The following is a 72,089-nucleotide window of genomic DNA, read 5'->3' on the forward strand; positions in this document are numbered from 1 at the left end:
GCCGGGAGGTGTTTGACTGGATGGTGGGAGATTGGAACACTCAACTCTCCGGACCTTGCTATTTTGCACCATGCTCTTTACAATGATAGGACCTTTAGTTTGGGCGCTATGATTGCTCGATGGTTACACACTAACCGCTCAAAGCGAGTGATCTATGTTGGTATTTATGCTTCTTGCCTCGCTAAACATTTTGAGATACCTATTAGGCACAAGGAGGTAGAGGAGAGGCTCTTACCTGTGAGACACCTAGATTAAGCTAGCATGGTTGGGCATGAATTTATCGACGGAGGCAAGACGTGATTCCGTTATAACTTAGTATTTAGTTAGGGTACTCATGAGACTATTACCATGCCTGCACATTCTTTGCTCGATCTTTCTTTAGGCAGGTACACTATTATTGCCCACGGACATTTATTCTTATTGGGGCGTGGATCCACCCCAAGTGCTTGAGCTAGAGCCAGCACCTGAGCCTGAGGCCGCCGCAAAGCCTGTCTACCAGTGGGATCCACAGGACCCCGTTTGTCATAGGAACACCAATGAGCCTCAGTACTCTCCTGACGGATACTCTGAGCCGTGGTCGTAGACCAACTTAGGACAAAAGCCTAAGCTTGGGAGAGTACGTATTCCTCACTGACATTACATTCATGTACCACACATTTTACTCTAGTTGTCGGTGTTCATCCTTTTTCATTGTATATCCATGCTAGTTTTATTTTTCGCTTTCGTCTTGTGTGTTTGAAAAACTTCAAAATCCAAAAATATTTCTCATTTCTTTTTGGATTTTATTTCGTGTTTAGTAGTTTGTAGTATTAAAAAGAAAACCCAAAAAAATATCGTGTTCGTCTTTTACTTATTGGGAGCTTTCTCGTGTAAATAGTTTTTCTCATTTTTTCCTTTCCTTCTTTTAATTTTCCTTCTTCAGATAAACAAAAACTCGAAAAGTATGTCCATGTGTTTCTCTAAATTTCTTTTTTTTCTTTGGTTTGTCGTGAGGAGAAGACCACAATGAACATGTTGAGTGGCTCTCATATGCATTACTATTGATCTAACAAAGAGCCCTTATTATCTTGTCTTCTCCTTTGAATAAAATGTTTGCAGATTCCAGCTTAGTCCATGACACACTAGCACTATTATTATTTTCGTATCATTCGGTTGAGAAAGTGAAATGCAATAATTATGATGATTCATTGAAGTGATTGAGATGAATAAAGGCCGGTATGAACTCCTCTTAGTTTTGTTTTTGTAAATATGTTTAGCAGTTCGCTCTTGATTCAGTATAATTATGAATAAACATGCTTGTGATGACAATTAGAGATTATAGTTGCTCATGCCATGCTTAAATAGCTAGGAGCGGGTAATGATTTATCTTGAGTGTCAACATGCATTAAAATGGTTATGATGTAGTATGATAGTATGGTATCTCCCTCTGAAATTATGTGAGTGGCTTGACTGGGCACATGTTCACGCATGTAGTTGATTCAAAACCAACATAGCCTCCACGATTCTTATGTTCATGGTGTTTGATATCCTACTCATGCTCGTATTCAATGTTAATTATTCTCAATGCATGTTTATGACTGTTTTCGCTCTCTAGTTGGTCGCTTCTCAATCTATTTGCTAGCCTTCACCTGTACTAAGCGGGAATACTGCTTGTGCATCCAAATCCTTCAACCTAATGTTGTTCCAGATGAGTCCACTTATCTACCTATATGTGGTATTACCCCGACGTTCCAAGTAAATTTGCATGTGCGACCTCTAAACATTCAAATAAACATCTGCTTTGTGTGCCCGTACCGCTCATGAAGCAATAGGGGTGGTCAGTATCTTCCATGGTAAGCGGGTTATTCTCATGATGAGTGTTTATTCACTTGTCCTTACACAAGACGGGCTCGTCATCGGAATGCCCAGTCCCATGACCAAATCACAAAATAATGAAACAAACTCCCCCGGAAAGTTGTTGGTATGGAGGGGGGGTAATTTTTTTTCTTGGGAACCGCCACTAATTTGTTTAGCATGGAAGATATTGAAAAATCTCAGTCGTGACATTGACAGGAAAGGCATACCTCCTAAAATTGTATTCGTATTTGTTTTAAGCTTCGAGCTTTGGCACCTCTACACATCCCTGCTTCCATCTACGAAGGGCTTATCCATTTACTTTTATGTTATTTTACTTTTATTGTTGATTCACCACCCTCTCATTTAAGCACCAGTTGGGGACCACTATTGTCATTCTTATGCATTGAGTATAGTTAATGTTGAGTGTGACATGACTGGATCTTTTGTACCATGAATTACAATGTTTAGTCACTGCTTGAACTTTAGAGGTGCTCTGCATTTATGTTTTGTGGTCTCAGAAAAAGCTAGCGAGATACCATGTTATCATATTATACCATGATTTTTTTGAAAAATTGTTGGCATCTGAGATATCTTATTATTGCCCGCTAGTTGGTTATGTCATTGGTATGAGTAAATGTGAGACCAAAATGTTATCATGAATATGGTTAGTCCTTGCTAAAAACATGAACACTAGCTAAGTATATTTACAACAACAAGAACAAAAAGAGTTTGTAAATTTTTTTCTTTATCACTTTTAGTTTGACAACTGAATTGCTTGAGGACAAGTAATGAGTTAAGCTTGGGGGAGTTGATATGTCCCAAACGTATCTACTTTTCCAGACACTTTTCCTCCTGTTTTCAGTAGAATAGTCATGGTGTTGTTTTTGTGCAGAAATAGAAGTTCTCAGATTGAGTTGAAACTTTACGGAGAATTATTTTAGAATATATAAAAAATATTGGCGAAGGAAATTACCAGAGGGGTGATGCGGCTTGAAGCTACTTCGGTATATCCCCAAAGAGGAAGGGATGATGTAGCACAACGGTGGTAGGTATTTCCCTCAGTTATGAGAACAAGGTTATCGAACCAGTAGGAGAACCAAGCAACACTACGTAAAAAACACCTGCACACAAATAACAAATACTCGCAACCCGACGTGCAAAAGGGGTTGTCAATCCCTTTTGGGTAGCGGCGCCAGAAATTGGCAAACGGGCGTGAATAAATTGTAGTAGATTGATTGATCAAACGCCAAATAAAATAAAGTGCAGCAAGGAATTTTTGTATTTTTGGTTTAATAGATCTGAAAATAAAAGCAAAGGAAAATAGATCGCAAAGGCAATTAATATGAGAAAGAGACTCGGGGGCCTTAGGTTTCACTAGTGGCTTCTCTCGAGAAAAATAGCAAACGGTGGGTAAACAAATTACTGTTGGGCAATTGATAGAACTTCAAATAATCATGACGATATCCAGGCAATGATCATTACATAGGCATCACGTCCAAGATTAGTAGACCGACTCCTGCCTGCATCTACTACTATTACTCCACACATCAACCGCTATCAAGCATGCATCTAGTGTATTAAGTTCATGGAGAAACGGAGTAATGCAATAAGAACGATGACATGATGTAGACAAGATCTATTTATGTAGAAATAGACCCCATCATTTTATCCTTAGTAGCAACGATACATACGTGTCGGTTTCCCTTCTGTCACTGGGATCAAGCACCGTAAGATCGAACCCACTACAAAGCACCTCTTCCCATTGCAAAATAAATAGATCAAGTTGGCCAAACAAAACCCAAATATCGGGGAAGAAATACGAGGCTATAAGCAATCATGCATATAAGAGATCAAAGAAACTCAAATAACTTTCATGGATAAAAAGATAGATCTGATCATAAAATCAAAGTTCATCTGATCCCAACAAACACACCGCATAAAGAGTTGCATCATATCGATCTCCAAGAGACCATTGTATTGAGAATCAAATGAGAGAGAGGAAGCCATCTAGCTACTAACTACGGACCCGAAGGTCTACAAAGAACTACTCACGCATCATCGGATAGGCACCAATGGAAGTGGTGAACCCCTCCGTGATGGTGTCTAGATTGGAAATGGTGGTTCTAGACTCTGCGGCGGCTGGAATTGATTTTCGTCGACTCCCCTATGGTTTCTGGAATATTGGGGTATTTATAGAGTAAAGAGGTGGTCCACGGGCACCCGAGGTGGGCAAAATCCACCAGGGCGCGCCTGGGCCTCCTGGCGCGCCCTGGTGGGTTGTGCTCCCATGGAAGCACCCCTAGGCGCTTCTCCGGGCCATTAGAAGTCTTCTGGTTCAAAAAAATCCACAAAATGTTTCGCTGCATCTGGACTCCGTTTGGTATTGATTTCCTGCGATGTAAAAAACATGCAGAAAACAACAACTGACACTTGGCACTATGTCAATAGGTTAGTACCAAAAAAATGATATAAAATGACTATAAAATGATTTGAAACGTCCAAGATTGATAATATAACAGCATGGAACAATCTAAAATTATAGATACATTGAAGACATATCAGCATCCCCAAGCTTAATTCCTGCTCGTCCTCGAGTAGGTAAATGATAAAATAGAATTTTTGATGTGGAATGCTGCCTAACATGTCATCTCAAATTATTTTCTTTATAGCATGGACATTTGGACTTTTATATTGTTCAAAGCAATAGTCTAGTTTTGACATGATAACTTAAATACTCAAGCATATCAACAAGCAACCAAGTCTTTCAAAATATCAATGCTAAAATAAGTTATCCCTAGCCCATCACGCTCAATCATTGATCCATTCATGAAACACACTAGCATATTAGCTACACCCAATGCTCAAGTACGATCATAGTTCCACTGGTTGGTGCTTTATAAGAGAAGATGGAGACTAAAATTAAAAATAAAAATTGCATAAAGTAAAAGAAAGGCCCTTCGCGGAGGGAAGTAGGGATTTGTAGAGGTGCCAGAGCTCAAAGCAGAAAACTTAGAGATAAAAACATTTTGGGAGGTGTGCCTTTCCCACCAACGAAAACGACTTAGAGTTCCCAACACTTTCCATGCTAGATATATCATAGGCGGTTCCCAAACACAAATTAATGTTTATTCTTTTTTCAACCATACTTTCACTTTCCATGCTAACCGTATCGACGGTTGCCCTCTATACCAAAGCTTTCCAGGGAATTTATTATTTGACAACATAAAGTAAATTCATTTTTCATTTCGGGACTGGGCATCCCTAATACCTTTGCCTTACTCTCATGCAATGACAAGTGAATAAACACTCATCGTGAGAATAACACATCTAGCACGGAAAATATTAGCCACCCTCACCGCCTCGCGAGCGGTACGAGCACACAAAAGAGAAGTTCATTTTGAAAATTAAACATGGCACATACAAATTTGCTTAGAACGGCAAAATAATACCGCATATAGGTAGATATAGTGGACTCATGTGGCAAAACTTGTTTAAAGGTTTTTGGATGCACAAGTAGTGATCATACTTAGTGCAAAATGAAGGCTAGCAAAAGATTGAGAAGCGACTGATACGTCTTCAACGTATCTAAATTTTTTGTTTGTTCCATGCTATTGTATTATCTGTTTTGGATGTTTATGGGCTTTATTAAACACTTTTATATTATTTTTGGGACTAACCTATTGACCCAGAGCCTAGTGCCAGTTTCGGTTTTTCCCTTGTTTCAGTGTTTCGCAGAAAAGGAATATCAAGCGGAGTCCAAACGGAATGAAACCTTCGGGAGAGTTATTTTTGGAATGGAAGCAATCCAGAAGACTTGGAGTGTATGTAAGGGAAGCAACGAGGAAGGCACGAGGCAGGAGGGCGCACCCACCCCCCCTGGGCGTGCCCTCCACCCTCGTAGGCCCCTCGTGGCTCCCCTTACCGACTTCTTTCGCCTATATATATGCATATACCCTAAAACCTTCGGGCAACAGAATAGATCGGTAGTTCCGCCGCCGCAAGCCTCTGTAGCCACCAAAAACCAATCGGGACCCTGTTCCGGCACCCTGCCGGAGGGGGGATCCCTCACCGGTGGCCATCTTCATCATCCCGACGCTCTCCATGACGAGGAGGGAGTAGTTCACCCTCGGGGCTGAGGGTATGTACCAGTAGCTATGCGTTTGATCTCTCTCTCTCTCTCTCATGTTCTTGAGGTGGTACGATCTTGATGTATCGCGAGCTTTGCTATTATAGTTGGATCTTATGATGTTTCTCCCCCTCTACTCTCTTGTAATGGATTGAGTTTTCCCTTTGAAGTTATCTTAGCGGATTGAGTCTTTAAGGATTTGAGAACAATTGATGTATGTCTTGCCGTGCTTATCTATGGTGACAATGGGATATCACGTGATCCACTTGATGTATGTTTTGGTGATCAACTTGCGGGTTCCGCCCATGAACCTATGCATAGGGGTTGGCACACGTTTTCGTCTTGACTCTCCGGTAGAAACTTTGGGGCACTCTTTGAGGTTCTGTGTGTTGGTTGAATAGATGAATCTGAGATTGTGTGATGCATATCTTATAATCATACCCATGGATACTTGAGGTGACATTGGAGTATCTAGGTGACATTAGGGTTTTGGTTGATTTGTATCTTAAGGTGTTATTCTAGTATGAACTCTATGATAGATCGAACGGAAAGAATAGCTTCATGTTATTTTACTACGGACTCTTGAATAGATCGATCAGAAAGGATAACTTTGAGGTGGTTTCGTACCCTACCATAATCTCTTCGTTTGTTCTCCGCTATTAGTGACTTTGGAGTGACTCTTTGTTGCATGTTGAGGGATAGTTATATGATCCAATTATGTTATTATTGTTGAGAGAACTTGCACTAGTGAAAGTATGAACCCTAGGCCTTGTTTCCTAGCATTGCAATACCATTTGTGCTTACTTTTATCATTAGTTACGTTGCTGTTTTTATAATTTCAGATTACAAATACCCATATCTACCATCCATATTGCACTTGTATCATCATCTCTTCGCCGAACTAGTGCACCTATACAATTTACCATTGTATTGGGTGTGTTGGGGACACAAGAGACTCTTTGTTATTTGGTTGCAGGGTTGTTTGAGAGAGACCATCTTCATCCTACGCCTCCCACGGATTGATAAACCTTAGGTCATCCACTTGAGGTAAATTTGCTACTGTCCTACAAACCTCTGCAGTTGGAGGCCCAACAACGTCTACAAGAAGAAGGTTGTGTAGTAGACATCAAGCTCTTTTCTGGCGTCGTTGCTGGGGAGGTGAGTGCTTGAAGGTATATATGTCAAATCTTTTAGTTTCTTGTTTTATCACTAGTTTAGTTTATAAAAGAAAACTACAAAAAAAATGGAATTAAGGGTGCCTCATATGCTTCATCTTTGTAATGTCTTTCGCGAAAATGATGGGAAGGAAAATTGTGCTCAAGTACTAGAAGAAGAATTACATAGAATGCTTGGCATAAAATATGTGAATGATGAGCATGATTGCAATGTTGTTAGTATGAATTCTTTGAATACCCATGATGCTAATGATATGCAAAGCCACAAGCTTGGGGATGCTATGTTTGATGAAGATGATATGTTTAGTCCCCCAAGTTTTGATGAGCAAATTTATTATGATGAAAGCATGGCTCCTATTTATGATGATTATTGTGACGACACATATGCTATAAAGAATAAAGATAACCATGAAACTTGTCATCATGATTTTAATTTTCAATTGGATTATGCTTCACATGATAGTTATTTTGTTGAGTTTGCTCCCACTACTATTGATGAGAATAAATTTGCTTATGTGGAGAGTAGTAAAATTTCTATGCAAGTAGATCATGAAAAGAATGCTTTATGTGCTGGTTATATGGTTGAATTCATTCATGATGTTACTGAAAATTATTATGAGGGAGGAATATATGCTTGTAGGACTTGCAATAATATCAAGTTTCCTCTATATGTGCTTAAAATCTTGCAGTTATGCTTGTTTTGCCTTCCTATGCTAGTTGATTTTTGTTCCCATAAGTTGTTTGCTCACAAAATCCCTATGCATAGGAAGTGGGTTCACTACAAAAAAAAGACACATCCGTGACATTTTGGGCCGAACGAAAAAAATTTCTGTCATACATATGACACTTCTATGACGATAATTGTGACAAAACCCGGTATCATCATAGATGTGGTGGACTCCTACTTCTATGACAAAAAATCATGACAGAAAATGGGCTTTTCGTCCTGGGCGGGCCGGAGACGCAGATGCATGCCATTCTTTGGGCCGTCCATGATGGAAAAAACCGTGGTAGAAGCGAGGGGGAGGAAAATTTCGGGGAGTTCCCGGTTACGGTGGGAGGTCGGGGGCCGAGCGATGCGCGTTTCTCTCGTACACGTACGCACGTGTGTGCGAGGTGTTGGCTCTAACTGAACCCGAGCGAGGCGTTGGGCTCTAACTGAACCCGAGCGATTGCACTGCAGGCTACGCGTTACTGAACCCGAGCGATCAATCGATGGTTGTAAACTAAACCCGATCGAGCGATTCCTTCGCTACTGCTGCTAACTGAAGCCAACCGATTTGATGAACAGTGAGCGTTGCGGGGGGTTGGATGAACAGTGAGCGGTGGCGTTGCCTCTGGATGAATAGGACCCCGTGGTGTGGAGGGCTGGATGAACAGTAGACGGTGGAGGGGTGCCCGTGGAGGGGTGGTTGAACAAGACCCCGTCGTGTGGAGGGCTGGATGAACAGTAGACGATGGAGGGATGCCCGTGGAGGAGTGGTTGAAGAGGACCCCGTGGTGTGGAGGTCTGGATGAACAGTAGATGGTGGAGGGGTGGTTGAATATTAGTCGGTGGAGTAGCGCGCGGTGGAGGATGGATGAACAGGAGCCTGTGGAGGCTGGAGGAGGTCGACGGTAGCCCGTGGAGGCTGGAGGAGGTCGACGGTGGAGATGAACAGTATCCCGTCGAGTCCCGTTTTGCGGTACGCCACACCCCTCCTGATCAACAGGACCCCCGTTTCGACCGTAGCGCAACAACACAACTCTGTTTCCTCCGTTTTGCGGTACGCCACACCCCTCCCGATCAACAGGACCCCCATTTCGACCGTAGGAGGTCCGTTTACTCCATTTTGCGGTACGCCAGACCCCTCCCGATGAACAGGATCCCGTTTCGAACAAGGTCGGTCGAACACAAGGCCGTTTCCTCCGTTTTGCGGTACGCCAGGCCTCGTTTCCATCGCCTGTTCCGTCCAAGCCCTCCCGATGAACACGACCACGCATTCCGTTCCGACCCAGCCGATTGGCTCCCACACGTTCCGTTGCCTCTCGATGAACACGACGCATTCCGTTGCCTCCCCATGAACACGACGCATTCCGTTGCCTCCCCATGAACACGACGACGACACTGTTTCTCCGTTCCGACCCAGCCATGTCCACGAGCCCTGGCCGTACGTATGCGCGAGTAGGCATTCGAGACCCTGCCCGTATGTACGTACGTGGCCGTATTTTCTTTCTTGCACCCTGGCCGCTATACGTACGTGTACATGCTACGTGCGCGCCTCTACTACGACATGTACGCGCCTCTACTACGACACGTCCGCGCCTCTACATCGACCAGTATATATGTACGTACACGTTCGCGACCAGAATGACAACGCTACGTATGCTTCGACCAGGTGGGTCCCGACTGTCAGGCACTTCCTTGCCTGCGAAGATGTAGCTGGAGAGTCCCAGCAGTCAGGGTGGCGAATCGTTTTTTTGTCCGGACGCACTTCCTTGCGTGCGAAGGTGTAGCTGCTGGTTCCCAGCAGTCAGGGGGGAATCGTTTTTTTTGGGCCCAGACGCACTTCCTTGCATGCGAAGATGTAGCTGGTGGGTCCCAGCAGTCAGGGGGAAACGTTTTTTCGCGAAATACGGTGGCCCGTCCGGTGGGTCCCCGCTATCAGGTGGAGGAATAATTATTTTGCGCGTAATAAGGAGGCACTTCCTTGCTGCGGCCGTGGACCCAGCTGTCAGCCTCTCCACGTACAGTCCACGTCCGATGGAAGCCATTCCTTGACCACGTTGACCACGCCGCGCCGAGAGCACCAGGGCGGTGGACGACGGCGAGGCCTAGGAAGGGGACGACGCGGAGTCGGGGAAGACGCGGCAGTGGATGCCCACGCGTAGAGGAGTATGAGGGTTCACTCATTCGGCTGCGGTGTGAGGCTGCCGTCGCCGCAGAATAATAGGGGGTGTGGGTGCGTAGAGGGATGGTCTGGCCAGCGGTGGGAGTAGTAGGGGGCGGTGAGGCCTCCGCGGCATCACAGCCGGCCACGGGCGGCAGGAGCAGGCGGCACGACCGGCGCTGCTTTGGGCGGCTGGAGCAAGAAGACCAGAGGTTGAAGAAGCACCACGGCCGTTGGATGGACATCGTACGGTCACTGGAGCTAGAATCATTCATATATTGACTAAAGTTGACAAAGGCCTCCGTCCCAGTCAACTTAGTAGGCCCACAAGTCAGCCTCCCACCAAGGTGGGTCCCAGTTAGCACGGGGTATTCATTTTTTTGTGCGTAATAAGGAGGCACTTCCGGTGGGTCCGAGCTGACAGCGGGGGGGACTTTTTTTTCGCGAAATACGGTGGCCCGTCCTGTGGGTCCCAGCAGTCAGGGGGAAACGTTTTTTTCGTGAAATACCGGTGGCCCGTCCGGTGGGTCCCTGCTGTCAGGTGGAGGAATAATTATTTTCCGCGTAATAAGGAGGCACTTCCTTGCGGCTGCCGTGGACCCAGTTGTCAGCCTCTCCACGTACAGTACTCTTCCGATGGAAGTCGGTCGTTGACCACATTGACCACGCCACGCCGAGAGCACCACGGCGGTGGACGACGGCGAGGACTAGGAAGGGGACGACACGGAGCTGGGGAAGACGCGGCAGTGGAAGCCCGCGCGGAGAGGAGTACGAGGGTTCACCGGTTCGGCTGCGGTGTGAGGCTGCCGCCGCCGCAGAATAACAGGGGGTGTGGGTGTGTAGAGGGATGCCCTGGCCAGCGGTGGGAGTAGTAGGGGGCGCTGAGGCCTGCGTGGCAACACAGCCGGCCACGGGAGGCGGGAGTAGGCGGTCCCGCCGGCGCTGCTTTGGCGGCTGGAGCAAGAAGATCAGAGATTGAAGAAACACGACGGCCGTTGGATTGACATCCAACGGTTACGTCTGCTAGAATCGTTTGTTGACGTATATAATAACTAAAAAAAATCTTGCGTACGCGTCAACTAAACAAGCCCACAAGTCAGACCACTCCCTCTTTTTTTTAATAATTTATATATAGCTCATGGCAACTTCTTATGCGATTTATTGCAGTCGTTTTTTTTGTTGGCCAGGGTCAATTTCGCATATTTCTGTGGGTTCCAAACTATTTTTAATACCGAAATGTCGAGCCAGATTTAAAGTACTTTGAAGATATATTTAAATTAGGTTAATGCCCAGTGAAATAGGAATCTGAAAATGTGAAAAAATTCAGAAATTATAAAGTAATTGCCAATTTGTCATCTGTTTTTATATTTACAACCCATTTCATATTACTTTCAAGATTTGTAGGCGTCTTGAAAGAGTTGCAGCCCATCAGGGCATAGAAAAATAAGTAGGCCTGGATTGGGTATTCTTCAGAAAAAATAAACTGGGCTCATTTTCACAAAGAAAAAATAGCTGGGCTGGTCACATGGTGAACATAAAATATAAGCCTGGGCTAGACGGGCCACAGCCCAGTTCAAACCCTGCTCCGTCTCAACAATACCAAACAAAAAAAATACTGCTCGAGTAGCTACGTCCCAGGTGTCAGCCAATCCTGTGCTGTTCTCTTGTCTATTGACTATATACGCTCACAATGTCGTGGGTCCCAGATGTCAGGAAAACACTAGGAGGAAGCATTTTATTTTTCCATACGCTGACGTGGTGGGCCCCTACTGTCATCCTCTCCACGTACTTCTGCCGATTCCTGTTGTTTGTTGACCATGTTGACAACGCGAGAGGGCGGCGCCGCGGCGAGCGCACCAAAGCGCGCGGAGGACGTCGGCGTTAACGATTTAGGAGACGGTGCGGCGGCGATGCGTGCGCTGAGGCGCAGCCAGCCGTGGGAGGCGGAAGCAGGTGGCCCCGCCGACGCTGGTTTGGTTTTGGCGGCTGGAGGAAGACAGGACTGAAAAAACACGACAGACTATAAAAGCAGCAGGAGTACTTAACAACCTTAACTGAAACCAGTAGGGGCACTTAACAACCAAAGCTGAAAGCAACGTGGTCAATAAACAGGATATTCGCTTTAGAGCCATGGAAAAGCATGAACATAATCTTCTGTCCTATTCTCCAAGATGGACGGGCCTTCATTATTTGAGACCACCCATGAATAAGCATCTTTTCACCTCCAAGGGGAATTGAGTAGGTCGACATAAACATCATGTTGTGACCAAGCGCAAGTCTGACCCGACCATGGTCAGGCATCTGAATAGGAACAATAGAACTCAGCAGTTCCTGTTTCAAGAAGAACACAGCTGTAAAACTGTGTATAAGCAATAGTTTATGAACAACATATATAATAGAAAATTGCTCGTACCATAAGTTTCTCGACACAGTTGGACCTGTTCAACGAGTGCAGTAGTGGCACACATATCCCACGTGGCCTTCCACCATTGAAATGCCCCACAAGGACCTCAAGACGATCAATAAAGTGTAGGAACTTGTGGATGTGCCATTAGTAACAGCCGAGTTATTACAGAGTAACAAACGAGCAGACTGCTTAACTCTGAAAAAACCTACACGTGCCACCAATTATAAGAAAATATTAGTTAGAAGTAGCATCTTCGTGAGAGATTCATTGCTACTTCTAAAGTTAAATTGTGATTAGTTAGACAGAATAGGTGGATTAAGAAGTAATCGAGGCAACAAGCAAGAACCAAATACAAAACTAACATGGATGAACAATTGGAACGACGTCGGGGTGGAAGATCGCAGTGAAGATGAGACCAGGTTCTGCTATTTCCATCAACATTCGTGCGCCAACTTTCAGTCCGTAACACTTGAGAAAGTTTATCCAAGTTCGACCATAAAAAAAGCTGCGATCTTCTTGGTTCATGAACCCAACTCGGAACTTATATCCATGGCTTGTCTTCACTGTGACCATTAAACTAGCGTATTCAGTTATGGCAAGGCCGAGCATCTTGAGTACATGTGTTCTGGCAGAGCAAATAATACACTGCAGGAAAAATAATATGAGAACACAGCATGTTCAAAAAAACCCCACCCTCCCGGATAGAAAAGAGGATTCTAGGAACATACTGTGCGCGTTTCAAAATGTTGTGTTAGGATGAGAAGGAACAAGTGTGGCGTCTCGCCGAGGGCGCAGAAACCTATAGGGTCCTCGCACTTTGGGCACTTCAAATGAAACACACTAGATTCAGTAGGAAGAAAAATGCATCAACGGTGGCGGCTGCCATCCTAGGATTACCTGCGACCAAGGGACTTGGATTTATCGGGGATGGATGAAGAATTCGTACCTGGTTCTCCATGAGAAAACCCTATGCAATCGCCGAGAGGGGGTTTTCTCTCAACAAGCAGACGAGGGAGAAGGGGATTCAGGCCCAGTGAAATATTGCTGCTTCGTCCATCCAGCTTACTGCTAAAGCTGGAAAGGGGGGTTGTGATTTGACGGCTCATTGGGCATTACTGCGGTGCTACGACCGGGGTGTGTCTACCGTGAAGTTGTGCACTCTAATTTGTGCATATGGCACGTGGTCCCCGTTGCCGATTGCCCCACATATCAGCGAAAGGAAGTAGAAAGACAGGAGTAACTAGTTACACATAAATATATTTTTTGATAGAGAGATACTCCCTCTGTAAACAAATATACAAATCTTTTATATCACAGGCTCACCTTGCCGAGAAATATACTCCCTCTGCAACGCACGGGCATTATGGGGGTTCAGCTTTTTTTATGGGGGGTCAGCTAAGAATATAATACTCAGATAGGCTCACGGTTCTGGACTTTGGGCCGCAGGCCAACCCTGCATGTTTGGGGGCCCATGTGTTCTACCTCAGCGCTTTTCATATTTCAAGCGATCGGTACGGCGCTGGTTTTAGATGCTATCGCAAGGCGAATACACAAAATTGAATAAAGCACGGCAGCTGTTGGAATGAAATCGAACGACAGTTCCTAACCAGCAATCAGAGTTGCAATTCTATCAACGATATACCATGTGATAAATAATACTGTCGTACTACTTATACACACAGGACACTTGTTTCACCATGCCAGATTATTACATCAAAATCTCTCGGAGGATAGATCAGTTCGGAAGTTGTGTGCTGCTACTGAAGAATTTCAAAGTTGATTTGGACCCGCTCTCCTTGCCGAGAAAGTTCGATTTTGACATCATCCCCTACCGCAAGATATGATTTAGATTTGAACCTTGACCAACATTTAGCATCAATCATCATGCGACCATCCTTTGTACTTACGGTATATTGAGCAGGTTCATTCACACCAAGGCTGCGCATGGTAAGAGAAACTTGGCCGCGGTCGCCTGGATTGTTGAACGACTCCCTCGTTGCTCTAGGAATTCTCTGTTTGCAAACAAGAAGACATACCCAAACAGTTAGATCAACACAGTGAATCATGTGAAACAACATGGAAAGAAAAAAGAACGAAGCACTTGGGCGGCCAATGCTTACCAAGAAGGTGGACATGTCGGTTTTTGTAAGGACTTTGGTATATGAAGTGCGAACTGCAGCCCAGTCTGTTGCCGGTGCAACTGCACGGGCCGGAGCAGATGCAAGTGTTGGTGCAGGTGCCGAAGCCGCTGCTGCTGCCGGAGATGGTGCTCCTTGTAGAGCTAGTGCCGGTGTCGGAGCAGGTGCCGGTGTCGATGCCCGATCCTCCGGTAGATCAGACTGATCCGCTGACGCGGTCGGTGCCCAATCCTTAGCTGGATCAGACTGAGCTGCTGCCGGTGTCAGTGCTAGAGCAACTGCCGGTGCTCGATCTGTGCGAGACAGCGGCGATCGTGTCTGGTCTGCTATGATCAGCTTTCTAACTTGACTAGGATCCGTGACCGTGATCCAGTTTTTTTTCTTCATTTCTTTTAAACGCGAGAATGACTAATTGTGGCGTTTTTGTTAAACCAAACTGCAGTTCATCATAGGGATTCAGCTTGTACTCAGACAACAGACTGATCCAATTTTTTCCAGTAATATAAGTGATGGACAGTGCCTTCGTTACTGACACGACATAAGAAGTGAAACCTGCAAAAATAGCCATCGTAGAGAAAACCAAACGGTTTATTCTATGATGAATGTCACATGGCAAAACCTGCATCGTAAAATTGCAGGAAAAGAAAGAAAACATGACATTAAATCAATAAGATTTAGACAGTAAATCAATAAGATTTACTTGATGTGACACGAGTGAATCCTTAACAGGAAATCACTATGTTGAAGTACTAAACAGAAGATTGATCGTCCAACTACGCGTGGCATGCAGGGGCCCCGCCTACTCCCACAAGCAGGACAGTCCAAAGGTCTTGACAAATCATATGGACCGAACATCCATGGGACTGGAAATCCTGGTGCATGCGATAAACCCTGCAATGCATACAGATATTGGAGTGTAACCATAATTGATAAACCGTCCTCACAAAAAATATGATCTGGATACTTCAAAATGTACAGACTGAATTGAGTGGACAGACATTAACATAGACCGTTCACACACCAAAAGCGGCAGTACTAATAAACAATACAGGGTTCACAAACACAAATCAAGTACTGAACAATAGTACTTACTACAGACAAGCAAAGTTGCACTACATAAACTCTGCAGACTATTTCTTGCCACCGACCTACGGGATGAACCCCGCATAACTGACTAGGCCATGGACTTCGTGTGAGATGTCTACATGCACCATCACCATCTTGTCAACCTTGGAGAACCTAACAGAGTGGTCTTTCCACTCATAAACATGATGATGAAGACAGGCCGCATCAGATTTGTTGGGAAGCTTTACAAGAACCACACCCTTCGTAATCGAAGGCACAACCAGGAAATTGTTGTGGTCAAGTACAGCCTCGAGAACACGCCTGACAACAATGCACAGGAAAACACTAGTTCATGACACGTGCCGACAAGGACACAGTAGCTGGATAGTTCAGCAGTAGAACTCATCATCAGGTCTTCCAGTTCACACGGCATGACTTTGAGAACTTCATCTCCACCGCGGACCTGGTTCTAATTCAAACAGAAACCATATTTTATTACTACCTCCATTCAGAAATATAAGATGATTTTCGATATTATACTCCATATATGACTACATATACGCACAGAAATGAGTGAACAAAGACACTAGAACATGTATTCAAAGGCATGAGAGCAGAGGGATTACATGCAATATCCATAACACAAGTTACTGAGGCAAATATACCCTCTTAAAAGGTAGCATTAATGTTCATAAAGTACTCCCTCCATCCCAAAATTCTTGTCTTAGATTTGTCTAGATATGGATGTATCAAGTCACATTTTAGTATTAGATACATCCGTATCTAGAAAAATCTAAGACAAGAAATTTGGGACAGAGGGAGTAGTTGAAAGTAATCTATAAGAAATCAGTGTCAACCTCTCGCATGTTTTGGTCAAAAGAGGAATTTAGAACCGTCATTTGGCACACTAAAATCACATGCAAGATCACCCAAAAAGTTGTACTACCAGTACTAGTACTGCATGTTAGATGAAAAAACACGATCAAGATCGAGAAAAAGATCGTCAACAAGAGACATTACCTGGACTTGCTTAATGAGGGATCCTGGAGAGGGGGGCTTGGACAGGGCGATGGCTTTGAGCTTGTCTGCGGTAGTCTCGGCGGGGTGCTTGCACTTCTTCGTACCATGAGCCTCGACGGTTTTGGCCAGAGCCATAGACATCACGTCGGCCGGTGCTCCGGCGTCCATCCAAGAGAGGAAGCTGAGAGAGAAGAGTGAAAGGAGGAACGAGATGAGGGAGAAGCGAAGCGAGTGGGGGTTTTCTTCAAGAGAGGAAGCTGAGAGAGAAGAGTGAAATGATGGTTGCTTCGTCCGTCCAACTTATTGCTGGAAAGGAGGGGGTTTTGTGATTTGACGGCCCATTGGGCATTACTGCGGCGGTTCGATCGGGGTAGTCTACCGTCACTCTACTACGGAGTAATTTAGTGCATGGCTGGTGGACCCAGGTGTTGGCTGTCCCACACATCGGCGAAAGTGAGTAATTTAGTGCATGGCTGGAGGAGGATCCGCACGGTAGAGCGTGTCCACTGTTTTTCTGAAGAAGAAAATGATTACAGCAAGCATTTCCACTCTTACGACGGAGGAGTGCGAAACACGGCAGCCACTTGAACATACACAGTGCTCCTACTACTAGGCATGTGCAGTGGTTCATACGTCAGTACTACACAATCTTGTTGCTAGTGTAGTAAGATATGAGGATAACAAATGATGTTGTGTGCATGTCAACTACTCCTATATGTAACATAGTACCGCTTTTTCGACTGTCCGGTCGAGAATGAACGGTGAGATCAATGTTAACAGAACTAGGTCCACAGTGCACGGAGAGTACAATGCTACAGTACTCCACGAAACATGAACCATATGAAGCACGAATAGTGTTAGGCAGGGTGTATGAAGGGTGCACGGGATGGGAGCAAAAGTTCCCTTCTCGACCCACTTTTGGGTGTTTGGCAGACTGCATGAAGGGTGCATGAGTCCACACTAGTAGGTTGAAAAAAATACACGAAGAGGAAACAACTATATTGAGATGAGAATGCAACCAAACACACCCACACGCTTTGTGCTACAGTGACTGATCTGCACCGTCTGAGTTTGATCCAACGGTCATGTTGCGCCGAGACATGGACATGCCCATGCAGAGGGCGCCTGTGACACCCAAAATTTTAATTTGGAATTTTCAAACTTTTATTTCTATTTGAGGAGGGTACTTGAAAATTTTTCTTTTAAAGGACCCACCCTCTCAAAAACTTTCTTTTATGGAAAGTGTTTTATTTGGATTCACCCAAGACTTGATTTTTGGTCTTGAAGGTTTGCCCTTTTTATTTGTACTCAAAACCAAATGCTTTTCACTTAGGAAAAATTTCTTTTGAAATCTTTTAAATGGCACTATGGTATTTTTGAGTGATCTTTCCCCCTTTTTCAAAAATCCCTCTTGCCATGACCCAAGTGGAAATACACTCCCATAAACCTTTCCCCACCTTTGGATCATGTTGTACCTCAAATACAGCAAGTTGAACCTCTCCATACAATTTTTCCCATTTATTTCTTATCAAAAACAATTTCTGCCTTCTATCTTGATCCTTGGAGGTTTTCAAAGGAGCTACCCCTTTCTGCTTTGAATTTTGCCTCCAAACCAATTCCCCTAGCTAGTCCTTTGAACCCTCAACCAAGATCCATGAAGATCCACTGGTCTTCAGTTCAAATTTTTCAAACTATACTTGCTGCAAGTTTGGACCAGATTTGCCAAATTTGATGAAATTCATTTAAATCCTTCTCCTAAAAATCTGAGAAAAATCAGGCAGCCTCTGGGTGCATTGAGAGGTCACCTCACCAAGTCCCAGCTCCAGAAAAAAATTTCTTCTTGCCAAATCATTTCATCGAGCACCTACTGGACACTGTTGCTGTCATGTTCAGTTAAGTTCAGAGAACAGTTTCAGTGCACTGTCGTTTTCTTCAGTGTTCGTTGTCCATCTCGCCAGTGTCGCTGTGGCACCTTGCTCCCCGTCCCCTCCCCCTTGTCCTCTGCACCGCACGAGCGCCTGGAAGGTTGCGGGCGTCGGCGACGAGCAGGAGGAGGAGCGCCGCCCCGTGACCGACGGCAGCGGCGGCTTTGCGGCCGCTAGAGAGGGGCGCAGCGTAGACGGCGCCACCCAGCGCCGCCCAAGCCACCGGAGGCCGCCGCGTGGCCACCCACTCCCCTGTGCGCGCTGCCACCCTCGTTGTGAACTGCCAGGCGCGGAGCGCGCTCTCTGCCGCCGCCGTGCCCGTACGGCCACCCCGTCGAGGACCGGCGCCATTACGCCAAGACCGACCAAGATTAGCGGGGGAACGGCACCAGTACACCTCCCTGTTGCTGCCTGGCCACTTAAGCTCCCTGCCAAGCCACTGCCTCGCCGTAATTGCTCGCCGGAGCGATCCCATTCACGGCCACCCCCTCGATCCGCCTATAAATAGAGGCCCCGAGCTTCAACTCATACCCACACCACCTCTGCACTCCACCTAGAGCACGCCTAGCCACTGGTAGAGCCACGGGAGAGCTTTCTCCCCCCAACTCCGGCCGCCGCGACCCGCCACGGGATCCAGCTCGATTCGCTCCCGTGCGTGCACCTCTAACCCCCAACTCTTGCCAGTAGCTCTCTTATGCATCCACTCTCCTGACCCGCACTTCAATTCGGAGTTTGCAGCACCCACCGGAGTTCTCCACCATCACCCGAGCCGCCGTCCGCCGGAGAAAGTGTCGCCGTCGACGTGGTGCTCTCCGTCAGTCGAGTCCACCACCCACCGACGTGGAAGGACACGCTGAAGCTCTTGGTACACTCCGATCTCCCTGCCTCGCCATGGTTCGACGCCGGCGACCACCGCAGTCTTCGGGCGTCGGCGAACTTTTTAAACCTGACATGTGGGACCCCCACGTCAGCCTCTCTTCCTTATCTCCCTCGAAACGTTTTCTGATGGCGCCTTCGGGCAGAATACGTTTTCCCTTTGGGCTGGCGCGTTTCTTTCCGAAGCATTTTCTGTTTTCTCAGTTAAGTCCCTGGATCTTTTCTGTTTCATCACAGATTAGTCCCTGGACTAAAACACTTATAACTTTTCAATAAAAAGTGATTTTTGAGTGATTCTTTTTCTGATAGTCTTATATTTTTTCTAGTTTTTTATAGTATTTATTTGGAAAAAATTTGGGACAACTTTTATACACGCGTTGATTTTCACGTTAGTATACGTTTTCGCTATACCATAGGTTCCGGAAGAGGTGACGGAGCCGCGAACTTCGCCGAGCTAGACTCCGACTTCTCCGAACCAGGCAAGCATGTTTGAATTTGATATGACGGGTGTTTTGCATGTTTGTTTGAATGGTTTGTGCATGGCATATGAGCATCGGTGAGCATCTCGTTGCATGTAAGGCAACTATCCGTGTGCTCCAAAGTTACTGTGATCTCTGATGAGAGATGGCCTAGTCATGTGGTGACATGAAAGGCAGTAACGTGGTACTGTTGTAGCATGCCAGCCTTTTGATATCCGATAAACTCCGACGTTAACGTGAACTGAGTCACGTTATCGTTCTTCCCCTTTCCGTGCCGCCACATGTTTTCTGCCAAGAATGCGGTTTAGTAAGTTGGTAACCTCTTTCCGTGTACACACCAAATAGAGGGGCCGGGATGAGGGTTCCATGGCCCTGGATTAAAGCCAGTCATCCGGTCAGGGGGCATGGGTGTTTCCGGTTGGGACCGAGAGGGGGGCACCCCTTAGAGCGCGCGTATATAAATTTGATCCCATGCTACGCGAGGTTGTAGCCTCCCCGTCTCAAGGTTTTTCTTGAACGTTGCCGAGGGTGATTCCTGGCTTCGGAATGTTAAATGGGTGTGTACTGGTTAGATGTGTTTCTTCCAAAACACCGTAAACGGAACTAGTCCCCGTGACTACTGAAATCCGTTGGTTGTGGTTAAAGTACAAACTCTGCAGAGTCAAATCCTTCCAAGTCACCGTATCTATGGTCAAGGACCATGGCCAGTATATCCTTATCTATGTCAATCCTCGTGGTAAATCCCCGGTGAACAAGCTTGAGTGGTAAACCCAGATTAATTGTTATTCCTGTGGATGGACTAACCTTTTATTCACCTTGTGCTTGTAATGATTTATATTCTTGGGTTACTGAATTATTGAGTTAAGATATAAGCCCTTTATGTGATGTCGCTTCAGACGTCCGACTGTGGCATGCACTGTTGTTTATTCTTTCAATATAAGCCCTTTATGTGATGTCGCTCAGACGCCCGACTGTGGCATGCACTGTTGTTTATTCTTTCAATATAAGCCCTTTATGTGATGTCGCTCAGACGTCCGACTGTGGCATGCACTGTTGTTTATTCTTTCGATATAAGCCCTTTATGTGATGTCGCTCAGACGTCCGACTGTGGCACACACTACCTTTTATATTCTATTATAAGCCCTTTATGTGGTGTCGCCTTGACGCCCGACTGTGGCATTGTTATTCTTGTATTTTCCTCTCGAGGAGTCATTCAGACACTCGTTTGGCCCTCAGCATTTATTTTGGGATTTCGGGAGGACTACCGCCCGACTTCTCTTTTATTTTCCCACGCATTATTGTCCCTTCGTCTGAGTACACTTGATAATCTGTTCGCATGCATCATGTTTACATTTGTTATATCTTATGTCCGAACTGCCTTGCGAGTACTTTCATACTCACCTGGCTTGTTGATTTGGCCAGATGTTGACGAAGGCGATCTCATGGATGAAGAGTTTGATAGTGAGTCCGACGCCTAGAGGAATCCCAGTCAGTCCCGTGCGATCCTGGATATTGGTCACTTGTATCATATACGCTTCCGCCACCCGCAATAAGCCTCCTCGAGCCTCACTCCGACGCTCGAAGAGTTGTTAGTTTTCAGGAGTCTTATCACCCGCTTCGTTGTGATATATCCACCACCGTTGTTATCGTGAGTTAGTAGTTATGCCACCCTATCCACCGTTATGTTTTATCGGCGTGCATGTAATAAAATTGTTGAGCAGTCTCCGCTCAACCTTGTATTATATTCAGTACTCCTGGTATTTTTCTTCTGTGACCAAGGTATTGTCTACCAGTGAGAAGGAATTCTTCTCTACTGGTCCGTAATGGGGATTGGTCTCTCAATAAATATTTTATTGAAAAAACGGTCGTGACAGCGCCTAAACACCACCGAAGTCCCTCTGCTTCTCGAGGCGCACGACGTTGGTGATGCAGGGTGCAACCGCCCACAGAGCCCGCTCCCGGTCGACGGGAGCCAGCTCGTCAAAGACGGCGTCCAATGGCACGAATGGATTCCGGTGACGGAGCCCTGAAAGGATTCGCCCGGCAACGGCGACGGCAGCCAGCAACCCCTCCTTGTCCAGCTCAGCCACCACCATCGCGCGGAGACGGCTCAGCTCCTCGGAGATATAGGTGAAGAAGGAGACCAGGTCAGGAAGCCGCAGCTCGTTGAAGTCGACCAGGTGGTCGAACGGGTTTAGCCCGACGGCCGGCATCGTCGCGCTGGCACGACGGTAGGCATCGCGCAGCCGCAACACCTACGTGGCAACTTGGTTCACCAAGTGGCTGAGGCGATCCTGGACCTCGTCACGATCGGCCCGCTCGCGCTCCAGCCGGCTCCCCTGACGGCCTATCGTATCTCCCGCTTTCTGCAGCAACGCCGCCGACGCCTCGAGCATCTTTGTGGTGGACGCCTGCCGCTTTTGAAGCTCCGTGAACTCCCGCACATAACGGAGGAGCATGGCACTCCTCTCCTCCTTGAGCTCACGCAGCTCCACGTCCTTGGCCCTGAGCTCCGCATCCTTGACATGGAGCTCCTGTGTCAGGCGCCTCACCTCGGACTCCGTGATCTGCTGCGCCGCCATGGCACCAGGTAGAAGCAATGGGGAGAGGAAGCAAAGGGAGCGAAACAGCTGAAAGACAATGCAATCTACGGGAAGGTGGAGGGAGCCAGGAATCTTTTGGTTTTCACCACGGTAAAACACCAGTCGACGACTTCTCACATCCGGGAGCAGTGGGTTTTTACAGGCGGAGTCATCATGACTAATTGCTGCCGCGCCTGCTCCCGTCAATCAAACAATTAAAAATCCTGCCGCACCTGCTCCCGTCAATCAAAAAATTAAAAATCCTGCCGCACCAAAACACCAGAGCAACGCCGCGGTGGATATTTAAATTTACCTGCCGGCAAGTAGATAAAAAAAGGGGTGAAAAAAATGTGGCGGCGGCCTAGCTAATCGGTCGAGCTAGCCCAACTAGCTAGCCACCATGCTTCACTGATGTACTCGGCGGGAAAGCTGATCTTTCGTGATTTGACGACTCATTTACTTGCTTCGGCGCTACGACCGAGGAGGACCCAGAAAACACGTGGTAGGGCGTCCCACGTCAGGAAGAATATATGCGTGCACCACCCGGGAGGACCCCGAAACCGTGCGGTAGGGTGTGCCACATCTCGGCACGGAGGGCAAATGTGCGTGTAAAAATATACTGTATCAGACGTAGTACCTATGGTTTGACCTCGGGACCCAGCCAGTCGATCGAAAACACCCCACTAGCCACATAGCTTCTTCATGCAAACGTGGCACGGAGGATAGATGTGGTTAGCTCCGTCTCGAGCAGCCACAATGTCTCTTGTTCTAGGCGATTCTTCTATTTTCCAAGCTTTTTTTTAGTTGTAATAACACCACGGCAAGCTAGCGCCGCTCTTCGTGTGTGCCCGTGCAAAGGTTAGACGATGGAGAGAAGAGAGATTGAGATCGCAGACCTGGGACCCACCAGTAAGTGAGACAACGGTCATGCATGTGTTGACGAGGCACTCCCTCTACTCTACTCAACGCAAGTACTTTATAAAATCAAGTTATGGGACAAAGCCAACAACCGTTCGTTTTTTCAGGCTATCGACTTACGCTTTGTAGTCCAGGTTGCCAGTTCGAATCTCGTCTTTCAGATTTGTTAGTTTTAGGTCCAAATTTGATTAATGACAAGTGGGACCCCCGTGTGTTGTTCCGATATTTTAGTGTAGGATGGTTTTTTTGAACAAACACTTTGCACGGTTAGACAAGTAACGGCACGAGTTACACGTATTTTGCAAGTTCACGAACAAAAATGATAGCGGCATAGAATATCACATCCACCCCGCAGCATAGATACTATGGTGATACGAGTTTTTACACTGTTGGAAGTGAGATCCAATGGCTTGGAGTAGTCTTTGTAATTATGCGCAATTTCCAAACTCTCCAAAGGTTTTTTTTGCAAATAAAACATTTAGGCCTCGTGTGTGCCACTGCATCTTCGATCCAACGGCTCCCCGGTGCTCATATTAGGTGCTCCCCATAGCTTAATTACCCGCTACGGTGATATGAGCATCTAGGTCGTATGATCAGTGATCAGATGGCACATGCGTAGTACTTGTACTTTCTGCGCATTTCCCAAACTCTATCAGTCGTATATTGCAAAAACATTCAAACATCCTACTGTGGGCCGTTAGATCTCAGTGAACTCGTATCACCATAGAATCTACGGTGCGGGAGCACCTCATACTCTCCCGTGCGAGAAAACATAAGGTGCTATCGCAGCTTGGATGCTACGGTGATACGAGCTTGGAGGTCGTTTGATCTAAGATCCAATGGCATCTGAGCAATCTTTGTGCTTGTAAGCAGTGGCCGAACTCTTTTGGGGCTTTTCTGCAAAAAACCATTCGAACCACCGAGGAGGTGTTGGGTCACAAATCCAACGCCTCCGAAGAGCTTGTATCACCAAAGAATCTAAGGTGTGGTAGCACATGATATTCTTACATACAGGAGAATATGATGTCCTCCTTCATCTTAGATGCTACAGTGATATGAGCTTCGAGGTCGTTGGATTTGGGATCAAAGGGCATCTAAGTAGTTTTTGTACAAATTGTGTGCAATTCTCAAACTTATCAAGGTTTCCTGCAAAAATATTAAGACACATCATGTGAGCTGCTATATCTCAGATCTACAAGCTCCAAGCAACTCGTATCGGCATATAGCATCTAAGTTATGGGGGCACATGATATTCTCCCGGGGAGGAGGGGTGGGGGTGCACAACCAATCGGTGGTTGGGAGGGTGGGGACAAATATAATCTAAACAACCCTAAACAGAGCTCCACAATTTTATCTAAGGTCGAGGGGTTGACCCCTGACAATCATAGCTCCGCCTAAACACAACATTTGCATGTACTGTAGTACTAGACTTAATATTCATGTTTCAGTTTCATGTTCATTTTAAATATTGAACTGAGGACCATGGATGTCTTACATTATACTCCCTTCGTTCCTAAATATTAGTCTTTTTAGAGGCTTCAAATGGAGTGACACATACGGATGTATATAGACATATTTTAGAGTCTAGATTCACTCATTTTGCTCCGTATGTAGTCACTTGTTGAACTCTCTAAAAGACTAATATTTAGGAATAGAAGGAGTATTTTTGATGTCATACATGCATGGTTTGGAAAAATAGATGCACTATACTTATTGGATTGTTGTTGTGTTCGTGCGTGTGCGTCTCTGTGTGTGTGTGTGTGTGGTCATATGCTTGATACATACAAAGTTTTCTCACCTCCATATTGTTCATCTTTTAAATTTGAATTTGCATTGGAAAACTTACTAGGGATACCATGAAATGTGAAATCCACGTTGAGATCACTATGTCACAAACTCACTCTAATTCAACAACTCGTCATAAACCAATTACCACGTTGAGATTAGTATTTGCAAGGAAAATACGGGTATTGTAATACACATAGATTCGTTCGGCAATTTAAAAGGTTCCTTTTGTATTCTCGAATGGTAGGACCCAACGGCGTACCAGCCAGACCTTGGCTCGTGTTGATCCTAAAAAAATTGGGCTCGTGTCCTTCGGTGGCGTGCGTGGTACGCACATTAGGCAACCCCAACCAGTCGAGCCTCAGCGTTTCAAGTCGAAATATCTGGCGGCCAGAATTCCAGCCCTAGGAAATTCCCCTCATGTCCCCGGTCCATAATGACTACCGATGAACAACGGAGGGATACTTTAGTAACTAGACAACGTTACCTACCATGCCGAGCACGGTTCAATTCCCTCGGTCGGCGCTCGTCAAGGTCACCCGTCAACTGCATTGCCTAGTACTACTACTACTACTACACCAGGATGAGCACAGAATTGAGCCCGTTTGTTCGTGCCTAGTACTTGAGTTAATATATCAGGTAATGCACTGGTACGGAGGGATTATCCTTTTACTCTGCATATATAACTTGTCTGAAGTCTAACTAAGCAAAATGTTTGACCAAATCCTTTCTAAGAAATACAACAGGACAGATGTACGGCTTGAAAATTTATTGCATGATGCAGGTTATGATATTGTTTCGAATCCTGGATCTTAAATTTCAGAAAATCCAAAAGTGAGCATAAATTCTTGAAACTAAGCATGGTCACGTGATATGGCACAAATATTACTTCGTAAGTTTTTTCTTCAATTTGAGACAAGCTACTTATGACAAGTTGCACAAATGAAGAGCCAAGGTATTTTGGAACAAAGACCTGTCACGTTAAGGCGAACGCTTTCACTATTGAAACTGTGGGCGTTTACGTGCGGCCACGAGTCCCCGCTTCTCATCGGCAGGTGCCGTCCGAGCAAGCGTGTGAGTCGACGGGAGGCGTGCGAGTAGACCGCTGCGTCGGCTGTCAGGGAGGCATGCGAGCAGACCGCTGTGCAGGCTCACCGAGAGGCGAGCCCTTTGACCAGGCTCCACCGCCCACCGTCGTCCCAACTGCTCTCGCTTTTAATGTCGCGGCGCCGCAGTTTAAAATCAACCCCGCACTACCCGGTATCGCTACAATCCTCTCTCTTCCTCTCCGATTCTCCTGTCGTCTACCTCCAACTAGCCTGACCTAAACGTACGCCATGCCGCATCACGATGGTCTGCCCTTAGTGTTCCAGTTTCCTGAGGAAGACACCCAGCCGGAGTCTCAAGAACATAAGGCGCTTTGGGACGAGCTTGAACTGGCCTTGCGGGAAGACGCCGCGCCTGTCCCCGCTCCCGTTCCGGCTCCCGTCGCCCCGACTACGCCAGCGCCCATCCCCGTGGCATTGATGGGCTGGGAGCCACACATTGTCGCCGAGCTTGATCCTACGGGGTTCCATGAGGTTCCCGCCGACTTTCACGCGCCTGTGCACCTGCCAGCGCATGCGCCTGCGCGTGCACTGACGCGCACACCCGTGCCGGTGCCCGTGCACCTGCCAGCGCATGCGCCTGCGCATGCACTGACGCGCACACCCGTGCCGGTGCCCGTGCACCTGCCAGCGCATGCGCCTGCGCGTGCACTGACGTGCGCGCCCGTGCCGGTGCCCGTGCACACGAATGTCTCCGCCGCGCCGTTGACAGCGCCTGTCCCCGCGCGGGTGCCAGTGCCCCCCTCAGCGGCATGGATGGCCGCCGTCGACCGCTTCCTTGCACCAACGCATGTTGGCTCCTCCCGCCAGTTGACTCGCTCCGAAGTCCAGAACATTTTGGCCTTCCTTGAAGCTAGGCCAACATCCAGGAGTACGCCAACAACGGCGCAAGACACCGCCGTCGCCGTCGGTCAGTGGCCCGACGACACACGGAGCACGGCAGAGGAGCCGCTTGCCACCGCGAGACGCCCCCGCCGCCGCCGCGTAATCTAAATTTGCCATGAAAAACGTTCGGATTGCCATGCTTAAAATCCGAACATTTATCATTTCCGTTTATTTTATATCGATCGTTGTATAATTTAAAGTCGGAGTCAGACTGAACGAAATGTATGGTTTGATCGATTGAATGTTCTGCTAGAGCCGTATCAAATTAAATATAAAACGTCATCAAGCCACATGTATTCCTTGTCATCCAACGACCTAGACTGCTTCAATGTCGAGCGCTCAACACGTTTAGCGTGCAGTTAATGTCATGCCAAAAATAGTGCTAATCACATGACAACACGCAAAATAATATCCTAGTAGTTAATATCCGCATGCACTTAATATACTTCCAAATTAACGTGCATTGCACGTACACACTGACTAGTGCTGCTAGTTCGTGAAACTGGTGCCGTGACTTGTGAACGCGTCCAGATATGGTCAACCGCAACATCGCCCACGAGTTCTTCCTGTTTGCCCGTGCGTCTAAACGCAGAAGGGGAGGAGAGAGAGAGAGCACAGATGGAACCCACCAGTAAGTGAAGGCGAATAGTACTAAAAATAATATTACATGTTATCCATTAATTAGGGTGCGGTAATATAAAAACATTATGTGAAAAAAGGGGGTACAACAAACATTGCTATTCTACGTATGTTGCCTATTGACGTGCGGCTTGAAGGCCCAGTCGCATGTTCGATCCTCGTTCTTCATTTTTTTAATTTGTATATGGGTCCAAATTTGTTTCATGACATGTGGGCCCCTCGGTGTGTAGTTTGTAGCACTTTAATTTGTGGGTCGAAATTTGTTCCATTCCAAGTGGACTATCGGTGTGTAGTTTTGTAGCTTATTTATAATAATTAAAGAGAGCAACATAGTTTTTTCAATAATACCATGGTGCGACATTGAAGGCGAGAAAGGACGTGCGAGACAGCGATGACCGAGCTAGAGGGAAATCAACTAGGGGAGTTGCGTGGGTTGCAACGGTGTTTGGAGTAGTTGTGGGCCGAATGCTACGAAAATATAATCTAAACCGACCGGAATAAATGCCTACACAAATTAATCCAAGGTTGGAGTGCCCCTCGCAATGTAAATAGCTCCGGCTTTGCGAGGGATGGAGAGGTAGTAGCTTCAACTCGTAGAAGATACGGCGTGAGAAAGCGAGGTCAATCGAGAGACATATAGATAGAGAGACAAGGTGAGTGTGGTCCGACATTCATTGAACAAATATATATGCTCTGGAGAGATATTGTCTGATTGAGCTTTTTGGCAAGGGTGAGGGCTGTAAGATAGAGCTTGAGAGATGATCCAGCCATAGACGTGTAGATATATTTTGTGTGTGGGAGGAAGCAAGGTCAACCGATCACATAGGGTCGCCGTGCGATCGAAAGAGTGAGACGGGTTGGAGAGAGTGACCTAGATAGACGATGTGCGTGAGAGAGTATACAATGTGAATAGGTCGAATTGGGCTCAAACATGGTGATATATCGTTTTTGTCCGAGAAAGAGCGAGGTCAATCGAGACATACGGAGAGAGAGAGAGATTGAGTGAGCGTGGCTCACCATGAGGTCGAAAGAGTGGCGGCGGCTTGGATGGACTGGCCTAGATAGACAATCTGCGTGAGAGTATAGAGTGTGTCGATCGAGGCCCGAACAGGGCGATATATCATTTGTGTGTGAAAGAAAATGAGGTTAAACGAGACTCAGATAAAGAGAGCGAGATTGAGCGAGTGTGGCCCGCCGTGCGGAAGAAAGAGTGAGACAGTCTCAAGGGAGTGACCTAGATATACAACGTGCGTGCGTGCGCACGAGAGGTTGGGGGGCTACATAGGCAATGCATGTATTTAGCGCGAGAGGGTGAGAGGGAGAGGGGGGAGAGAGAGAGCTCGGCATGGGGTGCAATGGCGGGTGTGTGAGGTAAATACATTTGGTAACAGAGTGGAAAAAGGGGTTGTGTAGTTGAGAGACTTAGAGATCGAAACATGGAGAGAAAGAATGAACGTGTTTTGGAAACCGATAGCTTCCTAAGGTGGTTAGGAGAGGAAGATTGACCGATACAGGAAGTATGTAGCGTTTGTGCGGGGGGGCTAAAAACAACATTTGAATGTACATAGTACGAGACTTAATATCGATGTTTCAATTCGGTGTACATTGTAAGATTTGAACCGAGGACCAGGCATACGGGTAATTATTTCGAATTCGTGCCATACTAAGTTTCAAAAAGTTGACATTGACTCAGTTTGTTGTGCTATTTTGTAGGTCATATATTTGAATCCATCCAAAAGTTTTCTCACTACCATGGTGTTCATCATATACATATGAATTTGTATTAAAAAAGTAGCGTGGATACAGTGAAATGCGAAATCCACATTAGAATTGGAGATCGCTACGTTACACACACTCTAATTCAAATAACTAACTACGTGACACACACTCTAATTCAAATAACTAATTATGTGACACACACTCTAATCCACGTTAGCGTGGGTACCGTTTCGATTTTTTTTCAAATAACTCCTCATTAATTAATTTATAGTACTCCCTCTGTTCACTTTTATAAGACCTTGAAGACATTTCAGACAATGTGCAAAACAGTTCATTTTAAGTTGTCTAAACGACTTACAAAAGTGAACGGATGGAGTATCTCGTTTCGAATGACTAATTATTGCAAGGAAAACACGGGCATGGTAATACATACAGATTCGTTTGCAAATGAAAGAAGATTCGTTTGCATTCTCAAATGTAGGCGCACCAGGCAGACCAGGGTCGTGTCGGGGTGGACGCTGCTTTGGTGCCTTAAAGGCAGCTGCCTTTGGGTCACTGACATGTGGGCCAGCCACCTGTTGGGCCCACATGTCATGGACACAAAGGCAGGTGCCTTAAGGCACCGAAGCATAGTCCTGTCAAGGTGGTCGCGTGTGTCGGACGGACACGTAGCACCCAGTCACCCACCCCCCTCCCCCCAAAAAAAGGACGACGACAATATAAGTTCGCGCTTCCACGTTTCGGATTGAAACATCTGGCGGCCCCAATTCCAGCCCTGCAAAATCTCTCTTCTCCAACGGTGGCCAGCCAACGCCAGCGCATCACCCTCAACGGCTCTGAAGTGACCCGCACTCTAGCTAGGCGAGCATGCCCAAACGCCGGCCCGAACTAGGTATCCACACATCACTCCCTTGTGCACTGTTCCGACGATGTTTGGATATCCTTTTACTGCTCTCTTAGCTTACACGCCTATGCAACTCTGACTTTAACTCCTATTTCTTCTGGAGATATCATCTAAAACAAGCAAATCCATTTTTTAGCGAAGCATGACGGCGCTACGGGATCTGGTACACATCCTGCACGCCCGTATAACCTTGTAAGTATCTGTCCTCCGGTACAACATCAAGGTCGATTCCTCTTATTTGATCAACCATTCACCGTCTCAAAAATGCAGAGCGGGATGCAAGGAGCACAAGGCCTGCACATCCAAGCAAGTGGTAACATGGACTTGTACATGGAACATCCCATGCACAAGCAGATGTGACAGCGTGATTTTTGGCCCTTTCTTTTTCTTTTGTTTTTCCGAGGTTTTTGCCCGAGTTTTTCTTTTTCCGTGGCTTTGTGGTCTGGAAACTGAAGAAGATGCCCTCTTCTTTGTTTCCAGAGTGGCTTGTCATTCCCAAATCTTTCCCTAGACCCTGTCATTTTCATCCTAGCCCGAATCCCAATATTCTTTTATTGGGAATATACCTTTTCTATTAAAGGAATAACTCAAATTGCCCTAGGTTGTGAAGCAACCTGTATTTCCCTCATTCCTAAAATTCCCAAATAATTCTCATAAATTTTTTGGGTCATATCTTGATCAAATATGGCAAAACCTTTCATTGCCATGTTCAAAAATAATTCCCCAATAATTCATTTCCTATTCTGCCCCAAATGGCACATTGTGAAGCAAGTGCCATTTTCCTTTGCCCAATTGACCTAAATCTCCTTGGAAATCTTTTCATGTCCATATCTTTGCCACATCCCAAAATGCAACCTCATTTTCCTAGTAATTATTTAATTATGATTTTCCAAAGTTTCTGTCCAGAAAGAAGCTTTGTGAAGGAGGTACAAGCTAGGAATATCCAAATGAGTTTCCATTTTGCAGGATCCTTCATATAATAATATCATAGCCCTCCAGAAAAGTAGAGCTCATGTCATGCCTTCATGTGAGCTAAGCCTCAATTCTTAGTTTCTGGTCAAAATTTCAGTTTGTGAAGCAAGTATATTTTATCTTGCTCCATTATGGCTGCCAATATTTCTAGGACTTCTAGTATCCATATAACTTCCCACCACCAAGTTGTGTCTCAATCCCTTTGACCATTTGCCCTGTGGAATTTTTCCAAGTTTCTGGCCAGAATAAATCTTTCTAAAGCAAGTGCTATTTTGGTTCATCCAAATGGCATGAAACTCCTTGGGCATCTGTATATATTCACATCATTGGGCCATAACCATTTTCAGCTCTATTGATGCAACTATGTGAGTGCATCATCCAAATTCCCATTTCTGGCCATTATAGCACTTTCTACAGCAACCACCCTTTAAACTCCTCCTCTTAAGCTGATTTCCTGTGATCGTAGTCACCTTAGTGTATGATCATTACCAGACAAAGATTTTACTAAGTTACCTAGCTGGTGTCCCCACTGCACAGCACAAACACTTGGCCGCTGGTTTGCTTTGGGGCCATCTGCAAATCTCTTATTTGCCCCTAGATTGATTTATTTCTTCATTTAGACTAAGGTCACTAGGGTCATTCGACGGGACATGGTCGGCCCGGCCAGAACGCGTTGTGTGCACCAGTGCGCGCGGTGACCACCTCTCTGGCGTGCAATGGCCGCGTCCAGAATGGCTTCTTGCTCGGGCCCCTCCTCTGCTCGGTGTCTCAGCGAGCACGGGCATGTCCATTGTCTTCCTCTCGTCGTCGCCGTTCCCCTGGACCCCTCTCACCCTCCGTCCGCTTCCCCACCGACGCAAGCCGCCGCGCGCCCACGAGAGCACAGTGGAGCTTTGGATCTTCCCGTCGCCGTCGTCTTCCTCCCTGCGCCCCTTGGCTTCCTCTGCCCCGTGAGAACCTCTACTGTGCCTCCCTCGTCGCCTGCCCCCGAGCTCGAGCGCGCGGGCACGCGTCCGCGGCACCGGACACGCGTCCGCGGTGGTGCCAGCTCGGCCTCCCTCGCCCCGCCTATAAATGGCCCTCCCCCGAGCGTTTCGAGCTCACCAGCAGCCTTCCCACACTCCTCTACACCTCCCCGACCTCTCATTCGAGCTCCAAGAGCTCCTGAGCCCGCCCTTGCCGCCATGGCTGCCGCCTCTGCCCCTCTTCGATTCGGGAAAGCCGAGCCCTTCCCCTCCGTTCTGTCCCCACCAATAGCCTCCCCGGAGTCCAGCAACTCGCCCCAACTCCTTTCCCCTCGCTGGAGTGCCCCGCAGCCCCATAGCCAAATCCCACCCGAAGCCCCCTCCGCCGGAGTGCTTGCGGCTCTCAACCCCGCCCTCCTCGAGGTCCGTTCTGTCCTGGAGCGGGTCGGCCTCGTCGCCCTGAGCACGTGGGTAGGTCGAGCGCCGCCTACGATGGCCGGAGTCGCCGGCGATCGTCGTCAGGGCGGCCGGTCTCGCCTCTGCCTCAGCGCGCGTCGGGGGAAGGAGAGGAGGAGAGGGAGGAGAGAGAAGGTCAACGCGGGTCCCACCCGTCAGCCGCACGAGGCGCCTGCTGACGTGGATAAGTGGACACGCAGTTCTGGTGACTACGTCTTCATGCGTTGAAAGCGTATTATCCGGGTGCTTTGGCTGAAAGTACTCTTTCGCGTTAGGAAAGCGTATTTGCTGAAGTACGCCTTCTGTTTTTCTGCCTAAGTCCAGTCTGAAAATATTTCATTACAGATGGGTCCCTGGCAGAAAACACCTCATAACTTTTTGTCCGTAACTCCAAATGAGGTGAATCCAAAGCCTACTTCTTTGTTTCGTCGAGCCCGTTCGGTTGGTTTCATTTTCACTATGGTTTGACACTGTGAAAATGACCTTTTTGCCCTTGCACGTAAACAGCCCCTCCGAGAGAGAACTGTTTCCGGCAAATCTTTCCGCGGCTTCACCGCACTTCTCCCCGGTGCCTTCTTCATCCCCAGGCAAGCCACAATACCCATTTGCATGAAATTCATGCAGTAGCCATGGTTTTCAACTTGAATATTTATTAAATGATTGCTTGTTTAAAACATGGTTATCGTTGTTTCGGTAATGCTTCTGGTTTAGTGCTTACTTGTTTGCTATGTTGTTATGCACCTGGTTATCATGCCCTGCTAGTTGCTAGTATTGCTTTCATATTGCCATGCTTGATAGTAGTACATGTTGGGTTGGTCATGTTCTTCGGTGCATGATTAACGTCGGTTATCGAGTACCATTAATATGCGTTGTTCCTTTGTTGTTAGTTGGTTAAGTCTTACTCGGTGATGTTATTGATGATTTCTTGCATGTTATTTATGTTTGATGATAATGGTCATGTTATGCTATGAGTAGTGTTGTACTTGTAAAATTTATGCTCGTCATTATGCCATGTTCAGTTGGAGATTATTCATAGTTGATATGGTGGATAGTTATGTTGCATCCCGTACTTATGTTGATATCATGTTCATGCATTGTAATTGCATCATGTTATTTTATCATGGCTCAGCATTTTGCATTCAAGTTTAACCGGATTTAATTGAACTTGAACAACTGTTGGCTGAGTCATGGTGCCGCCAGATCGAAACTGACCAGTGCAACCACGCTTATCTTATGGGTAAGGTCCTAACTGGGTCTATTGTCGTGCATCTCGCTGGTGCCTCCCACGAGGGAAGGTTATGGGCGTGCTTACCCTGATCAGGTGCCCGTTGTTTTTATTTTTATGGATCCGGTCCCCGTGAGGGAGTTTTGACCACGACAGTGGTCGGGGTGTCTTTGGTAGACACGGGGCCACCCAGGACTAGCCCAGTTGGGAGTGGGTCGGAGTGGCCGGCAGAGTGTCATGACAATAGATCGGTTTTGTCGGAACGCCGTTGGTCCACCCGAATGGGAGTGCGAGGCCATGGGTTCCGTGGTGTGGGTACAGGGTACTAACCTCTGCAGAGTGTATATTAAATCTATCGATAGCTGCGCCCGCGGATAAGGGCCCAGTTCGTGTTGGTCCCACCGTGAGTCAACAGTATTAATAATAACTGGATTAATAACAACCCCGGTTTGATGATGAGATAAGTTGGTTGTGATCGCCGGAAAGATCACTGTTTGAGACCAAGTGTTGGTCATGGTTGTGATCGCCGGAATGATCACCGTGGTATCGAGGATACCGAGTTGTTGGATATTCGTGATCTTGTGCGAGAATCATGGGTAAAGATCAGGCTCCTTGTGGTCATTTAATGATTACTACGGTATTGTTTATACCAAGCTTGATTTGATCCTGAGATAATCGTGTGATGTCCGAGGTTGGTAAGTGATGCGTGTGATGGTTGCGAAATAACCCGAGCAGAATTAATGGTGCATGTAGTGTCATCATGTTGCATGCTAGTATCATCGGATTTATATGTATATGCTATGCTCATGTTGTTTTACCTGTATCATGTTCATGTTGCCTTTGGATTCTTAGTGGCTATTATGATTATTTTCGTGATGGTAGCTGATATTATTTTGGAGTATTACTTTGGATGTCATGTTGCTCATGCCATGTTGTTATAAGGATCTCATGTTAATTCCTGCTTAACTTGTAATTGCCATGCTGTTGTTTGTCTTGAATGCTTCTGGTTAATTGTGAGCTTGCAAGTACATTCAATGTACTGACCTGGCGTGTCATGCCAGCTTGCAGGTGGTGCCTGGATTGCTTGCTTGTTTGGTGTTGTTCCTGTGTTCGCGAGCTAGGATAAGCGTTCCAGCCAGAGTCCCTGCAGAGTGGAGTTCACCACCGTCGTCGTTGTTCCGCTGCTAGAGTTATTCCGCTGCTTCGAGTTGTTCTGCTGCTTGCATAGAGCAACTGAGGATGGCGTAGTGTCACCGTGCCAATGTTATTCATTGTAATATCGGAGACCTTGTATTCATATTCGTGATATAATAGAAAGCTGGTTTGTTCTATGCTAAGCAGTGCCATATTCCAGAAGACTTCTCCTCGATCTCTGGGCTAGAATACGGGGCGTTCCGGTTTTCTCTGAGCCGGGGTGCCACAGCACTTGGTATCAGAGCAGGTCTGGCTGTAGGACGCCCTAGACCGCGCGAGCGTTAGAAAGCGGTAGTATAGACCCTAGTTTGTTTGTTGCACTTGATTGCTGCATTTGTTTGTTGTATAGCATGCATATAGCCTTAGTATTTGTGATAACGGTTTATCTGGTGAGTGTAGCTGGCATCGGTTCGGATCCACTGCAGCTCAACCTTTGCATTTCTCTAGTTCCTTTTTCTTTCGGTGTTTGGTGTCATTTCTGTCCCAGCAGAGTGATGCCAAGTGATCCTGACACTATTTGCAAAAATGGTGCTCAGGCATAGCGCCGATGTCTTTCTTTCAGTCCCGTCTATCATTTCGGTGATGGACATGTGTCTATCCCGGATCGTTCTTTTATTCTGTCGTGTTGGCAACCCTTAATGATCTTAGTTATCAAGAAAGGGCAATGGCAGCAGCCTCAGTTTTTCCCCGCAATCCTATTTCTTGGACGAGTACGGATCTTTTTCCGCCCGCTTGATAATAATGTGGCTGCGACCTTCGTGTCCTACTGCATGATTACCGAGTACGTCCTCGCCTTGAAGCTAGTCCAGGTTGTTACCTGGCTAAGCTAGCACTTGGTGTAGCGCTGTTTACACCAATTCTTCCACACATTTATTCGTCCTCGTGCACATCGTCACAACATGCTAGATCGTAGTACCGGAGATTCCGCGAAATTTGTGTGCTTAAGTAGGCATGCATATTGTGTGAGTAGCAGTAATATGTGTTGATTGCTTGATTAATTTAGTAGAATGCTTGTGTGCTTTTGTTTTAGACGTTTCTTTTGTTCCTTTCTTTGGGCCTTCAGTGTTACAAATTTTTCCCCTATTAAAGTTGCTCGTCAGCCGACACTGGACCCGAAGAGTCAGCAAGAAATGCATATATTTGGAAACTCAGCTAAACAGAATGGAATTATCAGCTGACTGCAGTGAAATTGGGAATATCTTGTCTGGATGGAAAAGAAATCCTAGATGGACCGTCAGTATAAAGTTTGCATTAGCGTGCACTCATCACAACAAAATGATTAAATCAGCAAGAAGATAAATTGTGTGCAAGGTTGCAAGAATATTATCAAAGGTATGGCTCAGATACAAGTTTAATTTTTCGTTGAGGATGATTTTGGAACTCGATGTACCTGGAAGCAAGCAAAAATATGGCATATACTCAGAAAGGAGGATAGTCCAGTAAAACCTTGTTTCATACAAGAAATCAATAACAAAAATATTAAGATGGTTATATATGTGGAAATCGGTCCGCATATCACAGTAAGAAGTTTCTGGTGTACGCAACCCAATTTTCCCTCGCAAGATACCCGAGAAGCTTCCAAGGCAAGATTCATCTATCTTCCTCAGTACGATACATGGATGATTTCCCGTACGAGGTACTCTGCCTTCTTCAGTAAGCAACCGCAAAAGCTTCCGGCATAAGGTACTGAGTCTTTCCCCAGCAAAGTCTTTAAGGGGGTAAGCTTCTGAAGCACGATACCCGGTCTTCTTCAGCAAGCTGTCCGATGAAAGTTTCGAGCACAAGGCAACCAATCTTCCTTAGTAAGACATTGGTACAAGGTAGTACGCTGTGAATTGACAGCATATGGCAGTGAATCCCAAGAATCAGATCCGCAACATTTTGATCAAGAATCAGTCAGAATACACGTCTGTCTCGGAATCAGGTCCTCATATATATGCAATGAGCATACCACCAAGATCTTACAAGTCACTCGGATGAGGATCTGACAACCACGTGAGGATGGTTACGAGAATAAAGCCAGTATACATCGCAGTGTGACAAAGGATTATGAGGGTTGACGACATCAATGAGCTCAATACAAGTACCTGCGAACCTGGAAAATGATCCTGATGAGCCCTTGTCCCCTTTTTCTCCAAAGACGGCACCACGCCTGTGATCTGAGCTGTTTCTAGCTATCCAGGGTGGATGCCTATTTTTGTTTCTCTCTTCAACGACTGTCACGAGTCTGAGCTGCTTTTCGGCCGTCTCGCACAGCTGTTGAGTTTCTTTTTGTGACAGTAGCCCTATAGCTGCTTTTTGGCTATTTTAGGGAGCTGCCACCTTCTTCTTATCGACCCGGTCTCATGCTCTGAGCTGTTTTTCGGCTGTCCTGAGCCGTGGTTGAGTTATTTCAGTAATTTCCCAGATCTGAGTGGTAAAGACCGTTCTGGTGGCTACTGATTTATTTGCCGATTTCTTGCAAGGGTTTCAGATGATCATTTCCCAACAATCGGAACTTGAGAGGTGTTGAACCTGCCATTTAATGGGTTACCCTGTCAGAAAAATGAGGATAAGCTACGATTACCGAGAAATTGCACCGACAGTACCTATGGTCATACAAAGAAACAATATGGCCAAGCTCTTTCATCCAAAGATCCAGACCAAGAAAACAAAAATGAAGGAGCAAGACCAGCGATGCAGGTATGAAAATTGTTGCATAACCCCCATGGTGCAGATCCCCCGGACAGTCTAAGTCAGTATTGATCCACATGGATATGCCTACAGCATGAGTAATCGGCATGAGGAATAACAGTCTGGAAGCCTGAGTCCTTACTTATATGAATCATCATGGATAGCCTGTCGTGAACAAAATTTTCCGTCAGAAACACCATCGGCCAAGTCTGCAAATATTATCATACAGGCCAAACCCTTTATGCTGGCCGTGACAGGAGACAATCAAATATTTGGTACGGATCCGATACTCACGACAATGGAACCGGTTAAGATGATTCAGAAACTTCTGCGATGAGTCAGAATCTGTCAGGAAACGGTTATGTTTTAACTCACTGTTTGGAACCCAAAGGACCTGCATTTAGTGGAGAAACCCAATGCAATGAGTCAGAGCTTGAGTTTTCATCAGAAAATTCTGATCATCATTACATGAAAGGTTGTCAGTGCCAGGTGGCACACCCAACGGAAATCACTCCTGGACTTGTGAGACAGACATATATTTCAGTTGTGAAAATAAATCACACTCAGCTAGTCAGCAGATCTAAAAAAAAATTGAGCCTATATAAGCATGAGCAAGCCAGGTAAGATCTGTCAGAATGTGGATACAGTAAAGCAAGCCACCCAGGGCCAGTAAGATAAAAATTTAGTGGGAACAACAATAAAGGAAAAAGGACACCCGAGTTGGAAACGGTTTCCTTAAGTCAGAATATTCATACTAGTTCCCTGAGAAACCAAATCTCGAGGACGAGATTTCTTTAAGGGGGTAAGTTTGTGACAGCCTGATTTTTTGCCCTTTCTTTTTCTTTTGTTTTTCTGAGGTTTTTGCCTGAGTTTTTCTTTTTCCGTGGCTTTGTGGTCTGGAAACTGAAGAAGATGCCCTCTTCTTTGTTTCCAGAGTGGCTTGTCATTCCCAAATCTTTCCCTAGACCCTGTCATTTTCATCCTAGCCCAAATCCCAATATTCTTTTATTGGGAATATTCCTTTTCTATTAAAGGAATAACTCAAATTGCCCTAGGTTGTGAAGCAACCTATATTTCCCTCATTCCTAAAATTCCCAAATAATTCTCATAATTTTTTTGGGTCATATCTTGATCAAATATGGCAAAAACGTTCATTGCCATGTTCAAAAATAATTCCCCAATAATTCATTTCCTATTCTGCCCCAAATGGCACATTGTGAAGCAAGTTCCATTTTCCTTTGCCCAATTGACCTAAAACTCCTTGGACATCTTTTCATGTCCATATCTTTGCCACATGCCAAAATGCAACCTCATTTGCCTAGTAATTATTTAATTATGATTTTCCAAAGTTTCTGTCCAGAAAGAAGCTTTGTGAAGGAGGTACAAGCTAGGAATATCAAAATGAGTTTCCATTTTGCAGGATCCTTCATATCATCATATCATAGCCCTCCACCAAAGTAGAGCTCATGTCATGCCTTCATGTGAGCTCAGCCTCAATTCTTAGTTTCTGGTCAAAATTTCAGTTTGTGAAGCAAGTATATTTTATCTTGCTCCATTATGGCTGCCAATTTTTCTAGGCCTTCTAGTATCCATATAACTTCCCACCACCAAGTTGTGTCTCAATCCCTTTGACCATTTGCCCTGTGGAATTTTTCCAAGTTTCTGGTCAGAATAAATCTTTCTAAAGCAAGTGCTATTTTGGTTCATCCAAATAGCATGAAACTCCTTGGGCATCTGTATATATTCAAATAAGTGGGCCATAACCATTTGCAGCTCTATTGATGCAACTATGTGAGTGCATCATCCAAATTCCCATTTCTGGCCATTATGGCACTTTCTACAGCAACCACCCTTTAAACTCCTCCTCTTAAGATGATTTCCTGTGATCGTAGTCACCTTAGTGTATGATCATTACCAGACAAATATTTTACTGAGTTACATAGCTGGTGTCCCCACTACACAGCACAAACACTTGGCTGCTGGTTTGCTTTGGGGCCATCTGCAAATCTCTTCTTTGCCCCTAGATTGATTTATTTCTTCATTTAGACTAAGGTCACTAGGGTCATTCCACGGGATATGATCGGCCCGGCCAGAACGCGCTGGGTGCACCAGTGCGCGCGGTGACCACCTCTCTGCCGTGCAATGGCCGCGTCCAGAATGGCTTCTTGCTCGGGACCCTCCTCTGCTAGGTGTCTCAGCGAGCACGGGCATGTCCACTGTCTTCCTCTCGTCGTCGCCGTTCCCCTAGACCCCTCTCCCCCTCCGTCCGATTCCCCACCGACGCAAGCCGCCGCGCGCCCACGAGAGCACAGTGGAGCTTTGGATCTTCCCGTCGCCGCCGTCTTCCTCTCTGCGCCCCTTGGCCTCCTCTGCCCCGTGAGAACCTCTACTATGCCTCCCTCGTCGCCTGCCCCCGAGCTCGAGCGCGCGGGCACGCGTCCGCAGCACCGGACACGCGTCCGCGGTGGTGCCAGCTCGGCCTCCCTCGCCCCGCCTATAAATGGCCCTCCCCGAGCGCTTCGAGCTCACCAGCAGCCTTCCCACACTCCTCTACCCCTCCCCAACCTCTCATTCGAGCTCCAAGAGCTCCTGAGCCCGCCCTTCCCGCCATGGCCGCCGCCTCTGCCCCTCTTCGATTCGGGCAAGCCGAGCCCTTCCCCTCCATTCTGTCCCTACCAATAGCCTCCCCGGAGTCCAGCAACTCGCCCCAACTCCTTTCCCCTCGCCGGAGTGCCCTGCAGCCCCGTAGCCAAATCCCACCCGAAGCCCCCTCCGCTGGAGTGCTAGCGGCTCTCAACCCCGCCATCCTCGAGGTCCGTTCTGTCCTTTAGCGGGTCGGCCCCGTTGCCCTGAGCACGTGGGTAGGTCGAGCGCCGCCTACGGTGGCCGGAGTCGCCGGCGATCGTCGTCGGGGCGGCCGGTCTCGCCTCTGCCTCAGCGCGCGTCAGAGGAAGAAGAGGAGGAGAGGGAGGAGAGAGAAGGTCAACGCGGGTCCCACCCGTCAGCCGCACGAGGCGACTGCTGACGTGGATAAGTGGACACGCAGTTCTGGGGAATACGTCTTCATGCATTGAAAGTGTATTCTCCGGGTGCTTTGGCTGAAAGTATGCTTTCGCGTTAGGAAAGCGTATTTGCTGAAGTACGCCTTCTGTTTTTCTGCCTAAGTCCAGTCTGAAAATCTCTTCATTACAGATGGGTCCCTGGCAGAAAACACCTCATAACTTTTTATCCGTAACTCCAAATGAGGTGAATCCAAAGCCTACTTCTTCGTTTCGTCGAGCCCGTTCTGTTTGTTTCATTTTCACTATGGTTTGACACTGTGAAAATGATCTTTTTGCCCTTGCACGTAAACAGCCCCTCCGAGAGAGAACTATTTCCGGCAAATCTTTCCGCGGCTTCACCGCACTTCTCCCCGGTGCCTTCTTCATCCCCAGGCAAGCCACAATACCCATTTGCATGATAGTCATGCAGTAGCCATGGTTTTCAACTTGAATATTTATTAAATGATTGCTTGTTTAAAACATGGTTATCGTTGTTTCGGTAATGCTTCTTGTTTAGTGCTTACTTGTTTGCTATGTTGTTATGCACCTGGTTATCATGCCCTGCTAGTTGCTAGTATTGCTTTCATATTGCCATGCTTGATAGTAGTACATGTTGGGTTGGTCATGTTCTTCGGTGCATGATTAACGTCGGTTATCGAGTACCATTAATATGCGTTGTTCCTTTGTTGTTAGTTGGTTAAGTCTTACTCGGTGATGTTATTGATGATTTCTTGCATGTTATTTATGTTTGATGATAATGCACTACAAGAAACCTGTTAATCTATGATGGATTTCTGGTGACATTTTCAAAAACCGTCATGGATGTCATGGTACAGCCCCGCAAGCCCGCCAAAGCCCGCTAAGCCCGCCTAACCTTTACCCATATAAAGCGCTAACCCTAACCCTCATCCTCTCTCCCTCCTCCGCGGCCCCCTCCCGATTCCTCATCGCTGCCACCCACCACCTCCTCGCCCCCTCCTCCCACCGCACGCCACCGTCCCTCCCCCTCCTCTCCTCTCACCTAGCGTCTCCGGCAGCTACCAGATTGGCCGCATCCCCCATCCATCCATCCCTGTCACAAACAATCTCTCTCTCTCTCTCTCTCCCGTATGACCCATCACGGCAGGGTCAACAGCCATCGATTCCGGCGATGTTCACCATCTCACAGCACACACACAAGCTGGTCTCCGACCCTAGCCCTCCAGGCCGGCTAGATCCACCTCGCCCGCCACCCCGAGTCTGTGGCTAGGGTTTCGGCTATGGTGTTGCCTCCATCATCGGCGCGTCTCCGACGACTCCGCTGTGTTCCAGACCGCGCGCCCTCATGTTCTCCCCACCTCCTGGATGGCAACCCCTAGCTGGGTTCGCTCACGCGCGTGAGGCTGCACGGCTGCGACCCCGACCTCCTCTGCCGCAGCTCCGACGCGGCCGTGCATCCTATGGCAACCTCCTCTGCAGCATTTGGACCACTGCAGGCCCTCCCTTGCCCAGGTGAGCACCTCAAACCCGATCTTCCTCTCCTCCTACCATCTTCTTTTTTTGTTATGCTGTGCTTTGACTGACTCAGCGTCTTCATCTATATATATATATATATCTGAACAGGTCCTGGTTCTTGCAAGCATAGAACATCTATTTGCCGTGTGCAGTAATAGTTTTGGTGTCAAGCTAGCTACATGTGTGGATGCTCTAATTTTCTCCCAATGATTTAGTGTAATGCGTATTTCAGATGCAGAAACTATGTTGTGTTCTGATGGCCATGCTACTATTTGTTGTTATGGTTTCCCCTGATTTCAGAAATATCTAATGTCCTTTGTGTACTTTGTAGTATCTATATAATAATTAGAGATACATGATAACTCAGTTCAGTTTAAGCGTATGATTTTCATATCTTGTTTGACTGGGTTACATATTTACAGATATAACTGTTGGGACATTGCGTACCATAATTGCAAACATATCCAGTACTAATGTTGTGTACGCTCAAGACATTCCATTTCATATGCTCATGGGTGGACCTGCGGATTGTATGAACGCTCTGTACTTATTTCCTATTCTTACAACCAACTAGCATATTGTCTCTGACTCCGCATCATATATTTGCTAGCTGCCTGTAGATTCTGCTGAGATCGGTGTTAGTCTTTTTGGGCTTGATTCATTCAAGCAAACTATCTGTAGACAACTATTTCATTTATTTATTTGCAAGTTCTTTTTGCGAAAGGACAGAATACCCAAGCCAGCTAGTAGAGCTGGGATTATTAAGTTCAGGTTTTGTATCCTTGGGTACTGTATATATCTTCTCAATTTCTCATCAACTAATTTATACTCTGTATTGGTGAGGTCGTATTTCATTTTCTGAAAAAGTGTCGGGTGGTTGGTGCGACATATGCCAAGGGATGGCTTATCATTGTGGGAGCCAATAAAACGTCGCCGGTGCCTGGAAACGGGATGAGGCGAAGACATGCACGCCGGCGGATCTTACCCAGGTTCGGGGCTCTCCGAGGAGATAACACCCCTAGTCCTGCTCTGCGGGGTCTCCGCATGATCACTAGATCGATGAAAGGTAGCTACAATCGCTCCTAGAGCTGTTGGGATCAAGGGAGAAGAAGAACAAGGCTAGCTCTTGCTTCTCTCTATCTATGGTGTGTGTGCTATGCTTAGAAGGCACTCTATGCTCAGAGGCCAACTATGCTTGGGTGCGAACCCTTTGCATGGGTGCTCCGGGGGGTTTATATAGGCCTACCCCCCGGGGGTACAATGGTAATCCGGCTGGGCTCTGGTCCCAGCCGTCAGTGTCTACGCTCGCCGGCTTCTCCGCCGGCTGCTGGGTCCCGCCGGCTGCCGGCTACTTGGTCGACAGGCCGGCCCCACCGCCTAGGGTCTTGTCGGCGGCTGCTTACTGTTGCCTCGCCTGTGATGACGAGGGCTTTGTCGAGGTAAGCGTGGCTACAGTGGGCCGCCTCGGGGGCTATCACTGTAGCCTTACCTCGTCTTGTCTCCTTAATGGGGCTCCTGCTTCGAGGAAGGGAGTAGCCGGCTTCTGGATGCCGGCTACGCTCTTGGCCGACTGGGAAAGGTCGGGCCGCCTTCACGCCTCTCTCTGGCTGAAGGGGCCCGCCGCCCGCGGGCCGTACGGGAGTCGGTCGTGGGTGACGTCGAGGCTAGTATGGCTACAGTACCGGGCCGCATGGGAGTTGGCCGTCCCGTACGGCCTCCTGTAGCCATGCCCGCCTCGGGCTTTGGGGGTAGTGGGCCGCACTGTGGCCACACCCCGTCGCGTCGCCGTTATGTGGGAGTGGCTTGAAGTAGTTGTGGTCTTTGCCGGCTCCTAGGAGTCGGCGTCCTCCTTGGCCGGCTTCTTGGAGTCGGCCACCCCGTAGTCGTCCTGGGGAGGAGTTGGTGAGGCTGGGTTGCCTTCCGGGAGTCGGCTTCAGAGATAGCCGGCCAGGGAAGGCGGCCCATTGCTCGGAGTGCTTGGAGGCCCGAGGGCCTGATAATTTTTTCAGAAGAACCAGGGGCAGTCGGATAGGCTACCCATGGCCATTTACTCCGACAGTAGTCCCCGAAGCTGATTGGGCTTCGAGGTGGAGTGGGGGTTGAGAAGCTCGATCAGCTTCCTATCGTGACAAGCCGGCAGCTGGGAGCCGGCCTTGATCAGGCGCGCCGCCTGAGTCGAAATCTTCTGGAGTCGGAGGGCGGGAACCCGCTGGCACGTGCACCAGGCCGCGGGCCGGCCACGGGCCGTCGGCGAGCCACGTGGCCGGAAAGCCTGCCAGCCCACGCGCGTGACGGGACGTCGCCGCAGGGAGGGGGCCCGCCACGTCCGCGCCCCGGCCCAGGCGCGGATCCTTTGTATCCCGAAACCGCCCGCACGTTTCGTGCGGCAGTTTTGGCTCGCACTTATGCGCAATAATCGCGAGACGTGGGGGTAGTGGGCGTAGTTAATCCCACGTCTCCCCCCCCACGTCCGGCCTCTTCGGCCTCGTGAGGCTATAAGTAGGGGGAGGTGGAGGGCGGCAGGCCCTCGCACGCTCCTCCTACTTCCACCGTCTTCTTCGTTCTCCCGTTCTCGCGACAGCGCCTCGCCGCCGCGCTCTTCCACCGCACGCTCCTCCGCCGCCGTGCTAGCTTTCGCCATGCCTCCCACCATAGAGCAGCTTGGCGGGGATTGGGATGGCTCCAACGTCCATGACGACCATGTCGACTTCCTTCGCGACACACGGCGGCTGCCCACCGCGGACAAGGTGGAGGTCCGCCTCGCGCCGGCGAAGGAAATCAAGCCGGCGCCGCAGGAGGGCGAGCGGGTGGTCTTCCGCTCGCACTTCTTGCGCGGCTTCGGCCTGCCAGTGAGCGCCTTCTTCCGCTCCTGGCTCGAATTCTATCAGCTCCAGCCGCACCATCTCACCCCCAACGCGGTGGTGCTGCTGTCGGCCTTCGTCACCCTGTGCGAGGGCTATCTCGGCGTCCTCCCCACCCTTGAGCTCTGGGGGGAGCTCTTCCAGTCGAAGCTGGGCACGCGCAGTAAAGGCGTGCCGGCTCATACTGGCGCCTTCATCGCGTCGCGGAGATCGGGCGCCGAAAACCCCTTCCCCGTCATCACACTGATCCAATCGGTGAAGAAGTGGCAGAAGTCGTACTTCTACGTGCGGAACATCGCTCCACGGGGCGACTACATCAATCTGCCGGCTTACGTAGCCGGCCCGCCGACGGGCAGGCTGCCCAGTGGTCCTTCCGGGCTGTGACGCTGTCGCAGGCGGGAAACGCCGCCATCTCCCGACTGCAGGTGATGGTCCAGTCGGAGGGCCTGACGGGGCCCGACCTCCTGGCCGCATTCGTCACGCGTCGGGTCCTTCCGCTCCAGAGCCGGCCTCATCTGATCTGTCAGATGAGCGGCCAGCTCGATCCGAGCCGGATGTGCACCAAGGAGATGCCACGCCATGAGGTCGCCTACATGGTGAATTACCTTGCAAACTGCCAACTCACTGAAGAGTGGCAGTTCGGCAAGGAGCCATATAGCCGAGCCAATCCTCCGCCTACGGTACGCTCCCCTTGTCTCTTTTTTTTCTCTCTCTCTCCCTCAGCCTTGTCGCCGAGCATCTCTTGGCCGACTCTGACTTAGTCGGCTTGTTCTTCGACAGAGCCCTCTGCTTCGGCCGGCCGGCGGGTCAGACGTGGAGCGCCGCTTCGTCCCCGACCGGACCGAACACGACCTGGGGGCGGTCCATATGGACGACGCCATCGAGCCGGGCGGTGGCCAAGCCGGCGGCGAAGCAGGCGGCTCCGGGTTCACTGCTACCTTTGACGACTGGCCGGACGAGGATGAAGCCGAAGCCATCCCGCGCCGCCAGCCGGCATCTGGACGCGGCGCGGGCTCCTCCGCCGCGCAGCCTGCTCGTGGTGGAGGTCAGAAGCGTCGCGCCGCCCAGGGTCTATTCGGCAGCCGAACGAAGAAGCCCAGGGGCGGGGCGGCAGCCACCAGGCGGGAGGAGGCGGCCGCGAAGGCGGCTCGTTTCCGCAAAGTGGTGAAGCAACCGCAGACCGTGTCGGCGTAAGTTCTCTTTCTCTGTGTACTCTCTTTCTTTCTTTCTTTGGTGGTTCTTGAACCTTCGTCTTTTTCTTCAACGATCAGAGCTCCGTTGTCACTTGAGCGGGCGGCCGCCGGCTCCGTCGTCGAGTCGCCAAGGGGCTCTGGGAGCACCACCCGCCGCGTGGACCCCCGCGCCGACCTCCAGGAGGCGACGGAAAGGAACGCGCGGGAGGCGCGGGAGGAGCAGGAGGCACGGGAGGCGGAGGCGCGGAAGGCGGCCGCCACCCAGGCGGCACGGGAGGAGGAGGCAGCGAAGGAACTCGCCGAGGCCGCAGCCAGGGCCCAGGCAGAGGCTGAGGCCGCGGCGGCGGCAGGGGAGGTTTTGATGGTCACCCCCCTGCGCACCATGGCGCCTGGGGACACGGAGCCCTCACCAGGGGGAGCCAGCAGCGACCAGCCAGGGCTGGGGGGAAGCGGCGACGACGTCATCATCTTGGAGAAGGCGCTGGAGCCGACCCCGCCAACTTGGGCGGCCCAAGGCGGCCGGCCTGAGCCGTCGCCCGCACAGTCGGCGGAAGGCGAGCCGGCCGCGAGGGCTGAGGTGGCGGTCCGGATTCCGCCAAGCCGGCGTGCGGGGAAGGCCGCGTGGAGCCGCAGAAGGCCGCATCGGAGCCACAGCCGGCCGTAGGCTCCATCTCGTCGGCCCGAGATGCGGAGGCGGCCAGCGCTACCTCGGGGTGGACACCAGGCGGAGGGACGGCCGTGGTGAACGTGGCGCACAAGACGTCCGGACCCGGCTCCAAGGCCAAGCCGCGGCGCTGAGGCAGTTCACCGACGAGTTCCTCGCAACGCGGGCGGCCATCCGGGTTAGGATTCTCATCTTGTTCTTTCTTGATCTTGATTTCTCTTCTTGATCTTGATTTCTTCCATGGGGGCGCGTCAGCGCACCCACTGGGTGTAGTCCCCGAGTTCCGAGTCGGCTGCTGAGCAGGCGGCTTGGAACTTCTTGGAGGTTTTGTCTTTGCTGTTTTTGTTCTTACTTCGGTCTTCTGTCCATCTTGCAGGACTACCATAACCTTCGAGCGGCCGCCTTCAACTCCCAGGCTCGGGAGCTGACTCAGAAGACCGCCGACCTTACTGAGAGCCGAGGTACGTGACTTGATCTTTATCTCATGTGGGGGCGCGTCAGCGCACCCACTGGGTGTAGTCCCCGAGATTCGGGCCGACTGCTGAGCAGTCGGGTTGGATCTTCCTTGACGACTTCTAACTATTTTTCTTCTTCTGACTTTGCAGCGGCCAACGCCAGTCTGAGGGCACAGCTGGGGGAGTCCCAGACTGCTCTTCGTGCCAAGGATGCCGAGCTCGCCGCCTTGGTGCAGGAGCGTGACCGCCTGGTCAAGAAGTTGGCCGACCAGGAGGAAGGCCACAAGGCGGCGCTGAAGGCTGCGCAGGATCGCGAAGCCGCTCTCCAGGCCGAGTTTGAGACGGAGGCGGCTGGCTGGGCTGAGGCCAGGCAGACTCTGGTCTCTGGCTACGGCCAGATCGAAGATCTGGTTGACGGTAAGCTGCCTACCTCTCCATCCTTTCTTGCCGTCTGCCACTTTGGCTTGCTTTCTGATTTTGGTGTTCTTCTCTTCCTTTCTTCTTCTTCGCGCAGAGTATTTCCCTGGCTATTCGACTGCCGCCAATCAGGCCATCGAGGCCCGTCGCCAGGCGAAGAGGCAAGCCGGCTTTGAAATCTCGCCAACCGCCGGCCGCTCGCTGGAGGAACAGCTCCTGGCGATCCAGGCTCGCATCCAGCCGGCTCACCGGCTGCTCCGCCGGCTTCAGCGTGCCGGGGCGCAGGTCTTGGCCGCCCTCTGGCCTGGCCAAGCGGTCCCTCGCACCCCCAGTCGGACCGCCGACTGGCTGGAGGTGGCAGTCGGCCGCTTCGAGGCTTGGAAGGCCTCGGCGGCTCGCTCCGGTGCCAGGCGGGCGCTGGAGTTCGTCAAGGCCTGGTATCCCGGCCTGAGCCTGGACCAGCTGGCTACCTGGCGGCAGCAAGCTGACACGGAGCTGGAGCCGGTGCGGCCGGACATCATTCGGCGGGCTTCGGCGATCGCCGACTACACCAACATCAGCGTCTTCGCCCCCGAGGTGGACGACAATGGAGTCGCCCAGCCGGAGGAGTGGTCCGGGCTGGACCCGGCGTACGGTGTGGACTCGGCGGAGGAGATCGACTCCAGCGACGAGGGCGAAGAGGAGGAGGAGGAGGGTGAAGACGCCGAGCCGGCTGGTGGAGCAGCCGGCCAGCCTCAGCCTGACCGCACCTCCAGCACCACGTCGCGTGCGAGTGCGTCGCCTGCCGTAGGTGGTGGCCAGGCCGAGACCCACTAGGCGGCCACTCCTTCAGCCGGCGAGGCCGCCTTCACCGTCCAGCTCGGCCTCCATGTCGTGTTCTAGTCCGCCATTTTTTGCTTTTCTTGTCTTGTTACTCTTTAGAACAATGTTTGGTTAAATTCTGCACAATTCCACCCACTGGGTGTATTCGAACTTATGTCTGTTGTCGGCCCATTGGCGGCTTTATGTATATATAACTTATGCATTTGGTCTTTCCTTGTACTTTTTGCTCTTTGTCCTTCTGCTTTTTCCTTTGCCGCCCTCCCTTGGTTGCCGCCTCCCCAGTCAAACAGTTGCTCTGCAATCTGTAGCCGAGGGAGTGCCTGGCCGATTGGGGAGGGGGAAGTACTTTAGCTCTGCTGGACTAAAGCTAAGTTTTTAGGAAGCCGGCCAGCCGGCTGCTCTGGTAGCCGGCAGGCATGTTTGGAGGCCGTCTCTTTGCTATATAGGTTTGTTCCTTAGCCGTTTTTCGTGTGGGCGTCCTTTCTGTCTTTCCTCTTGCTAGTCGGACAGTCAGTTCTTTGAGCTGCGACTTTCAACAAGAGAGGACTCGGGAGCCGGCGCACTACTTTTCTGACTTTAGGAAAAAACTTTCGATATAGCTCAAGGCGGCCAGTCCCCGGGCCGACTAGTCGAACCCGGTGCCGGACAAAAATTCAAAATGTAATAATACATTCATGGATATGACACTCGTCATTCATAGATAAATAAAAGGCAGTCCCCGAGTACTGTTCGGGGGGCCTGTTGGTTTGTACTTAATACAAAAGGGGAGCGTGATACATACTGCTTTTCAGCTGTAAAATCGTCTTAGGAGGTTTGCGTTCCATGGTCGCTCCGACTCCTTGCCGGAGTCGTCTCTCTTGCGTGCTCTTGGTTTTTGCGCGTCGATCAAGTAGTAGGAGTCGTTGCCGAGTGCCTTGCTGACGACGAAGGGGCCTTCCCAAGGGGCCGAGAGCTTGTGCTGGCCGGTTGTTCGCTGGATCAGCCGGAGTACAAGGTCGCCCTCTTGGAAGGATCTTGGCTTGACCTTGCGGTTGTAGTAGCGACGCAGCCCTTGCTGGTAGATGGCGGACCGACTGAGGGCTAACAGCCGGCCTTCTTCCAGTAGGTCGACGCCGTCTTCTCTTGCTTCTTTGGCTTCCTCCTCCGTGTACATGGTGATCCGAGGCGAGTCGAACTCGATGTCTGTTGGGATGACAACCTCGGCACCGTACACGAGGAAGAATGGAGTGAAGCCGGTTGACTTGTTGGGTGTAGTGCGCAGACTCCAGAGGACAGCCGGCAGCTCTTCGAGCCAGCAGCCGGCCGATCGCTCCAGTGGTACAACCAGTCGGGGCTTGATGCTGGAGAGGATGAGTCCGTTTGCTCGCTCGACCTGGCCGTTTGACTGCGGGTGGGCAACGGACGCTAAGTCCAGTCGGATGCCCTGCGTCGCGCAAAAACGTGCCAGTGCCCCTTTGGCGAAGTTCGTGCCGTTGTCGGTGATGATGCTGTGCGGCACGCCGTACCGAGTAGTGATGTCGGTGATGAATGTTACGGCAGTCGGCCCATTGAGCTTCTTGATTGGCTTTGCTTCAATCCACTTTGTGAACTTGTCCACAGCAACAAGTAGATGTGTCAGGCCACCGCGGACTGTCTTGAAAGGGCCCACCATGTCCAGTCCCCAGACGGCAAAAGGCCAAGTGAGGGGAATGGTCTTGAGGGCAGAAGCCGGCAGGTGTTGCTTGGAACTAAAAACTTGGCATCCTCTGCAACTCTTGACTATTTCTTTAGCATCCTCCAAGTCAGTCGGCCAGAAGAAACCGTGGCGGAAAGCCTTGGCCACAAGGGATCTTGAGGCTGCGTGGTGGCCGCATTCGCCTTGGTGGATGTCTTTGAGGATTGCCACTCCTTTTTCTGGCTCGACGCAACGCTGGAAGACTCCAGTGACGCTGCGCTTCACAAGCTCTCTGTTGATTATTGTATATGCTGCGGCTCGTCGTTGCACTAGTCTTGTTGAGACCTCGTCAGCCGGCAGCTCTCTGCTGACTAGGAACTTGAGGATGGGCTGGTCCTATGAGGGAGCTGTGACTTCTTCTTCTGTTAATGTGGCCACCATGACTCGGGTGGGTGGGTTGGGTGTTGCATTGGAGTCGGCCACCGCTTCTTGTGTCGTTGCAGTCCCCGGGCCGGCTGTTGTAGTCCCCGAGCCGGATTCTGAAGTCCCCGGGCCGGGTGCGACTACGGCAGTCCCCGGGCCAGTCGTCGAAGTCCCCGTGCTGCCTGCGGGATTTCTCCAGTCGGATCCGGCTGTTTCTGGTGCAGGCGGTACGAAGATGGAATCCGACTCTGGAGACGGCTTGATGGACGGCTTGAGGAGGCGCTGGAGGGAGACGCCAGTCGGTATGGCTTGTCGGGTGGAGCCGATCCGTGCTAGGGCATCTGTTTGGTCGTTGTCGGCCCTTGGCACGTGAACGAACTCGCACCCTTCGAAGTATCCGCTTATTTGCCGAACGAAGAAACGATAGCTCGCCATGTTCGCGTCCTTGGCGTCCCAGTCGCCAGATGATTGCTGGACCACCAAGTCTGAGTCGCCGTAGCACAGGATCCGGCGTATGCCGAGTTCTTTGGCTAGCCGGAGCCCGTGTACGAGCGCCTCGTACTCGGCGACGTTGTTGGAGGCGGCGAAGTGGATCTGCAGCGTGTACTTGAGCTTGTCGCCTTTGGGAGAGGTGAGGACGATGCCGGCTCCCAAGCCGGTGCGCATCTTGGACCCGTCAATGTGCATCCGCCAATGGGTAGAGTCGGGAGCCGGCGGTAAGTACTGGGTCTCGGCCCAGTCGACGAGGAAGTCGGCCAATGCTTGCGACTTGATGGCGGTGCAGGGTTGATAGAAGATCGTGTAGGGCGCTAAGGCAATGGCCCATTTGGCCACCTGGCCGGATGCATCCCGGCTGCCTATGATCTCGGCGAGCGGGGCAGTGCATACGACCGTGATGGGGTGCTCTTGGAAGTAGGGCTTCAATTTCTTGGCAGCGAAGTACACCCCATAGCACATCTTCTGGTAGTGCGGGTAGTTTTGCTTTGAGCTGGATAGTACTTTGCTGAGATAGTAGACCGGCCTCTGGACCAGCTGGGCTCGGCCTTCCTCCGGGCACTGGACCACAACAACAGTGCTGACGACTCGGCTAGTCGCGGCGATGTAGAGGAGCATGGGCTCCTTCTCAGTCGCGGCTGCCAGGACAGGCGGAGTGGTCAACATTTTCTTCAACTCATGGAAGGCTTGGTCGGCTTGATCATTCCACTCAAAGTGAGTGGACTTCTTCATGAGTCGGTACAGGCGGAGAGCCTTTTCTCCTAGTCGGCTGATAAAACGATTCAGGGAGGCTAAGCAGCCAGTGAACTTCTGCACATCTCGCAGCTTGGTGGGAATCTCCATCCTCTCGATGTCCTTGATCTTGACGGGGTTGCACTCAATGCCGCGTTCGGAGACCAGGAAGCCTAGCAGCTGGCCGGCTGGCACTCCGAACACGCACTTCTCGGGATTGAGCTTGATTTGGAATCGGCGCAAGTTGGCAAATGTTTCTTGCAGGTCTTCCAGCAAGGTACCGCGCTTCTCTGTCTTCACCACAATGTCGTCTACGTAGACGTGGGCATTTCTGCCGAGTTGTTTCAAGAGACATTTCTGCATGCAACGCTGAAAAGTGGCACCGGCATTTCTCAGGCCGAATGTCATTGTCAGGTAGCAGAAAGCTCCAAAGGGTGTGATGAAGGCAGTCTTCAGGCGGTCGGCCGGGTCCAACTTGATCTGGTGATACCCTGAGTATGCATCCAAAAAACTTAACAGCTCGCACCCGGCTGTGGAGTCTATCACCTGGTTAATCTGTGGCAGAGCAAACGGATCCTTTGGGCAGGCCTTGTTCAGACTAGTGTAGTCTATACACATACGCCACTTGTTATTCTTCTTCAGAACTAGAACTGGGTTGGCAAGCCACTCTGGAAAGAACACTTCCATGATAAAGCCGGCTGCAAGGAGCCGGGCTATCTCTTCTCCCACAATTCTTCGCTTCTCTTCTGATAGTCGGCGGAGGGGCTGCTTGACCGGCTTCGCATCATCTCGGACGTGTAGCTTGTGCTCGGCGAAATCCTTCGGGACACCCGGCATGTCCTTTGGGGACCATGCAAAGATGTCTCGATTCTCACGGAGGAAGTCGACGAGCTCGCCTTCCTATTTACTGTCCAAGTTCGCCCCAATGACGGCGAACCTCTCCGGGTGCTCCGGGTCCAGAGGTATCTTCTTCATCTCTTTTGCAGGCTGGAAGGAGCCCTGCGCATCACAATCCTTGGGGTTGGGGGACAAGGCGGCTGCTTGCCGGCCATGGCCACAACCCGTTCTAACATCTTCTTCTCTTCTGCCACCACGAGGGACTCGGCCAGCCGGCTACTGGCCATGGCGCACTCGGTGGACTTCTTGTAGTCGCCGGCTACCGTGATGATCCCCTTCGAGCTTGGCATCTTCATCTTCAGGTAGGCGTAGTGGGGCACGGCCATGAACTTGGCCAGAGCAGGTTGGCCAAGCAGTGCATGATAGGGGCTCTCCAAATCCACTACCTCGAACCATATTGCCTCCCGGCGAAAATGATCCTTGTCTCCGAAGAGAACATCCATTTTGATCTTGCTGATTGGAGAGCAAGATAGGCCGGGTACGATACCATGGAAGACGGTGCGGCTCGGCATGAGCTGCTTCGCTTTGATGTTCAGTTTTTCCATGGTATCGCGGTACAGTATGTTGATACTGCTTCCGTCGTCTATCAGGACGCGGGAAAATCTGGCAGCTCGCCTCTCCGTCGCGAGGGTGACGTCCAAGACCATTGCATAGGAGCCGGGCAAAGGCATCACCTCTGGGTGATCGGCCTGGCTCCAGCTGATTGGCTTTTCTGACCAGTGCATGAACTCGGCGGGGCTAGAGGCGACTGCATTCACTTCTTGGTGCTGCCGGCGTCTGCTGCGCTTGTCGTCGGCTTGGCTAGTGAAGACGACGTAGGCGGCGTGCTCTTCGGGGAATTCGTCTTGGATGGCGCCGACTGCCGGCCGAGCCGCCGGCTGCTGGGGAGCTGGAGGCGGCTGGCCGGGAGGCGGAGGCGGCACCATTCCCTCACCCTTGGTGATGCGGGTGAGCCAGTGGCATTTCCGGGTTGTGTGGTTGGACGGCTTCGCGCCGCTGTTGAACTTGCAGGGGGCATCGAGTGCTTGTTCGTAGGAGAAAGACGGCTGCCAAGCCGGCCTTCCACCCTTCTTCTTGGGAGCGGGCCATTCTTCAGGCTGCTCGTCTTCAACTGTGGCCACCTGCCGACTGGAGGAAGTCGGCATGGGGCCCTTGCGCTTGTGGTCGTTCTGGTAGGGGCGCCGATTAGGGTCGCCAGCCGGCGTCTTGGGAGCCGGAGCGATTACTTTCCCCGAGGCGTCCACTCGGAGCTCGGTCTTCATTGAGGAGTCGGCTGTAGCGTATTTGTCGGCGACGACCAGCAACTCATCGAGGGTAGCCGGCTCGTCGCAGAGGAGTCGGTGCTTGAGGAGGGTGCCCTCTCGGCACCCGGCGGTGAAGTACTCGATGGCCTGGACCTCGTGCACTCCCTCACAGGAGTTGCGGAGCTCGGCCCATCGCGTGAGGTAGTCGCGGGTCGACTTGTTGGGCCCTTGGACACAGAGGGAGAGCTGGCGAGGCTTGGGAGGCCGCTTGTAGGTGCTACTGAAGTTGCGGACGAAGACTTCGGTGAAGTCCAGCCAACTGTTGATGCTGTAGGGCTTGAGGCTGTTGAGCCACGTGCGCGCAGTGCCTTGCAGCATGAGGGGGACGTACTTCACGGCGACGCGCCGGTTGCCGTTGGCTATGCTGACGGCCGTGGAGTAGTCGATGAGCCAGTCCTCCGGCTTCACCGAGCCGTTGTACTTGGGCGTGTCTTTGGGGAGCGAGAACCCTTTGGGGAAGGGCTCGTCGCGGATGCGGGGGCCAAAGCATGGTGGGCCGACATCGTCTTCTTCTTCTAGAGCCAAGGATCGAGCAAGGCGGTCGATCCTGTGGCGGGCGTCGTTCTCGCCGACTCCTTCTCGGCGGCCAAGTCGGTCGCCAAGAGTCGGGTGTGTGATAGGCGGCGGAGTGAGGTGTCTTTCTCTTCGAGGCGGGGGAGGAGGCAGATTTCCTTGGTGCTCTACAGCTCGAGGGCGGCCATCCGCGTCGCGCTCGATGGTGATGCGAGTCCGGCTGCGACTGGCAGCCGGCTCCTTGTCTTTCTTCTGGCGCGCGCCGCTCGCAGTCGACGAGCGGGACGTCGCGGCGTGCTCCCGGCGCGGGGGATGACTATCAGCTCGGGCGCCGGCTTTGTGCCGTTCTGCAGCCGCGTCGAGCAGCTGTTGGATCCGTCTCGTCATGTAGGGGAGCTCATCGGCTCCCAGCCCATTGAGCTCTTCCGCGGCCGCCTGAGCGGCTCGCAGATTCTCGAGCGGGGTGGCGTAGACGGGGCGATCTGCGCCCAGCATGCTGGCGACGGCTGCGCCGCGCTTCTGGACGAAGCCGGCTTGACTCGGGCCGCTAGGCGGCGGCGTGCCGAAGGCGGCGCGGTCGACTTCGCGCTGGTGGGCCTCGGTGAGGCGTCTCATCGAGGCTATCTTCTGGCCCTCCGCGATGAGGGCAAGGCGGCGTGCCTCCAGGGTCTCGGCGTCGGCGTCGGCCGGGATGGGGACGGAGAGGTCGTGCATCGCCGCTTGCTGAGCGTCGCGGGCATTCTCGCCCGAGTTGGAGACCTGGCTGATGACCAGCACTTCGGTGACAGCGCTGCTGCTGCTGTCAGCTCGAGGGAGGGGGTCGTCGAAGACCACCACGTCGGAGGGGTAGGCGTCAAGCGACGCGGTGTCGGAGTCGATGAGCATCGGGTCTGTGGAGCCGACAGACTCCATGTCCGCAGCAGGCTCGTTGGAGGCGTGAAGTTGGTCGAGGAGGCTGACGAGGCGGCTCTCGGGGTAGTCGGTGCCTGCGTCGGACGCAGGCTCGTCGGAGATGCGAGTCTCGCCGAGCAGATCGGCGAGGCGGCTCGCTGCGCAGGCGTCGTCGACGCCCTGCAGCGTGTTGAGGCAAACGCCATCGGGCGCAGCAGGCTGGCTGCGCTCGCGGGGGAGGAAGAGGGTTCCCGTCCAGAACAGGTCTCCGGACGACGGTGCACCTGAACCCACGGTGGGCGCCAAATGTCGGGTGGTTGGTGCGACATATGCCAAGGGATGGCTTATCATTGTGGGAGCCAATAAAACGTCGCCGGTGCCTGGAAACGGGATGAGGCGAAGACATGCACGCCGGCGGATCTTACCCAGGTTCGGGGCTCTCCGAGGAGATAACACCCCTAGTCCTGCTCTACGGGGTCTCCGCATGATCACTAGATCGATGAAAGGTAGCTACAATCGCTCCTAGAGCTGTTGGGATCAAGGGAGAAGAAGAACAAGGCTAGCTCTTGCTTCTCTCTATCTATGGTGTGTGTGCTATGCTTAGAAGGCACTCTATGCTCAGAGGCCAACTATGCTTGGGTGCGAACCCTTTGCATGGGTGCTCCGGGGGGTTTATATAGGCCTATCCCCCAGGGGTACAATGGTAATCCGGCTGGGCTCTGGTCCCAGCCGTCAGTGTCTACGCTCGCCGGCTTCTCCGCCGGCTGCTGGGTCCCGCCGGCTGGTGGGTCCCGCCGGCTGCCGGCTACTTGGTCGACAGGCCACCCCACCGCCTAGGGTCTTGTCGGTGGCTGCTTACTGTTGCCTCGCCTGTGATGACGAGGGCTTCGTCGAGGTAAGCGTGGCTACAGTGGGCCACCTCGGGGGCTATCACTGTAGCCTTACCTTGTCTTGTCTCCTTAATGGGGCTCCTGCTTCGAGGAAGGGAGTAGCCGGCTTCTGGATGCCGGCTACGCTCTTGGCCGACTGGGAAAGGCCGGGCCGCCTTCACGCCTCTCTCTGGCTGAAGGGGCCCGCCGCCCGCGGGCCGTACGGGAGTCGGTCATGGGTGACGTCGAGGCTAGTATGGCTACAGTGCCGGGCCGCACGGGAGTTGGCCGTCCCGTACGGCCTCCTGTAGCCATGCCCGCCTCGGGCTTTGGGGGTAGTGGGCCGCACTGTTGCCACACCCCGTCGCGTCGCCGTTATGTGGGAGTGGCTTGAAGTAGTTGTGGTCTTTGCCGGCTCCTAGGAGTCGGCGTCCTCCTTGGCCAGCTTCTTGGAGTCGGCCACCCCGTAGTCGTCCTGGGAAGGAGTTGGTGAGGCTGGGTCGCCTTCCGGGAGTCGGCTTCAGAGATAGCCGGCCAGGGAAGGCGGCCCATTGCTCGGAGTGCTTGGAGGCCCGAGGGCCTGATAATTTTTTCAGAAGAACCAGGGGCAGTCGGATAGGCTACCCGTGGCCATTTACTCCGACAAAAAGAATGCAATATTAAGAATAAAGTTTTAACAAGGAAAATGGAAAGTAGAATCGTGCAGCTCTCCCAATTTAATTTATCATATAATTGATAAAGAAAGGTCCAACACTGTTTGGGTTAATTGCCTAGTGTGGCTACTGCCTACCCTAACTCTTAACGGTGTGTGTCTATGCGTGCTGATAAGGTGGTAGCAATTGCTATCGAGGGCTCTGATTCAACAACCTGTGTCTTGTGTGTGCGTGCTTCCTCTCTGAAATTTATTTTCTCTGTATCTTGTACACTGCAGGGTACCAAATAGAGACAAACAGCAGGGTACTAAGTAGAGATAACCCACTGCACTGTGGTATGTGGCCTTCTATCAAGATCTAATTCGGTTTAGATTTTCCCCTAGGTCCTGGTGTGCGGATTTTTGTTACTGTATTAACATGTCGACATTTTCTGTTTAGAGTTTTCTCCCTAGGCATTTCTTTTTCTGTCCTTGTTGTGTCCTGCAGCCTGGTGAATATGTATTCCAGAAATAAGTTTAATCTGAATCTGAGAAGAAAATTACAACAGTGTGGCAGTCCTACAGCTGGAATACAGAGGTTTAAACCTATTATTAAATTTGTGTACTAAGCATATGTATTAGTGAGTCAATTTAGAGTAGTAGTACTACTATTAATTGTGCACCTAGAAGTACTAGTACCAAGGCCATGTGTTAGCAAACTGTTTGTCAGTCTTGAGGCACAAACTGGGCTAGCACTTGCCAACACAGTGGCACAATACATTTTTTCTTCAACTCCTTTGCTCCATGCCTAGGTCGCCCTCCTCAATAGTGCTACTAGCAAGTGATCCTAAATCTTTTTCTTGATGTTGTTCCTCTTTCTTCGATCACTTAACACTTGAATTGTCTGATTATGATCTCTTGTTTTTGGGATGCAGGTCTGGTAGTGTCGTAACAGCCGTGCCGTTGCATGGAACACAATAGAGCTTGAGAGAGCAGCAACGGTGGTAGTGATGGAGCTGCTCCGCGATCAACCAGGGGTTAGTTCTCTACTGCCATTCCTATGATTTCTCTGCTATTTCCATTCCCTAGCTGAACTCCTACTGAAATGCACCTATTTGGTTGATCCAGTTCAGAGTTAGGCATATTTCATGAGGATGCGATTTTCAACTAATTTGCTTGTGCCACATGGATCTTGGTGGTTAAATTTATGTTCTTATGCACTCGAATCAAAGTAATCCCAGTATGCATGTTGTTAAGACCAATAACTGATACATCCTAACCACTATCTCCGTATCTCTTAACGGAACCATTTGCCACTAGTATAGATTTATTAGTGGCCATGGCTCTTAGTTATTTTGCATGCCATTTTGGGTTCACTTGGCAAGCAGGTGTTGTTTACTATTGTCAGTGCCTTGATAAGTATTTAGTTTCATGTGTAAACTTGTTGAGACATGAACATTAGAAGCTTACGCCATCCAGGTAGACGAGCAGTGGCTTCGCGTCATGGATATTGTTTATTAATGATGCCATTTTTTGGCGGATTTATATGGCCTCTACTGCTGCTGCTATAGTACTTGGTTAGACTTTCATTTGACACATTTATATTATGTTCTCAATTATAGGTCAACTTATTAGACTTTCATTTGACACATTTCTATTTGGATCAATTTGTAGCAACCTTATGTTTATTGTTGTTTTATAGTAGATACTTTTTATTCTCATTTGTAAGCTAAGATTTGAGGATTTTGGAAAGCATGTAATTTATTTTTTTAGTTTCTTACAATTCTCATATTTCTACTATTAATTCATGTCTAAAAAATGTCTAATGTTGTTGTAAATATGATAGATATGATTGGGTAGCGGTCTACCTTGGTGCTATCCATCACAATCTGCCATGACATGTAGCCTCCAGCAGGAGGGTCGATGACAACATGAATAACAACCTTAGTAGTTTATATGGGTTGTTGATGTAAATTGCATTTGTACTTGTTCCTAACCTTGCTGTGACATATATATTGTCAATATATGTTGTATATTATCATATTATGGAGGATTTTACAAACTGCCATGTTGCATATATACCTATGGATGGCTGTATATTGAATGATTTGTGTGACGTATAACACTTTGGAACTACTATCTTGGGCCAAAATTGGCATTATGATTTGTGCACCACATTATGCTAAAAAGTGTTTCGTCTCAAATTGGGCTGAAAGAAATGAAGCATACCAAATTTAATTTGATCCTAAATCCATGACGGTTTCTGTGACAAAAAGTAGCGTACACGTAGGCAGCCACATCATTCTAGTTGTTGAATTGAAAATCCTACGTGGCGTTGGTCCATGACGGTTTGTTTCGTCATGAAGGATTAGGCCTAGTTTGGGCTTGGACGGGCTTAAGCCAGATCCATGACTGTCAAAAACCGTCATGGAAGGTACAATGCCAAATTATGACGCGATATACATGACGGATTCTAAATTCGTCATGGACGGGCACGCATGACAGTTTTTGACCGATTTGTGACGAACTAGATCCATCACGTATTAACAGATTTCTTGTAGTGATGGTCATGTTATGCTATGAGTAGTGTTGTACTTGTAAAATTTATGCTCGTCATTATGCCATGTTCAGTTGGAGATTATTCATAGTTGATATGGTGGATAGTTATGTTGCATCCCGTACTTATGTTGATATCATGTTCATGCATTGTAATTGCATCATGTTATTTTATCATGGCTCAGCATTTTGCATTCAAGTTTAACTGGATTTAATTGAACTTGAACAACTGTTGGCTGAGTCATGGTGCCGCCAGATCGAAACTGACCAGTGCAACCACGCTTATCTTATGGGTAAGGTCCTAACTGGGTCTATTGTCGTGCATCTCGCTGGTGCCTCCCACGAGGGAAGGTTATGGGCGTACTTACCCTGATCAGGTAGGCGGACATAACCTTATGTGCCCGTTGTTTTTATTTTTATGGATCCGGTCCCCGTGAGGGAGTTTTGACCACGACGGTGGTCGGGGTGTCTTTGGTAGACACGGGGCCACCCAAGACTAGCCCAGTTGGGAGTGGGTCGGAGTGGCCGGGAGAGTGTCATGACAATAGATCGGTTTTGTCTGAACGCCGTTGGTCCACCCGAATGGGAGTGCAAGGCCATGGGTTCCGTGGTGTGGGTACAGTGTACTAACCTCTACAGAGTGTATATTAAATCTATCGATAGCCGCGCCCGCGGATAAGGGCCCAGTTCGTGTCGGTCCCACCGTGAGTCAACAGTATTAATAATAACTGGATTAATAACAACCCCGGTTTGATGATGAGATAAGTTGGTTGTGATCGCCGAAAAGATCACTGTTTGAGACCAAGTGTTGGTCATGGTTGTGATCGCCGGAATGATCACCATGGTATCGAGGATACCGAGTTGTTGGATATTCGTGATCTTGTGCGAGAATCATGGGTAAAGATCAAGCTCCTTGTGGTCATTTAATGATTACTACGGTATTGTTTATACCAAGCTTGATTTTATCCTGAGATAATCGTGTGATGTCCAAGGTTGGTAAGTGATGCGTGTGATGGTTGCGAGATAACCCGAGTAGAATTAATGGTGCATGTAGTGTCATCATGTTGCATGCTAGTATCATCGGATTTATATGTATATGCTATGCTCATGTTGTTTTACCTGTATCATGTTCATATTGCCTTTGGATTCTTAGTGGCTATTATGATTATTTTCATGATGGTAGCTGGTATTATTTTGGAGTATTACTTTGGATGTCATGTTGCTCATGCCATGTTGTTATAAGGATCTCATGTTAATTCCTGCTTAACTTGTAATTGCCATGCTGTTGTTTGTCTTGAATGCTTCTGGTTAATTGTGAGCTTGCAAGTACATTCAATGTACTGACCTGGCATGTCATGCCAGCTTGCAGGTCATGCCTGGATTGCTTGCTTTTTTGGTGTTGTTCCTGTGTTCGCGAGCTAGGATAAGCGTTCCAGCCAGAGTCCCTGCGGAGTGGAGTTCACCACCGTCGTCGTTGTTCCGCTGCTAGAGTTATTCCGCTGCTTCGAGTTGTTCTGCTGCTTGCATAGAGCAACTAAGGATGGCGTAGTGTCGCCGTGCCAATGTTATTCATTGTAATATCGGAGACCTTGTATTCATATTCGTGATATAATAGAAAGCTGGTTTGTTCTATGCTAAGCAGTGCCGTATTCCAGATGACTTCTCCTCGATCTCTGGGCTGGAATACGGGGCATTCCGGTTTTCTCTGAGCCGGGGTGCCACAGCAGAGCTGCAGTGAGCTTGTACAACGAGCTAGAGTAAGTCCCTGCATTTCATTTAATTCGTACTAGCATTCATGTATGATTTGTGTGCAGTGGCTGATCCACGAATTCAAGTTACCAGGGGCGAACATTTAACTTAAAAAATACGAAGGCACTTGCACTCCGGAAATCAACATAACCTGAGAAATGTGAAGCTACATGCACTTTGAAAACCAACTAATGATCCAAAGTAGTTCAGATTATAAACAGTAAATGATGCAAGCACCAAAAAACACAAAATGCAACATGGTGTACAAGGACTACAAACATGGTCTGTACCTGCTTGAATTATTCGTTCTCTGGCTGAAAATATCAAAGTGTAATTGCACGTATAACCAGTGCGCAAACTGCATATCAATATATCTATCCTGCACAAGTATGCCAATAGTTTCAAACAACAGATTAGAAAAGTATTTATGCTATGTTACATGATACGGGGACTTTCTGGTAGATGGCCTCGGCGTTTCCTCAAGCTATGAAAATGCACTATAATCTGCTTGTCATCAATGCCTGCAAATCTCTGTCTCTCTCAACATAGTAGATCATCATTAGACACTAAATCCTTCAATGAGCTTGCAAAATGCTTGCATTAGATCCCTCATTAGACACTATATGTTCATCACCAGGAGCATGTAAAATGTTTGCATCAAATCCTTCATTAGCAGTCTGTTCATTAGACACTTCAGGCTCAAGAACAACATGAGCTTGTATGTTTGCACCGGAAACTTGATTAGATACATCAAATTCAGTCAGTTCAGTATTGATTGGGGGAGTTATAAAATAAGTAGAAATTGGTTTCATTTTCTCATAGATTCCCTACATACAAGCAGCTTTACAACACCGTCAGGTTTAACTATTGGCTAGAAATTGAAGAGTTGAATTAGATATAATCAGGGATGTGATGTACCTACTCGTTGCGCATGCTACTCTTGCAAGCTGCGACTGTCCGTTTGCGAAGCTCGATGCCATGCCCGTGCTGCCGCTGCTGCCTCCCACGCAGGCTACACCCAGGGTTGGATCTTCATCTTCTTGTCCTTCCATTCGCTTGAAGCCTGGCGACCGCCCTCCAACGAGAGCGCGAGGAAGTGCTGTGTCGGTCTGTCCAGCGGCGGCTAGGTTAGGAGCGAACCAGACTGGAGGCTGGAGCGAATGAATTGGGATTTTTCCTGCTGTCGATCGATATGGGAGGCGCTCGTTTGGGCCGCGATCCTGCTATAGGGCCTGCCTTGCACTTATGTTATTGGCCCATCCAAATTGAAACATTTTTCTTCATTTTTTACATTGCCTGCTCGTGCGTTGGGACGAACAAAACTAGCGTGGGCCAACCTGGACGACTCAAACTAGGTGCACACTTTCCAGCCACCTGAGGCGGCCACCCATACCAGCCCCTATGGTGGCGTCGCCCCTTTTTGCATGTATGATTGGATAGTGAAAAATATTCCAGTGGCGCTTTTGATTTACCCACAGAATGGTTGAATTGCTTGTTTCTATGAATTGAGTTCGCCAATAATGTGAAGGATGCCAGTCTTTTCATCCTATTGTAGATTGCTTAGATCTCGATATGACAAAAGTAATCACATGAAATATACAATAAAAGCTAGTGTGATGTGTTTGGCTACAACTAGTCTGACTACACATCCTCATATAATGTATCAAGGACGCACCATCTTACCAGATTAACCATTCGACTTACCCATGCAGTGTGGGAAGAAAGAAGTATTGGGACTGCGTATCCAAGCAATTGATGCCATGGACTCCTTCGTACAACCTTGTAAGCGAAAAATAAGTTGCAGTGTGCGTGTACAAAGAACTAGCGTAAGTTCAGTTACCTGCTTCTCGGAATTTTAGTTAGCCACTTATTGCAAAATTGTTCGATTACGTTGCTTGGCTTAATTTAGTTTGCTACTGATTACATGATGGCACTGCGTGTTAATCATATTGTAGATTGCGCCTATCTATGTGTTTGATACTTACTGTTAAGAATTACCCGTTTGCCTTAACTTAAATATCTACTTGTTTGTTTAACTGCTTTGCTGCTGCAACAGCGGGTTACAATGATGTTAATAACTACTTTTCAGCATCCAATTGAAACTCTTTAATTCCTTGTTTGTTTAACTGGTTTGCTGTTATAACTCCCAGTTGAGATCTTTTGCTAACTTCAACTTTTCTGAATCCAATCGGAACTTTAATGGCAAAACAGGTTAGCCCAAGATCAAAGAGCGAGGTCCCCATGGACGTTGCATCATCCCACAGCAGTGGCACCGGCCCAATCGTGCATTATGAATTGCCAACTGCTGATGCTCTAGAGGCTAAACTAGTGGTAGAAAGAGATTCTGCTTCTGCACTTAGAGATGAAGTTGACATGTTGAGGAAGCAAACAGCACAATCACAAGCAGTACTCAAGACAACCGTTAAATATTTGGTGGATTTCAAAACGAAGAAAGCTGAGACTGACCAGATTGTTAAGGTCCTGAAGGGAAAAAGGAAATTAAATTCCTACTTGGTAAATCATAGGTGAAATATTCTTTCCATAGTTGAATAACCTTTGTGTTGTCTGTTCATGTAATCAATCAAACCATTTGTTTTAGAGATCATGTAATAATTGTTTTTTTTGGTTTGTAATTTTATTTTAGCACAAGTTTGTATCAATTGATAAGACTCGGAGACATTTCATTTGGATTGCTGTGCCAGACCTACAAATATGCCAATCGGGCTGAATGTGCATTCAGCAATAGTAGTTGTATAGATGGACCATGAGTGGCATGCATTGGAAAGGGCCAAGATGCTGGCTAAAAAAGGATGTTGTTGTAGCCAAAAAAAAGTACAGCGGCCTGGCTTATGTATGTTAGTTGTTATTATTGATCCATATACTCTATAAGTTAAGTGTTTATATGTCTGTTAGTTCTGTACATTCTTGGTTGATTGACTCGGTATTTGAATCTTGATACATCGCTTGTGTACATATCTAAATGGGAGTACACATTATGTTGCGTGTGACATTTGAGTTGGACATAAAGTGTTCCAAATATTCGAATTCACCTTAAACTGGATTCTAGTTTCTGAATTTGAGTATCGGCATTTGTAAACCATATTCATATATGACAGTGGAATACATCTTTATCGTCCTTTTGAAGATATATAAAAACACATAGAATGATTTATAAAGATTCATATAGGAATACAAAATGGATTCAAATTTAGTTGCCAGGGTAAACGTGGATGCTTATTGTCCCAAAATTCGAAAGAAGCAGCAAAATGTCCACTCCCACGTCGGCTGCCCGAAGCCAAGTGTTTCGGAGATGGAAATTACTGTCTACCCATTACACGGACAATCCATCGGCCCCATTTCCACTGCTCTAAATAGGGGTAGGTTAGTAACTTCAATTAGACGTGACACGACCGCCTCTGAGCCCATTCCGACACGGTGGGCGTCAAACATGGGCGGCAAAACTCATTTGATTCAAGCTCGTCCGAAAGACCTCTGTTTCTCCCTCCATTCCCCATTCATACACGGGGGGCGGCAAAACAAACTCGACTCGGCCGAAATCGATGTAAGCAAATATTTTCAATAGGGGCAGGTTTGTAACTTCACTCAGACGTGACACAACCGCCCTACCTGTCAGCCCCGTTCATACACCGTGGGCGCCAACCATGGGCGCCAACCACCCTCTCCTCGCCCGAAATCGCTCTAGGCAAATATTGGCGAGATGCGAGATTACCGTCCTATCCCCAACCGACGAGACGTCCAAATTTTAAACGGCAGCTAAGTTCGTAACATTCCCATATTTCAGACAGGCGCATCCCAAAAACATGGTTCCCCGTACCTCTCCCTCCATTTTCCCATTCATACACCATCCGCGCTAGAACACCCCATCCCCACACCAGCCTCCGTCCGCCACCCCATCCATCGTCGCCGTCCTCCACCACATCCATCGCGACCGTCCTCCACCATGCCGGAGCGCCTACCAAGACCGCGTCGTCCACTGCTAGAGATCGACGTTTCTCATCCACGGCGACGGACCAATAGCCTTGTATCGCGTCCTCTCGCTTCATCGGCGCCGTCGTCCTCTTTGCCGGGGCTGCTCACACGACCTTCTCTTCCACCGCAACGGGACTTATCCCCCGATGCACCCGTCTACCATTGCAGATCTGCTTCAACGCCACCGACAGCCATCGCACCCCCGATGCCTACACGGCGCCGCAAGAGAGGTGGTACTTCATATCTCCTCAACTTTTTGATCTCAACCAGAAAATAGATCTTAACTTGGTTACTCTACTTTCTTTTCAGCTCTTAGAATTTAGTTCTTAGTTCGAAGCAAACAATGGATGCTAAATATCATTTCTCCGGTTTGCAGCTTCAAATCTGCCATGGCACAGCCATAATACGGTTTAATTGATCATGCTTAGGGTTTAATTGATCATGTTGGTTCCGTGGTGGTTTCTTTAATAGAAATCGGAGGGGAAACCCTCTTTTGCTAAAAAAATAATATGCTTAGAGTTTCCCCCTTTTATGATCACTATACGATCAGAATACGTGCTTCGTGTCATAATAACACTGCTCCACCCATCAAGCTAAACAAGCTTAGTTGTTCAAATATGAATATGATATTATTAAAACAGAGTTGTTTAATTGGTCAGCTAAATGTTCCTAAATTAGTTTCGAAAATGCATGTTCGCCGCTCGGGTGTGTATCTCTACAGGGTGCCCACGGTGGACCGGCCCACCCTGGGATTTTGGGTCGTCCCAGGCCCCGATTCCCCTCTGTTCTGCTGCGCGCTTTCGATCTCTACTCGCCCCCAGCCGCCTGCCTCACCGGCGACTTGCCGTCCCCGGACGGCATGACTCTAGGAGGAGACGCCGGACTAACAGGAGGCCAGGAGCCACTCGCCCAACAGCGTCACTGTTGCCCGGGCGCGCCGCCGTGCCTACCTTCCCAGTCCGTTCAAGGCTCAGGCGTGCAGCACCCACCAAGCCAACCCGATTTATCCTGAGATACGTCCTCAACACTCAGCAACCACTCCTCATCACCCATTTTCTAATTGATTCATTACTCATTAGGCAGGACTGTCATTAGGGTTTGTTGTGTGCTCAGTGCTACCTACACTTAATGGTTCAGATGTATTTCGGTAATCTTTAGTACCTCTAAAGTTCGCAGGGTTTTCAAAATTCCGGCCCTCAGAACAGAAACTAGTCATTTTGGATTGTTGGTCGTAGTGACATTGACCCAGATTACTACTGCAAGCCAGGTTTGTTGACAATTTTACTTGTCTTTCTTACTCATTCGATATAATATCCAATTATTCACGTCGATTAGTTGCAAACAATAAATTCTAGACAAACTTCTTCATTCATATTTTGGACGGTCTCTTACTGCAGTTACAATTCTGCATACTTGTCCTAGTAAGCTCACAAGTAAATGATTGATTCACTACATCTATGCTTGCCTTGTCATATTTGTTGTCAATATTCTTTTAGGGTGGACCACCCTCTTTCTAAATACTGGAACCGTAGACATGAGTGAATAGTATTTCTCTATGTGATCTCTTCCATCATGTGTGGGTAACAAACATTGCATTGTATAGAAAGAAAGTGTCATTTCCAGCTTTTACATAGGTTTCGATCTTTTACATGGAATACAATCTGCCAACTTGCTTTGTGTCGCACTACCAACACTCCACCCTTGAAGCTAAACATTACGCCACTCATAATTGCTTAGTTTATTTGTTCAAATACGAATTTCATATGATTCTAATGTTCCTACTTCAGTTTTGAAATGTGTGCCTGCCTGTTATAGAGACATAAGGGGTTTGTATTTCTGTGTGTGGTCTGGTCAGCACGGTTGGGGAGGTGAACTTTGCATATGCAGGGGTTTATAGGGAGACACTCTCCGAGTTGAATCCGCAATGCATTCCATAGATAATCTGACTACTTTTTATGTTTTCATGAATCTCAGATTTTGAACAACATCATAATGATTATGAGCTTGCGCACATGAAAAGAATAAAGCAGAACAATGCCATGGCTATCAAACTTGGCATTAAGGGACTGAAATCAAGTCTAGATGTAATGCAATGCAAACGCTCTCCACCTACAGATTCATGCTCAGAATATGATCCTAACAGTGATTCTAAGCTAGAGGGAGACCTAAGTCAATGTTGCTGCCTAGTGGAGGAGTCAAAGGAAGATGCCCTATCTATTCACCCATCAAGGTACTTGCTCTAACTTTCCAAGGTTACATTGCTCGCACATATCTTGCAACTGATGCTTTGCATTGCTTCTACTTTGTTGAACTACCATTAGCTTAGTTTACACATCGTGTATGTGAATACGCCCTGCCTATCCATTTTCAGTACATATTCCATCTGTCATCATACCATATTTATCCATTCAAATGTTGTTCTTGTGTATCAGACATTCAAAAGGAAGAGGGTGATTGCTGATCGTGGAGGAGCACAAGCAAAGTATTTGGAAAAGGTAGTGGCACCTGATAAATCAAATAGCCCATTAGGTGTAGTTGCAATATCACCTGACCCACAAAATACTCTAACTCTAGCAGACTCTAGCCCTACTACACTGGTCATTTCTGATGCCCCAACTCAGCAGACCCCAACTGCAGCAAATAGTATGATTATGCCAGTTGACATAGCACCAGCTGTACGACGCAAAACCCCCATTCCAGCAAAGAGTACACCAAATCCAGTTGCCAAATCCCTTTTCGAACCAGAGATATCCCCAATTGCAGCAAATAGGACCCCTGTTCCATTTCTTCCCAGTTTAGAAGACGAAGCTTATGTTGTTGTCAGGAACTTTGTGCGCATCTTTCCTTCATGGAAAGATTATACCGCAGACACAGAACAATTTCCAGTCTTCCTCCGCAACTTACGCGTAAGTAATGTACTAATGTTATTCATGGTCATTACTGCATATGTTTCTGCTGACAGAAGACACAAGATTTCATTCTTTTAAATAGGCGAGGAGCAAACTGGATTGTGATGATGAGCAAGGGTTTGTTGCGCTTTTCAAGCACTCGTTGGTGAAGTATCGTTCCTACCTGAGGCAAGCGCTCTTCGATGGCAAGCCTCTGAACGAAATTTCTGTAAAGTCTCCGGTGCTACATTTATCTGACGGTGACTGGAATAATCTTGTTACACATTGGTCTCGGCTGCAGCGTAAGGTACTGTCAATGATATCACATCACAATTTGAACAACATTTCTGCATTTGCCTTAATAATGTCTCACTTGTACGAAAACTGTTAGCAAAAGAACATTCGTTCTCAAGGGACCACAGAATCTCGCAACTATACTGCACACTGCTTTGCTCATGTGAGTACCTCTCGCCCTATATGACCATACTTACTTTCATAGCTGTTTGATTATGTAGCATCACTGCACATGTTAGCCTCGTAATCGTCCATTTGGTGGACATTATAAGATCCGTATGGACTCTTACATAAATTTAGAATCAACCCAATGCTTTTGAAGCGGTTTAGCTCTGCAGTCCTCCTGTAAGGACTGAACGTGGTCTATCACTGTACTTACATTAACAGCTACTCCCTCCGTCCCATAATATAAGAACGTTTTGTACAGTACACCAGTGTTCAAAACACTCTTGTATTATGGGAAGAGGGATTGGTTCATTTTGTAGCATTCTGCATCTTATCTCCCTCGCCCACCATTTACTAAAAAAGATCAGATCTATATTTAATCTTACCAACAAGTAGAATACACAGACAATGCCAGTGCAGAAGTGTAGCCCATTGCTCTTGTCAGTGCATTTTGTCATGTAACGCTTGTACTTCCAGGGATTGGTAGTTGATTATGTAGCATCAATCTGCATCTTATCTTCATTATCCTCTATCCCTTCCAGTATTATCATATCTATAATTACTCTCTACAAAATGTAGAGTACAGGCAATGCTTACGAAGAAGATTCTGTGCTGAAATTCTTGAGTTATCCTTCCCTTGACATGGAGAAGGGCATTATAAAGCCGGTGTTAACTGTTAATGTAAGTCAGTCCTTCTAAAGCCTTTATCCTCAACTGCTGTTTAATTTGCTCATACTCCCTATCGTTTACTGCTGTTTAGTTTGTTGTTTCTACCAAAATGCATGTTCGTAAGAACCGTAAGTTCTAAGTTTTACTTGTAAAACCAAATTCCTTATTCATACCATGCACATTACTTAATACTCCCTATATGTATGCTTGTTTTTGTGGATCTATAATCCAGTGTGTGGTGAAGCAGCCCACGTTTGCACCTTGTCAACTCCTGTTTTATCTTACTGATGTGGCTGATGATATGAACAACATGCCATGCACATTATCCAAAATAGATACAATGATTTTCTTTGCCCTTCATCTAGGCTTGTTATGTTGACATGGTAATCCAGTAGTGTGGTGAAGCTCCCCGCATTATGAACAATGCCAAATTATGCTATTGATATTTTGAACTTACTCTTTATTTTCTAATTTGAAATTGGATAGAATTGACAGAACAGTTATCATCTTTGTTTATACACGTGCAAAACCTGTCATCTCTCTGCTTTGTTTCAGGGTGATATGCCTGATGGCATGCACAAGTCTGCTGAAGGCTGTGAGACAAACCCAACATATATTGCAGCAAAGAAGGCAAAACATCTTGAAGATAGCGAGACAACCCCAAAGTCTTGTCTTGATGCAGTGTTCAAGTTACTTGAGACTAACAGTCAGACAAGCTCACAAAATTCGTTGTCTGAATCAGTTCGACTTCTTCAGTCCCAAGTTCTAGCAGAAAGGCATTCTGCAACTCAACTTCGACTTGAAGTCCTATGTCTAAGAAAGATTGCGGAGAACACCAATGAGAACCTCATCGCTAAACAGCTACACCTGGAAGCTATGACCGATATGCTAGGCCGGTCTCACAGCCTTGCTCAGCAGCTTGCGCAGCTGTTCCCCCGCAAGGCTAACCTTTCTTGAACTGTCTTGGAAGTGGTCTCGGTTCAGTATTATTTTGTTACGCTCCAATGGTGCCCAGTTTTTGTAATCTGCTTCTTCGTTGCGATTTATGATCACTGGTGGCGAACTTTGATGCCCAGTGGATGTAATATGTGTAATAGCCATGATAGCCTAGGATAAGTTGCTTGCTTATTTATTTCCTTGTTGTCTTGTTTATTTGTTTGCTTGTAGTCAGTGCAGTTCTTTTTCCGCGGTTTGCTAGTGGCTGTAATAACCTATTTTTTAAAACTAGGCCACAATAACCATGGGCTAATATTTACTGTAGTGACACTAGGCCTCCTACGGGCCGTAGAAACAGTGGGCCTTCTACGGGCTGTAGAAACAGTAGGCCTTCTACGGGCCGTAGAAATAATGGGCCTTCTACGGGCCGTAGAAACAATGGGCCTTCTATGGGTCGTATCATCAATGGGCCTTATACGGGCCGTATGATCAATTGGCCAAACATGGGCCAATAACACGCCTCATTATGGCCGTAAACGGGCTAGAGTTGGAATCGTCCGTTCATGGGCCGACCATAACGGGCCATCGTTAATAGGACGTATTTGATGACGCTATGAAAACGGCCCAACGTATTAACGGACCACAAAAAGGCCGACTGTAACCACGGGCTGAATTTGGCCCACAAGCAGAAAATGACAGTAACGGGCCGTAAGTAAACGAATGCTGAAAATGAGACCAAGAATAAATGGGCTCTGAGAAGGCCGAAAGATAACATGGGCTGGAAACGGCCCAACGGAATAACGAGTCGTTAATGGGTATAAAGTGATACACTGTTCATTACGGGCCAGTTTCACCACGGGCCGTTAATGGGTGTAAAGTGATACACTGTTCATTACGGGCCAGTTTCACCACGGGCCGTTAATAGGCCAAGAGTTACATAGGGCCTCATATGGGCCAAAAGACTTCATGGGCCATACATGGGCCAGAAGTGAAAACAGGCTGGAATCATATTGGACGGCCCAGATGACGCTACTGGGCCTAATTCGGATAGGGCGTAACAGGCCTTGGGTTAGCGGGCTGTAAACGTGCTATATGCGAACAGGCCGTTAACAGGCTTTCCATGGGCCGGCCCGCCACCTTTTGACCAAGTCAAACGGGCCGGCCTTTTCACAGGAATGGGCCTCTGTTGGGCCGTGCCACGTGTCGACGTATCATAGGCGCCTTCTGTCCAATGAGTGGATGACATCTGTCCCAACGATGAGCCGACACGTGTTTCCTCCAGCCAATGATGATTTTACACGTGGAAAATCCCCATTGGTTGGGGCTGTTAACGGGTTATCGGATCCAAAATCCGACCCGATAGCTTAACGGCGTTCCGTTACGGTGGATGCCACGTGTCGGTCACCCTTGACGAAAGCACTTCTGTGACGCGCGATTTATCGTCATGGAAGTGGACACTTCCGTGATGATAATTTTGGTAATGTCATGGAACACTTCTACGACAGCACAGGTATGACTATCTTGATTCTGTCATAAATTTGTCATG

At 48.7% G+C, this 72,089-nt stretch overlaps 2 long non-coding RNA genes across 3 annotated transcripts; both read left to right on the forward strand.

Annotated features, from left to right (window-relative positions):
* Positions 1-32,559: 32,559 nt before the first annotated feature.
* LOC141021349 (uncharacterized) lies at positions 32,560-35,404 on the forward strand. 2 transcript variants are annotated; one of them, XR_012182326.1, is made up of 3 exons: positions 32,560-33,247; positions 33,356-33,435; positions 35,135-35,404. It is a non-coding gene; the product is annotated as an uncharacterized lncRNA (long non-coding RNA). The 2 variants fall into 2 exon arrangements; XR_012182325.1 differs by having other exon boundaries at positions 32,560-33,435.
* A 5,095-nt stretch (positions 35,405-40,499) lies between these two features.
* On the forward strand, positions 40,500-42,921 carry LOC120963054 (uncharacterized). Its single transcript, XR_005754758.3, has 2 exons — positions 40,500-42,472; positions 42,584-42,921. It is a non-coding gene; the product is annotated as an uncharacterized lncRNA (long non-coding RNA).
* Positions 42,922-72,089: the final 29,168 nt, after the last annotated feature.

This window comes from Aegilops tauschii, chromosome 4 (genome assembly GCF_002575655.3).
Source record: "Aegilops tauschii subsp. strangulata cultivar AL8/78 chromosome 4, Aet v6.0, whole genome shotgun sequence".
Taxonomy (NCBI): Eukaryota; Viridiplantae; Streptophyta; class Magnoliopsida; order Poales; family Poaceae; genus Aegilops; species Aegilops tauschii.